This window comes from Nicotiana tabacum, chromosome 13, assembly GCF_000715075.1.
Source record: "Nicotiana tabacum cultivar K326 chromosome 13, ASM71507v2, whole genome shotgun sequence".
In the NCBI taxonomy this organism is placed as follows: Eukaryota; Viridiplantae; Streptophyta; class Magnoliopsida; order Solanales; family Solanaceae; genus Nicotiana; species Nicotiana tabacum.
In genome coordinates, this window is record NC_134092.1 from 125,830,581 (window position 1) to 125,902,669 (window position 72,089).

The 72,089-nt window shown below is 36.3% G+C and overlaps 2 protein-coding genes across 5 annotated transcripts; one reads left to right on the plus strand and one right to left on the minus strand.

Annotated features, from left to right (window-relative positions):
* The first annotated feature begins 5,486 nt into the window (after nucleotides 1-5,486).
* Nucleotides 5,487-23,331, plus strand: LOC107802347 (zinc finger CCCH domain-containing protein ZFN-like). 4 transcript variants are annotated; one of them, XM_016625821.2, is made up of 8 exons: nucleotides 5,508-5,820; nucleotides 7,525-7,682; nucleotides 11,760-11,834; nucleotides 13,212-13,262; nucleotides 19,255-19,374; nucleotides 19,798-20,070; nucleotides 21,273-21,602; nucleotides 22,761-23,331. In XM_016625821.2, exons 1-8 carry the CDS (start codon nucleotides 5,748-5,750, stop codon nucleotides 23,043-23,045), a joined length of 1,365 nt encoding a protein of 454 aa, XP_016481307.2. In that variant the 5' UTR covers nucleotides 5,508-5,747; the 3' UTR covers nucleotides 23,046-23,331. The 4 variants fall into 4 exon arrangements, with proteins under 4 accessions (XP_016481312.2, XP_016481307.2, XP_016481310.2 ...); XM_016625824.2 differs by having other exon boundaries at nucleotides 11,772-11,834; XM_016625826.2 differs by lacking the exon at nucleotides 13,212-13,262 and having other exon boundaries at nucleotides 5,487-5,820; nucleotides 11,772-11,834.
* A 16,174-nt stretch (nucleotides 23,332-39,505) lies between these two features.
* Nucleotides 39,506-46,898, minus strand: LOC107802346 (uncharacterized). The gene is made up of 15 exons (XM_016625820.2): nucleotides 46,505-46,898; nucleotides 45,117-45,236; nucleotides 44,565-44,609; nucleotides 44,310-44,405; nucleotides 43,552-43,632; nucleotides 43,360-43,478; nucleotides 43,068-43,169; nucleotides 42,713-42,829; nucleotides 42,360-42,428; nucleotides 42,131-42,197; nucleotides 41,841-41,894; nucleotides 41,647-41,733; nucleotides 40,566-40,613; nucleotides 40,374-40,412; nucleotides 39,506-40,042 (listed from the first exon to the last, which is right to left on the minus strand). The coding sequence occupies exons 1-15, from the start codon at nucleotides 46,520-46,522 to the stop codon at nucleotides 39,935-39,937; spliced, it is 1,170 nt and encodes a 389-aa protein (XP_016481306.1). The 5' UTR covers nucleotides 46,523-46,898; the 3' UTR covers nucleotides 39,506-39,934.
* Between the last annotated feature and the right edge of the window lie 25,191 nt (nucleotides 46,899-72,089).

The following is a 72,089-nucleotide window of genomic DNA, read 5'->3' on the forward strand; positions in this document are numbered from 1 at the left end:
ATTGAATTGTTCGTTCCTTCCATGACTCTGTGATTAATTGATACTTGCCTTAATTGTCTTACTTGCATACCTTAATTGTCACGTACTTGACTTGTCTTGTTGCTATTGTATTATTTGTAGCATTCCTTTGATTAGTACATTGTTCCTTTATTGCTTTGCTTTCATATTCCTTAATCATAGAGATTCTTGTAAATTGAGCTATTGGATTGATTACATTTATTAAAATTATTTATGGATCGGGTTGCATGCCGCAACGGTTATGATATGGTGGAATAAGGGAGAGTTTTGATATTGATTGTAATGATATGGCGGGATCGGGTTGGGCGCCACAACGGTTGTGTACGTAATACTTGATATTGATAAATTGTGACATGATGAAATAAGGGAGGATTATGACATTGATTATGATGATATGGTGGGATCGGGTTGCAAGCTGCAACGAATTGTATATATGAATCTTGATATTGATAAACGATGTTATGGTGAAATAAGGGAGGATTGAATGTGTACGGTGGGATCGGGTTGCGCGCCGCAACAGATTGTGTATGTTGATTTCGTTGTTGTTATTGTGTTGGTTTCAACATTTTTACATGAAATTATGTGATCGGTTATTCTGGGTTTGCCGACTGTGAGGATTGAGTTCTTTTTCATAAATTAATTGCCTTACTTTTATTTCCTGTCTTCCTTTCTTGTTATTAGTATTATATTGCATACATGTTATTTTAAGTGGCCCGACTTAGCCTTGTCACTTCCTCGTCGAGATTAGGCTCGACACTTATAGAGTACATGGGGTTGGTCATACTACACGCTGCACTTCTTGTGCAGATTTCGGAGTGGGTCCTAGCGGGGTTCAGTAGATTTGCTCGGGTCCAGTTCGTGACAGAGACTTGAGGTACAGCTGCACAACGTTTGCAGCCATGAAGTCCCCTTCCCTCCTATATTTACTACTTTTCTGAGTTCAAAATAGTGTATTTTATTCCGACCACGTTTGTAGTAATCTAGATGTTCATGTACTCGTGACACCAATTTTTGGGTTATGTTTAGACTCGTTATTCAGTATTATCATACTATGCCTCAGACTTGTACCATTTTCATCGTTATTATCTTGTCATCAAATTGCTTAACTTAGTTAATTTTTTGTTCACGTCGGCTTGCCTTGTAAGTAGATGTTAGGCGCCATCATGACCCCGAGGTTGGAATTTCGGGTCGTGACAGTCGGATCTATTAAAAAAAGGACTATTTAGAGAGGTAGTTAAAAGATCATCGAGGGAAATGGGACTATGACCGAGGACAAGTCATTGTGGAGATAACTCTTCCTAGAAGACTGGAGATATGAAAATCTAGGTTTAAGGAGCTCAAACAAAGTCATTAATGATGGTTCAACATTGTCTAATAAAATTTCTTTTTGGTCCATTCTTGCGATGAGACAATGTTCAGTATCAAGGATAAAGCGTTAAGACTTTTTAATGGTTTCTAAGTTTGATACGGGGTATATCAAATAGTGTATCTACGACATAACATGTTTAGGAATCACCTATGCAAGTGTGAAGTATTAGCCGCTTCAAAGAGAGTTCTGTAAGGCCAATTCTCTATGCATTTATGAAACCAGGCGGTGTTCATCACTGAAACAAACACAACAATAAGAACCAAAAACGGTTAAGGGCTGATTGTGTGGCTTATGGTTGTCTAGGTATACACCAAAGCTTGACGGTTCAAAGATATCAAATCTACTGATTGACTGAGTATATCTGACACATGTTCATTACGGAAAGTTCAAAGGGAAACCTACTTATGCAGATGCTATTAATCCTTACCTGCGAATCACACAAGTTTTTTCATGTTTCTTAAACATATTTCCATCCCCATTCATGTGGTGGATTGATAGGTTTCGTGAATGGAAAATGGAAGAGGCACCTTTTAAATTGAACGTCTTCATCTCACTCTTTCATTGTCTATAAGTTTAGAGGCTTAGCCTCATTTTTCAGAAAATAAAAAATCTGAAAACTTCTCCCATCTTTTCTACATTATTGCATTGTTTTTCCAAATAAATAAAGTGTCAAGTGTAATTTGCTCCGTTTGTTGAGTTTACTGAAATTCTGTAATTTTGACTACCAATATTACAGAATAGTTTTTTCGTTCTATCCTAGGAGGAAGTAATCCATAACCTTGGGCAATAGTGAGGAGATTAAATTTCTGAAGGACACACAAACAACTTGTGGGCTCGAAAATTATTTTATATTTTGTTTTATTGAACTGACATTTCTTTACTTCTCTGATTTTCTGATTTTGATCATAGATTACTAACAACACATGTGTCGCTTAGGGTATAAAGGGCATGATAACTTTTCGTCATCCTCACTTTCCTACGGTTTATCATGGACAGTTTATTCAGGGTTTCAAACTAAACGATGGTAACTAACACGAGTGCGCTCGTTGAGAGACTTCACCGAACACCTTTGAGCTGACGACAGCCATACACAGAGGCGGATCTAGAATTTAAGTTTGATAGGTTCAATGTTTAAGGTTTTTAGCATTGAATCCATTGTATTTTAAAGTTATGGGTTCATATTGTTATATATTGTAATATTAATGAATTTTTGTACATGAATTTGTACTCCGCACCAAAAGTATCGGATTTAGTTAAATCCAGTGCTGATACATTATATCTGCCTATGGCCATGCACCACCTGTGTCTGTGTTCCCGAAGGCACCCCTCTCTTTCAAGAGGATTCACGACATGTCAAGTCCAAGTAAGGTTCTTCGCTTTGCATCAAATTAAATCACATGCTCCACCGAGCTTAGAAGTCAATTATGGGAAAGTCGAAAACTATTGTATCTTTTCTAAAGCAACATTCTCCCTTCTATCGACAAGAGGAGTTTGTTCAGATGGTCAGCACCCCCCTCATATAACCTCAGGGCCTCGTGGGTTCGAGTCACCAAAGGAGCAATAACTCCAACAAAGGGGAATCAAAAGAAAAAAAAAATTCCGTGCTATCTATTTTTAGTGGAATTATAGAACTTTCTCCCGAAGTTGCGGAATGAGTCTAATCAATAAAATCCATCATTTTTTATATTCCTTTATTATTATTATTATTATTATTATTATTATTATTATTAGTCTTTAATGTATGAGCATATTTTTTTTTGTACAATATTTTTTATGACTTTCTGTCATACTTAACACACTCATAATGCTTTAGTAATAGTTTGAAACAATGAATTTGGTCACATTCATTTCAGTCTTTAAAAATGACCTTTTTTGTCCAAAGTCCAAATTCAATCTGTAGTTGGCTGATGTCTCAAAAGTCAACCGTTACGAAGAGGCCTTTGTCCCATGTATTAATTGCAAATCACTTCTGAGAGTTTATTTTCACAATTCTCAACTATTTATGCAGCATTGAAAAGGTCGCTAAATTTTTTTAAATTTTCGGTGATCAAACACCTATTTTAGTTGCTAAATTATTAACTTTTATCATTTTTTAATATATCAGCTACTATCTACCGTTACTTGATGAAATTGATTCCCAACGTAATATACCCAGCAACAGGGAGTAATTTCATAATATAATATGTCATTGTCAAATAGTTTTCTAAATAAAATAAAGAACAATATTGTAGGTCATATATCCCATTATAACAATCAAAGTCTATGGCAAAAAATATGGGATAATGGGGCCATAAATATAGTATAACTTGAATAAGTCCCTGTATACAACCATAAACAACGGTTAGCTACGGTTGTTTTGCTTGGTTGAGGTTTGAATTTGAATCTCTCTAATTTAAGATTATTAAGTTTGTTATTATGTAAATTTTTTCTTTTACAATCATGTATTTGCTATGAATAACTTTGATTATTTTGAGTTTCTACAAAGTTTTAAATAGATTAAAATGTCATTGACTTAAAGATTTATGTGAATGTGACATTTTATCAATACTTTATCTATTGCAATTATTTCTAGCCTCAACGGCATAGCACTCGGCGATCACTAATCTTCTGTACCAAGTACTTTCACTGCTAGTTATTGTTGTGCAGCCACCATTTGTAATCACATTCATCACCAGCGACCACCATCAATCAGCTCTACAGACAACCCCACCATCACTAGCCACCTTCATCACCAGTTGCCACCTTCCACCGCGCGCCATACGTCGTTCATCGTACAAAACCATCATTCACAATTACATCTACTACCATTCACCACCACACATATATTATATCTGGCTGTTATTGTACAACTACTATGGTTGTCTCCCTCCAACAATTAACAAACAATCAACCCCCACCATTTACCACTTCGCAGACCATCACCACCTACTATTATCACCATAGGCGGATTTGGGATTTTAAACTGTATGAGTTCAATTTTTAAAATTTTTAGCATTGAACTCATTATGTTTTTAAAGTTATGGATTCAATTGAACCCGTCGAGTATAGACTTTATCCGCCCCTGACTACCATGACTATCCGTTGTCACCGTCGATAACTTTTGGAGTATTTTATCACACAAAGGCATTCTACATTCACATGAAAAAATATGTAGTATTTTTCTCAAGTTTTTTTTTTCTGGATATAAGAATTGATTATAATTTTATTTAAAATTTATATCTATTAGGTTTTAATAAATAAATTATACACTTTTAAGAATATAAATGTTTTTAATTATCAAATCTTTAAATTTAGAACAATATTTTGTAGTAATTAAATATTTCGTAGTATTCAGATCAAACATTTTAATGTCAGGAAATAACCAAGGCTTTACTAAACATTTTTTTACACGTTAATGCCAAGGAGAATGTCTCTTGTAAATATCGTAAGAAAAAAAATTGGAAAAGGGAGAGAGATTATCGTTCATTCTCTTTTTGATTGCAACAAGTGAAACAAACAAATATGAACAGAAAAGAAACATCACTTTACGTTTATATCTTTTGTCAAAATTAAGGAATAAAAATAGATTTTCTCTCTGTTTCTCTTTCTTTTTTATATTAGCTTAGCATTATTTGTTTTAATCGGGTAAATTAAAGTATTTAAAGTATTAAACTAACTGATAGAAAAAATGAAGATCAGCTTTATGGTCAATTATAGATATTATTTTTGTTATTATATAATTATTTTTACGGGATATTAATAAAATATAATACTGAAGAACACCAAATAAAACATAAAAGATCTTACAAAGTAATTCTGAACGAAATTATTTTTTTTAAAATCTAATACGAGGTTAAAAGAGTAATTAGGTCTCAAGGGAAGAAATCCAAATAAATATACTAACAATAGAATTAGCATTTAGCACATAAAGAATTGAGGAAATATTAAGAAAACAAAGAGAAGAACACATGTGTTAAGTCAACTTAAAAACTTAGGAATATTAAAACAAATAATTAAAAAATAATAATAATGCTAATAGTACTAAGGTACTAAAGAGAGGTACTTTGTCAAAAGCAAATTTTGCGTGTAAATATTTGGTTGGTCGATTCTATATTTTTTCCCCCAAATGGTTGATTGGTTCATATTTGTTCTTTCTTTTTCTCTCTTCTGTTTTTGTGTGGAGAGGAAAAAACGTTCCTTCTCTTTCTCTCTGTTCCCTCTTTTACTTTTGTCTGAATTCCCCCTTTTTTCCTCTCTCTCTGTTTGAAGTTTGTTTCTTTTGTGCATTTCATCAAACAGAAGAGAGGGTGTGTTTTTTGTGTTTTGTGTGCTCAGAATTAATGGAAATTCCGGTGATGGGCTGCTTCTGATCATCATCATAATGGATTTTGATGCCGGAATTTCCTTGTCTGTGACTGAAGGTCCTTCCTCTTTGTCACCGTCTCTCGATCAAGGTACTCGCTTTTTATTTTTTAGTCCATTTCAATAAGAAAAGTAGTCAATAATTTAACATAAACTTCGTATTTTTTTTTTTTTTTTTCAGTTCATGTTACCCTATTTCGTTTTTAATCGTTAAAAAAAATATAATGACTCTTTATAAATTTGGAAATAATCTAACATAAATTGCCCATTTTACCCTTAGTAACACTGCCTCTTGACTAATAAGGTACTCAGCCCATTTAGCCCGTCTCAACTTTATGTGACCCTGTTTACTTGTTTAGTCTATTAAAAAAATATACCCTAATATAAATTTGAAAAAATTTAGCTTAAACTTTTTAAGTAACAAGTTTTTTTCTTTATTTTTTTTTAATTGAGTATCATTAATGTAATTGTTGTGCTTGAAATATAATGCTGCTAATGTTTGTAATCTTGACTTGTAATTTTTTATATTTTTGTTGATTCTTAAATAAGGTTGGACGACAAAGATTGGATTTTTATACATGGGATATTCTTTTTTGTGGCAAAAGTATTCATCTTTGCCAAAACTTTGCTGTATATGGTAGTAATACATATGTTATTCTGAGCATGCCAAAGTGCAGATACGATATTATGGTGTCAGTTCCAAAAGAAAAAAAAGATCCTATATAAATTTGGAAACAATTTAACATAAACTTCATATTTCACCCTTTAATGGCAAGGTTTTCTTTTCCTTTTTTTTTCTTTATTTTATTTTGTTTTATATGAAGGATCATTACTGTAACTGTTATGGTGAAATACAATGTTGGGAAAGTTTGTAATTGAGTTGCAATTGTTTAATTGTTTTTTTGTTGCTTATTAAATAAGGTAAGAAGATAAAGATTGGATCTTTACAATTGGGATATTTGTTTTTTGGGAAAAAGTTTTCATCTTTGCCCAAGCATTTGCTGTATATGGTAGTAGAGTAATATATTACTTCATATACTTTGCATATTGTTCTCACAAAAATAGATCAAATGCTAAGTCTTTTTCCCTTTTTGTCTGCATATTATGATAATGCACCCTTAATTCTTTTTCATCCTTTCATTATTTTTTTCTTTTTTGACTTTTTAAGTTTTACAACTCTCCACACCCCAACAAAAAAAAAAAAAATGAAGGAAAAAACAATAGTTTGCTTCTATTGATATATGGATTTTTCTGTCACTATTTCTAAATTAATTAATATGAGAGGCCAATATAGGATTTGGATCTGTAACAACAAATGGTGGCTAGTAAAATTTAGGTGAATTGTCTAATATGGTTTAAAGAAGAAGAGTTCACGTGGAATTTGAAAATAAGCAAAGATGCTTTGATGATCAAAGTTTTGTGCTTTTCTTATTTCTTGATAACTTTTTGGATGCATTGTTTCTAATTTGTTGTATGACTTATGATGCTGATGAAATGCGCCTAAACTACTTATGGTTGTACTCATTAACTTTCTTGTACATTTATTGTTAGACGAATATTATATAAGCAAGGTATGCACAAGTTGGCTCGGATGATACCCTTATTAAACAAAATATAGAACCGTATAAGCAAGAAAAGAAATGCACCTTATTAAGTTGTTTTATTTTTCAAGATCAAATGCTGGTAAAATGCGTTTACAAGGTCCAGAACTTAGAGAAGAAATTTATGGAACTGGTATCAATACTAATATTACTTAAGCTGAAGTAGTGTTTATTGCGTATCCATTGGTTTTTCAGACACTCTGTGGCAAATGAACTTGAGATCAAGGGAATCAATTGAGTCGGGACATTATCCTGTCCGTGAAGGTGAACCAGATTGTTCCTACTACATCAGAACTGGTCTCTGTAGGTTTGGATCAACTTGCCGATTTAACCACCCTCCTAATAGGAAACTGGTAAGGCACTGTATTCCACTTATTTCATGTAGCATATGTCCTATATGACGAACTCTTATGTATTTGTTCTCCGTAGTATATGACGTTCTTTCCATTTTAGGATTCAAAGTGTTTGACACTATTCTACTACAACAATTTTCACTACTCTTAGGAATTCAAATTGTTAAACTACTCAAATTTGGAACATTGATGTGACATTATCTATATGATACGTCAGATTAACAACTTAAACTTCTTATGTAATCAAGTACCATCATATAAAATAGGATGGAGGGAGTATTTATCACTAAGGAATAGAGCATTATCACTAATTGAATTTCTTTCTTCTTTCCTCTTGATTTACATGGTGTCAAATCCAAATAGAGGCAATTGTCGAATCTAGGTTGTTTCTTTCATTGAGAAAATCTTTCAACTTTGTAAGTAAGCCGGCACACTCATTGCCTCGATATTGGTACCAATCTCGGCGGTCAAGTTAGTCTGTTGACCACATTTATAGTTGTCTCGTGGAAATGACCACATTTATATTTCGTCTCGTGGAGATGACCACAGTTGTTAACAGAGACACTGCTATGCACTACTACTCGAGCCAACAACATTACCGTCACTTTTGGTGTATTAACTTCCACACCGTAGGCGCTAGATGCTGTCCACGACTGACGTCATCAACCACATTAGCATGTCGTCCCTGTCAGTAGTCTAATTAGCACTGCCATCTCAGCTTACCATTTAGCTAGTAGAGCACATCACTTAGTCCAGTAAGAACCACATCATGTGTGCCATGTCCACAATACAATGCCATGTCAGCCTGTCAATGTCACCTACTGTGTTACATAAAAACTATCAGGAGCCTCCGACCATATGATCGACTGCGGAAATTCATTGTGTTATTTTCCAATTTAGCCATAGTAGTTATTCTTGTTTTATATTTCTAATATCCTGGGACACCTTACTTAGGCTCGGTGTATTATTCCGTCTTCTACCAATGTTCCAATCAAGGTCAGTGACTCCATCTTGTGTGCGGATGACGTTGGTATTATGGTTAATGATCCTAAAGAGATTGAGGCACCAAATGATATTTCCTTATTCAAATTCAAAGCAAAGTTTGGGTTGGCTCAAGTATTATTTTGTCACAGAGGTGGCCCAGTCAACTTAAGTGTGGTCTATTACGAAAAGATAATTATCTTGGATGGACCAATATGGTTGATTGTCGACCTATTTACACACCAATGTTGTTACTTTTGAGACTTGAGAAACCTTTAGCAAAACACTACTACATGGTTGATCGAGCTTTTTTATTTGGTGTGTGTGTGTGTGTGTGTGTGTGTGTGGATAAGATAAGAAAGCAGGGGTCAGTAAACTCAATTATCTGACCGCATATTGAAACTTCTTTTTCGGTTAGTGTGGTTAGTCAATTTTTTAGGATATCATGATAGTCATTGAAATGCAATGGTTTGTTCCTTTCAATATATCAAGAGTGCTTTGGGTCAAGGACTCCTTATGAAGGTGGAGAAAATAGTAAGATTGTTAGATATGTTGATGAAGATTGGACTAGACCTCGATCTGATAGATGGTCTATGCACATTCATTGTGTATTGAGTGGTGGAAATTTGATCTCTTGGAAAAAAAATTAATAATTGTCTGGTCAACTGGAGGATTGAATATAGAGCAATGGTTTTAGCAACATATGGAGCTTATGCATTTCAAACAGTTGCCTCAAGAACTGTAGTTAAAAAAAATAGCATAGTTGACATTGGATTATGACACTCAAGTCGGATTATATTTCTTCTAATACATTGTTTCGTAAATAGACCAAGATGTTGTGTTCAATTACCATCTATCGTAAGAAAATATTGTTTTAACTTAATTCCATGAGCTCTGTTATCTCAGCTCGCAAACACGTGTACTTAATATGTATGTGATCCTACCATTTATAAATTTGTGTGGGAAGCTTGGAGCACGTGATCTTTACATACAATTTGAGAGGAAACGTGATAATGCATCTAAGATCAGTGTACACGTTTTGATTAATTGTACAGAATATTTTTAAAATTGTTTCACAACTAGGAACTTGGTAAGTAGAAAACTTTCTTTATTTGGTGGAGCCTAAACTCCTATATAAGGAGCCTTTATGTATGTTATTATCACCAACATAATAAGATTTCGATCGTCTTTAAAAAGAAAAAAAAATTCCCTCTTCTATTTTCTTTTTGATGTACAATGGGTCTCTAAATGACTTAATCCTGTATAAATTCCCAAATGCCAATATCCAGAGAGACATATGCAGCAGCAAAACAGGAGAGATAAGTCACCTCCAAATAGGAAGGTATAGGAAACCAATTTATATGCTTTGTTGGGAGTTGTGATAGCTGTTTTTGTGGAAAGATATGTTACATAGTTCCACACTTAATGTCTTTAAGAGATGACTATATATGTGTTTCATCCATTCCGTACTGTAGCTAAGACACTAGAAAATGTGAAATCAATTTTCAAGTGGAGACATCAGTCCTCTGAATGGGTTTTGCTTGTCTAATAGTTGGATAAGTGATTTAAACTTTTGGGGATTTTGACAAATATTTACTCCGTCTCTTGGAATAAGAGGAGACTAATTAATCTAGCAACACAATGGGTTTCCCTTTTCCTGGTTATCTGTCAACAATATTTCTCATTTACTATTATATATGGCATAGAGATTTTCCATCTGCTCCAATCCACGATCACGCTCAACAGTGCATTTTAATAACATAAGTGGATGTTATTACCCTTGTTATCTGAAAACAGAGAGAGGAAGCTTCCATTTGCATTCATTGCTCCTTGAAGCCTTTCCTTCTCACTGCAACTTACCTCCTCTGTCATTCACTCTTCCTCTCTCTCTCTCCATGTTATCCTTTCTCTGCAGTTGCCTATGCCCCTTTAGTGTTAACTTCCATGCAGTGTTGTCAAAGGCGAAAAGTTTTAAAAAGCGTTCTTGGTCTATTGAGGCTTTAAGTGCAACGCACAATTTAAGTGCGGGCTTCAGTAAAAAGAGGCTCAATGAATGAAAATATAAAAATATATATATGTAATTTAAGAAAGAAGTAACAAATTCATTCATAATGTTTTCCTTAACAGCTAATATGCTTATTTGCCGATTATATTGGTTTTATAATACAGCTCGATTTAAGATAGAACTCATGGACAATGAGTGCATACACCTTAGTGCCTTGCCTACATTGAAGCGCAGCTTAAGTGAGGCAAAGCGCCCTCCCCGAGCTTTTCTGAGCTTCAGGGCGTAAGCGCGTCTTAAATGAGCCTTTAACAACACTGCTTCCATGCGCTGGTAGTGAAAAAAGAACTCCATATATTGGAAGTAATAGATCCCAAGAATGTCAAATTGGTATACTATAAGGCAGGAGCAGAAAAAGAGTCTAGATGAAAGGTAAAGAAAGGAGGAAGGATGGAGACGGGGTGAGTTAAGAACAGATTGGGGCATGACTATTTCTTTTTCTGTTTGATGAAACTTTGAAGAACTCTTTATGGATGAGCTTCCAAGACTTGGCTTTATTAAACTGACAAAAGAAGTTCTGCTCAGGGACTCTTTGTCTCCTTCACCAAAATGTTTCATGACAACGTGATATTGTTTGTAAGCCCATTTTTGGGCAACAAGGCCTGGAAAGTGGACAGGTTAGAGAAAATTCTCCTTTTCCTTTATCATAAAGAAGAAGAATTGAAAGTCAACCTGCACTCTAATTTTAAGTTGCCAAAAATTTAGAGTGACGGAGGTTATAAGTAGGCATGTGAAAATCTCAGCCATAGGTTTTGAATCTTCACATCCTTAGTTTACGTATGTTATGCATACTAGTATAAGCTTCCATGTACGCACTTCAGCTGGCATTTCTATACACTGCAATAGGAGATATTCAGTTGGGATCCTATTTCTTGATGATAATTAGTAGATGTATAACGCCAATGCTGTCTTCCTGTTAGAAATTTAATAAGCGTCACTGAATTATGACTCTACATGTATTCATAAAGATTTATGCAGTTATGATTTGCATATATTCCTTTGTTTGTATCTTGGGAACTGATGGATATGCAAAGTATTTGATGCAGGCCATTGCCACGGCAAGGATGAAAGGAGAGTATCCAGAAAGAATGGGGCAACCAGAATGCCAGGTATATCCAGACCAATATGTATTTTAGCTGCCGATCATCATACTATATTATAAGTGTGAAGACTTTTCGATAATGTTATTTTACTAAAATATCCTTCAAAACATGAATGGCCAAATTACCCTATACTTGTAAAATTATTTTCCATTAAATATATATATATATTTATTAAAATTACTACTATGTGAACGCGTCATTAAATTGAGATCCTATTAAATGGTAGTATTCAATTATCCTTCCCATTACTTTTCATGTTTTTTGTCAGTTTGCTCCTTTGAGCTTCCACTATTAAAATCATCCGCTCAAAACCTTTTTATATGTTTGATATTTTTTCGTATAAAAGTGCACAATATATTGTCACTTCATTTCTTTTACAGTGCCTTCTTTACGCCAAAGTTGTATCCATTGACTTAATTTTTCTCTCCCATAAAAAGACAATGATCTTTTGGCTTTTGCTTTCCTATTTGGCAACAGATACATTTTATTGATAAATTACAATTTTTTTCTTCTATGTACAAACTTTTCTTTCTCTTTTATTATTTTGTTTTAGGACTTCATGAAATTGAGTCTATCTTTTAGACTTTTGAATAAATATGCTATTCTAAGCAACGTTATGTTGGGATATTACCCATAAATCAAAATCATGTATTAAGCATCATTATCTGATATGTACCGAATTACTTTATTAATCCCAATTTAAAGAATGAAAAAGAAGAAAATATCTCCTTTCATTGTACTAAGTTTTCCTTCATTACTATTACTTTTAGATCCTACAACTCCTTTTTCTTTTTTCAAAAATAAAAAAATTCTGCTCGTGTTGTCCTAGCAGATTAAAGCCTGTCTAATAGGAGTATTGGATTATGTTGTCACTGAAAGAATTTTTTTTTGAGAAAACAAAAGCATAATTTATACAAGAACAAAAGATGTAAAAAAAAGAGATTCGGTTTCTATTCCTATTATAACTTTTCTTCTTCAACAGTTCAACTCATGTTATTTGTGTGTATAAAATATAATGATTCCGACAAAATAAGGGAGTTAGCTCAATCTATATATGAATAGGCTATTCAAAGACTTATATAGATTAAAAGTAACAGTAAAAGTGAAATATTCATTAACTTTTATTTAATATTATGATTCTTGTAACTTTTCTCTATGCTCACTTTTTTTGTCTAATAAGAGCATATATATGACTTTCAAATTATTTTAAAGCAGGGTCTTATTTAGTAATTTTTTTTAATCATTCCTTAATTTTTTCTTTAGTCACACAGTCTCCTCCATTTAGATCGTGAAGTGCTAATTACGCCTAATTATTTGTACAAATCAGCTACTAATATTCTTTCTCCTAATTTACACATGACATGACTCATAATTTTGAATAAGACAACAAAATTCATGTACGTGCAACGATCAAGTATGTCAATTAACGATCAGGTATCTCTATCGCAATTAATTATTACTTCTTTGTAAGTATGAACCATGAAATTAATCATGATCTACTAGCTATTTAAGAAAGACATGAGTCGATCAAATATACTATACTACTTCCACAAAATACTACTTCCATTTGATACAACTTTTTGATATGTATGTTGTTGTAAAAGGAGGAGGCTACTATTTCTTAAAGACAAGGTAGAACCTTTAAACATGTCATTTATATTGTTGAAGTATAAAAGAACAAAAAATTGTGAAGCTTAATGTTTGATATGCTAGACAAGCTGCATAATTAAAGTTGTTTGAACATACTTTTAAAGTTTTATTATATAAATTTTCTAAACTATTTTACACTTATTGTATAAAGTATACGCGCAACGCGCGTATTTAAAACAAGTATAGGAAAATGAATAGAAGTGTAATAACATCTATTCATACAAATGGAATAACAACAAATAGCCTCAATACTAAACTAGCTTGAGGCTAGATTTTTACAAAAAGGAAATTTAAATTTAAAATCAGAAAATTTGTCAAGACATTTTGTTAAATAGAGCCTATTCTCTTTTAAATTTTAATTTAGAATGCTTTTTGTTAGATAGTTATGTAAATAACATGAATTAGTCCTAGTACCACATAAAATATGAGTAGGATATGTATTGTATAAATAGGGCTCATTGTATTATAATTGAATAGAATATCAATAATATATTTTTCTCCCGTGCTTTCTCACATGGTAACAGAGCATTAATGAGAGAAAATCATTGTGCGTCATTCCAGCGACATCCAGGAAGAAAGAACTCAGTCACAGTGCAATATTCCGGTGACTTAAGTGACTGATTTGCATCATCTCACGTTTGGTGAGTGTTGTGCACAAACCAACACCACTATTAGACTCCGAAAACTTCGGCGACCAAACCCCATTCAGATTCTTCGGCAACAGAAGCCCCACACGCCTCCATGCGCCGTCTAGATCTGTGACTCCACCGGTACGTCTGTCCCACGCACCGGCACGTGCGTGCTTCTCCGACCATTGTTTGGCTGAGCTCTTCAGGACAGTTTGTTCCACAGCATTTTCGAGTCCACCAGTACTATTTCCGACAGATTCCGACAACTTTGAAATTTTTCGGCGTGAACAATGTTTTTTTCTCTGTTGTGAACATTGTTTTCCTAGATATTTCTTCAGTTTTCTAGGAGTTACTGATTTCCACTATTTCAAGTTAACCCTACAACTTTTAGTCAAGAATTTGAGAAATTAATTGTAGCGAAATGGGATCCAATACTATGAATAGTTGGATGGTTTCTCTACCGGATTATACTGAGTTCCTTCATTACAAAGCGTTTAAACATACATCTTCAGAGATAGCTTCCGTTGTTCAAACATGTAATAGCGTGACTTGTGTCTCTCAATCTTCATCCTCCGAGTCATGGGTCATTAATTCAGGTGTATTTGATCACATTTCTGATAACATATCTCTTTCACTACTATTTTATATTCTCAATCTCTTCCAACAATCACAATAGCCAACGGGTCTCAAACCATGGCAACTGGAATAGGTCAAGCAAGTCCACCTCCTTCCTTACCTTTAGATTCAGTTCTTTATGTTCCTGGTAGTGCTTTTAATCTCATAGCCGTTAGTTGCTTAGACAAATCACTTAAATGCTCTATTTTATTCTTGATGACGCAGTACATGGCGGATCATTGGTACCAGGCGTGAATCAAATAGTTTTTATTACCTTATCCTTGCTAAATCACATGAACTCACATATTGTCTTTCTTCAACAACTTGTCCTGTTACTGATTCACCAGATTTGTTACATAAACTGTTGGGACATCTCAGTTTGTCAAAACTTCAGAAAATAGTACCTGGATTATCTTGCTTGTCCACTTTAGAGTGCGAGTTATGTCAGCTCGGTAAGCGTACTCACTCCTATTTCCCTCGGCGTCTTGATAACGAGCAGAGTCACCTTTTACTTTAGTCCATTAAGATGTTTGGGGTCCTTATTGGGTTAGTTCTACCTTGGGATTCCGCTGCTTTGTCAGTTTCATTGATGATTATTCCTGGTGCACTTGAATATTTTTTATGAAAAATCGATCTGAGTTGTTTTCTATTTTCTAGACCTTCTATGCTGAAATTCAAAATTGATTTAGGGTTTCTATCCCCACATTCGTAGTGATAATGCCCTAGAGTATTTGTCTTCCCTATTTCAACAGTTTATGAACTCTCATAGAATCATTCATCAAACATCTTGTCCGTACACATCTCAACAAAATGGGGTAGCCGAAAGAAAGAATAAACGTCTCATTGAAACTGCTAGTACTCTACTCATACAATCTCATCTTTCGTTGCGTTTTTGGGGGATGCAGTTCTCACATCTTGTTATCTTATTGATCGTATGCCATCCTCAGCTGTCCAGAATCAAGTGCCATTCTTTGTCTTGTTTCCCCACTCATTTTTGTTCTCTCTTCCATCCCATATCTTTGGGAGCACGTGTTTTCTTCATAACCTTACTCCAGGAAAAGATAAGTTAGCTTCTCGTGCTCTTAAGTGCGTATTTCTGTGTTACGTGAGAACGCAAAAGGGATATCGATGCTATTCACCTGACCTACAGTGGTACCTTATGTCCGCTGATGGTACCTTCTTTGAAACCCAGTCATACTTCATAGGTCCAGATGATTACTTAGATATTTCTGAGGTGCTACCAGTTCCATCTTTTGGAGATTCAATCACTATTGGCCAAATACATAGACAACCACTCTAACTTGGCACCAATTTTCATTTTGGCACTTTATCTCATCCTTGTTTCATTTTGGCTTCAACCCCTTTTATTATATTTCATTTTAACACAAAAAGTTGACTCAATGTAAAATATAAAGAGTGTGTGTATAAACGCTTCTGAAGTCTAATAACTATCTAATTAAATATAGCCAACTGTTTTTTAATCCATGTCTACCGGGTCTAACCAAATACCCGGAACCCTACACTAATAACTCGGATGGGCTCTGGGTAAAATAAGAGCCACCTGCTTATTTTCTCTAAGTCATAAACTTGTCTACCTTAATCTCGTTCCCAAAATTCTTAGTCATAGGTAATGAAACCCTAATCTCGTTCCCAAAATCCCTGGTCGTAGGTGATGAAATCACTTATTACAACTTAACATAATTGGTACCTAAAATCAATTTCATTTCCTCCATAATAGGTACATGAAAAAGGTACATAAATAAAAGGCACACAAGACTTAACACTAGCCTTTTGCAGTACAAATTGAACTCCGACAATGTTGAACCCATTAGAGATATCATCAACATTCTTAAAGTTTGGAACTTCAAGCTTCAGACGAAGATATGGATTTTAAGAAATTAAAAAAAAAAACTAACTAAATAAAGGAACTAAGATACGGCAAAGCTTTGAAGCTTTCTGGAGATGGAGATCGAGAGCAACCAAGGAATTATTTTGGGAGTCTAGATGAAAGAAATAATGGGGAAAGAGGTTGGGCATTTAAAATAGAGCCTCACGCGCTTACCAGGTGAGGAAATTCATCCAATGTGACAAGTCAGCTTTTTGTGTTAAAATGAAACATATTAAATGGGATTGGAGTGCCAAAATGGAACAAGGCTGAGATCGAGTGCCAAAATGAAAATTGATGCCAAACTAGAGGGGCTGTCTATGTATTTGGCCATTCATCTTTCTCTACAACTCCAGCTCCACCACCTATAGCTCTAGTTCCACCACCTAGTCCAGTTCAACCTTCTACAACTCCACCACTCCTGACTTATCATCATCGTCCGCGCCCAACATCAGGCCCAGCTGATTCACGTCTTGCACCTGACCCTGCTCCTACTGCGGACTTGTCTCCTCTTAGTCAACTGATTGCACTTCGAAAAGGTATATGGTCCACACTTAATCCTAATCCTCACTATGTCGATTTAAGTTATCATCGTCTGTCACCACCCCATTATGCGTTTGTATTATTTTTGTCCTCTGTCTCCATCCATAAGTCTACAGGTGAAGCACTGTCTCATCCAGGATGGCGACATGCTATGATTGACGAGATGTCTGCTTTACATACGAGTGATACTTGGGAGCTTGTTTCTCTTCCTTCAGGTAAATCTTCTGCTGGTCGTCGTTGGGTGTATGCAGTCAAAGTTGGTCCAAATGGCCATGTTGATCGACTTAAGGCTCGTCTTGTTGCCAAATACTCAATATATTTGGGCTCAATTATAGTGATACTTTCTCTCCCGTGCCTAAAATAGCATCAGTCCGCCTTTTTCTATCCATGGCTGTTGTTCGCCATTGGCCTCTTTATCAGTTGAACATTAAGAATGCATTTCTTCACGGTGATCTTAAGGATGAGGTTTATATGGAGTAACTACCTGGTTTTGTTGCTCAGGGAGAATCTAATGGCGTTGTATGTCGGTTGCGCTGGTCCCTCTATGGTCTAAAGCAGTCTCCTCGAGCCTGGCTTGGTAAGTTCAACACAGTAATTCAGGAGTTTGGCATGACTCATAGTGAAGCTGATCATTCTGTATTTTATCGGCATTCTGCTCCAAATTTATGTATTTATCTGGTGGTTTATGTTGACGATATTGTTATTAGCGGCAATGATCAGGATGGTATTACTAGGTTGAAAAACCTTCTCTTTCAGCACTTTCAGACTAAGGATCTTGGCAGATTAAAGTATTTTATGGGTATTAAGGTCGCTCAGTCTAGCTAAGGTATTATGATCTCACAACGGAAGTACGCCTTGGACATTCTTGAGGAGACAGGAATGACAGGTTGTAGACATGTTGACACTCCTATGAATCCGAATTTTAAACTTCTGCCAAGACAGGGAGAACAGTTTAGTGATCCTACAAGATATAGTCAACTGGTTGGTAAATTAAATTACCTCACGGTGACCAGACCTAACATTTCCTTTCCTGTGTGTTGTGAGCCAGTTTATGGATTCTCCCTGTGATAGTCATTGAGATCCAGTTGTACGCATTCTTCGGTATATTAAATCAGCTCCGGACAAAGGATTATTGTTTGAGGATCGAGGCCATGAACGGATAGTTGGATACTCAAATATTGAATGGGCATGATCACCTTCTGATAGACGTTCTATGTATGGATATTGTGTTTTAGTAGGAGGTAATTTGGTATCTTGGAAGAGTAAGAAACAGAATGTGGTTGCTCGGTTTAGTGCAGAAGCAGAGTATTGAGCAATGGCTATAGCAACATGTGAGCTAGTTTGGATCAAACAGTTGCTCAAGGAGTTGAAATTTGGTGAGATCAACAAGATAGAACTTGTGTGTGATAATCAAACTGCCCTTCATATTGCATCAAATCCGGTATTCTATGAGAGAACTAAACACATTGAGATTGACTGTCACTTCGTTAGAGAAAAGATACTCTCGGGAGATATTACTACAAAGTTTGTGAAGTCGAATGATCAGCTTACAGATATTTTCACCAAGCCCCTCACTGGTCCTCGTATTAGTTACATATGTAACAAGCTCGGTACATGTGATTTGTATGCATCGGCTTGAGGGGAAACGTTAGATAGTTATGTAAATAACGTGAATTAGTCCTAGTCCCACATAGAATAGGAGTAGGATATGTATTGTATAAATATGGCTCATTGTATTGTAATTGAATAGAATATCAATAATATATTTTTCTCCCATGCTTTCTCACGCTTTTTAATAGTTCAAAAGTTCTCTCATTTTTGGAGTTTTAGTGAATCAGAGCAGTAGACCCACAGGCAGAAGACTCAAAATGATGCTTTTATGTCTATTAACCATCTTGTTTTGTTAACCATCCTGGAGTGACTAGTTTTTAGAGTTAGAGCAGTCGAGCGTTAAATATAATCATCTTTCTTAAGTTCAATTTATTTTCTGGTTGTTGAAGTCATACTTTGCATGAGCTTTGGTGTGGTAACTTTCCATTTGTCTCCCGCTAATTCCCTTTAGCCTATTTAGCTCACAAACTGAATGATTTTAGCAATTTTACAGTACTACTTGAAGACGGGAACTTGCAAATTTGGAGCCACATGCAAGTTTCACCATCCTAAAGACAAGGCTGGGATTGCTGGAAGAGTTACCCTAAATGTCTTGGGCTATCCGCTTCGCCCGGTTTGACTTCATTATCCGAACTACTTATTGAATTTAATAACATTGTTCTTTCTAATGTATGCAAAAGGTTCTTAGTTCATAATGATTCTAATGAATCTTAACCTGCATTTTTTTCTACTCGCCAAATTGTCAGGCAGGGGCTTGCAAAAGCCCTTTCTTTTGTTCCACATGCTTGCTGCTAAAGTTATATAAGATCGATTGTAATGATTGAAGAGAGCCATACCTATGTTTAATATAGAATATAAAGCTAACAAATGAATTTATTGCCTTGACGTTGTATTTGATATTCATGGGATACATGCATTACTTCGTTGTATTTGCTAGGTGTGTTGTGATTGTGCAGATGGCTGATAAAGACCTCTTTCTTGAAACATGTTTGTGCTTTGTGGTTATACATAATGTCTTTTTTTTTTATTCCTGCAGAATGAGGCTGAATGTGCTTATTACATGAGAACTGGACAGTGCAAGTTTGGAAGTACCTGTAAATTTCACCATCCCCAACCTTCTAACATGATGGTCTCTTTACGTGGTTCCCCTGTTTATCCCCCAGTTCCTTCTGCAACAACTCCTGGTCAGCTGTCCTATCCCTTGTCCAGAGGATCTTTCATCCCTGGTGCACGCTGGCAGGCTCCGTCAAGTTACACTCCATTGATAATGCCTCAGGGAGTAGTATCTGTTCCAGGGTTTGCATACAGTGTAAGCTTCCACATAATACCTTGCATTTGCTTGTTATGTATGGCCTAATTTTGTACTTTGTTGCTATTCGGGAAACCAGAATTTGCTGCATCCAGCCTTCTTTATTATAACTTGGGTTCCAAATTTGCTTGTTGATCAAGAAGTTCGGCTTAAACTTTTTTTTGGTTAAGCTTTTGTAACCTTTTATCTATATTCATATTTGGGGATTACTTTAATCTTTCTGGAATATTTGAAGATTGATGGACAAATATAATAATTACTATATCCTTTTTTGTCGCAGCATGCTTACTAAGATTTTGTTCTTTCTTCAAAGGTTCTGTTCTCTACTTGAATACATTTGAGAATCATTGCATCAGAACATCAGAAAACAATTCCACTTTAATATAGTGGTAGAGATTTTCTTTGGAAGATATCTTGGTAATTGTTACTCCCAAGATGTTTCTCTTTGAGGATGCCACCAACAACAAACAACAACCCAGTATAATCCCATTAGTGGGGTCCGGGGAGGATAGTGTGTACGCAGACCTTACCCCTAACCTGGGGTAGAGAGGCTGTTTCCGATAGACCCTCGGTTCCCTCCCTCCAAGAACTCCCCACCTTGCTATTGGGGTGACTCGAACTCACAATGTCTTTGAGGATGCCACCATTATTAGATATTGAAGTCATACCTTCTTCCGCTTCAGAGTCATTATGCTAGCACCTTCTCCTTCCTATGCTATTTGAGTGAATAATTTTCTTTTGTGGGATGTTAAGATTATTACTTTCTCAATTATGAAATAGGCGAGAAAAGTTTACGAGCTAAGTTTCAAGGAGACTTTTCACTGCCTTTATATTTTTTGGAGATAAAGCAACAGTCTCTTCTGTATTAAGTTGTTATTGTAGCTGATGTCCAGATGGAAGTAAGTTTAGAATGAACTTCTGAGAATATGTTGTCTTCTGAATAATCATCTTTTATTTGGTGGGGAGTGGAGCTGGCTGAGTTTGAACTTGACCTTAGACCTTGGTGGGGAGTATATACAAATTGAACTTAATCTCTTTGGATTTATATGGCAGTAGTCAGGCAAGATGTTGCATTCATTTATGGTCAAGTATTTTCTATAATCTTGTATTGCACAAGCTTGTGAGCTGTGCCTTATCTACTTTGAGGTTTTATAATACGTGCATATGAACTCAATTTACATAGGAGGTAATATCTCTTTCAGGGTCAGATGGGATCGATTTCTTCTCCTGAGGGCCAGCAACAGACAGCTGGAAATAGCCAGGTTTATGGAACTTCACGATCCGGTGATGCAGCAAATATGGGATCCCAAGGAGTCACTTCCCCATACCGTCCAGCTTCTGTTCCTATGGGGTACTATGCATTGCAGGGGGAGAATGTCTTCCCTGAACGACATGGGCAGCCTGAATGCCAGTTTTACATGAAGACTGGAGACTGCAAGTTTGGTGCTGTTTGTAGATTCCATCATCCGAGGGAAAGGCTGATTCCTCCTCCTGACTGCATGTTAAGTCCCATTGGACTTCCTTTACGCCCTGTGAGTACACTTTTTTTGTTATTTGCTAGTGTTTTTATTATGACATAAGTCTAGTGATGAGTTTGCTGTTCAAAACTTCCACACTTGTTTTTTGTCAGCTTTAAGCGGGTAAGATGATATCCTCCTTTGAGATGGATTTTTTGAACATCAATGTGACCAATATTCTATGTATAAATTCAGACTATTTCCACTCACGGGGATCTGCTGTTTATCAGTGCTAATAAACGAGATTTGGAAGTGATGTTAATCGAATATGACATTTCAGTGCAAGTATATATTGTTTCTCATGCTCGACGTACTTGGTGACTGACTCTGCAAAGTTGGTCCTCTCTTAAATTCTGTTTATTAAATATTTTGTTCCAGCTGTGAATAAAGTGCCACTAGGTTAATTAATTGACATTACATGTATACTGGGTTCAAAGAGATGTTTGTCTTCATTATTTTTCTACTTGGAAGATGGACTTGAAGTCCATGAAATAGAGTGTTCTTCAAAAATAAAGTATATGCTTTCAAATTTGTGGGGACCTGTATGACTTGTTGGAATCCATGTTAAGCTAGTTTCTGACTAAGCTGCTAATTGTTTGGTATTATAGCGAGTCATTTTGTGAAAAAATTCGTCAAGTTTAAGGATTAGCAATGAAGAAACAAAGATTTGCTTACTAAGTTTTGGGACACGAAGGTGTTTACTGACAATTGTAGCATTGAAAGCCTTCACTTCTTCGAACTCTCAGTATGCGCTTCTGGCTGAAGATTTTCTAAACCAAACAGCACTATTCTTATTTACAGAAAGCAAAAGGGAAACAGGAGTAAAAGACTCTTTTCAGAAGACAATTCTTTTGACACACACAAAACCGTTTCCTTCAAATTCAGATTCTACTTTAAACATTAAGACTACAAATTCAATCGATTTCTAATCAGACACCACCTTATTGAACTTAGATGTAATTATGTTAGCTAAAGGAGCTGTTGGATCATATTTTGGAAGAAAGTCAAAGGAAGAGAAGAAGAGATGTCGGAAAAGAATAAGTTGAAATTGGATAAAGAAAAAATGGTTACCTTTTCCTGCTTTCCCCCCCCAGTTATAACCTTTTTGGTAATGTGGAGACTTAGTGAGCTGAAAAGATTTCTTTTGGCTTCTTTCTTGGATTTGTTTTGCAGGGAGAACCATTGTGTATTTTCTATTCAAGATATGGGATCTGCAAATTTGGCCCAAGTTGCAAGTTTGATCACCCAATGACGGTTTTCACTTATAGTATCTCAGCATCATCTTCTACTGATGCTCCTGCAGTTCAGCGTCTATTGGGTTCATCATCAGGAACCAGTGCATTGACCTTGACTTCAGAAGGGCTTGTTGAAGCAGTGTCAACGAAGCCCAGGCGACTGTCACTCTCAGATACAAGAAAGATGCCACCTGGTGATAATAACATTGACAGAGAGGGATGATCTTTATCCCCCCAATTACCAGCCAGCATCATCATTTCTATCTTTTTGAGAATCAATAACAGTTGCCTGTAAATTCTTTTCCATCGGTGGAGATGTACAGAATCCAGTAAAAGTCAATTTATTCTTCTGAAAATGCATTTCAGTTGACAAGGTTGACATCTCTGTACTTCACTTTGGAGCAATGTATAAATCTGCCGATGTTGGCACAAATTGGTGAATCCAACTGTTAATTTGTAATCTGCCTAAAGCCCTCTACCTTTTTATATGAATCAATTTAACCCCCTAATCTCCTGTGTGAATCATTGGTTTCCTCAATTGTATCTGGCTCTCTGGTACTTTTTTGAATATCAGAGAAGGTTGTAAATGATCCAAATGTCTAACTCTCATACCTTGAAGTTGTTCTAGACATATGCTGATGACGTGCTTTGCTTATAATTATTATCAATGACCAGAGTCCAAAGGTATCTCATGGTTATTATCTATTTTTCTCGTCATCAGAAAAGAAAATAGCAATCTGCCCCTTCTAAGTTCTAAGTATTATGATTAACTGAACTTTTTGTTCTATTTTTCTCTTTTATTTTTGGCAGATATTCTCTTTGCAGGTTTTGTATGAGGTAACTTGTGGTGATTACAAACGTAAATGATGTCAATGGATCGTTCTCCGCCTGTTCGGTGCACTATTATCTGGTAACTGGAATTGTTAGGGGCTCACTGAGGAAAACACAGCACCTAGGTAGGTAGAATAGTTTTCATTATGGAAGTGATGACTCTTTCTCCATCTTAAAGAAGTTTATTAACAGTCCCCTGTGAATTTTCTGTATTACAGTGATCGGAAAAGGAAGCAGCACATTCCATCGGGAAAGCAGTTAAAAAGCGATGTAACCTCTTAACTTAAATTTTGCTTTTTCCATCCTTCATCCTCTTTACTTTGATCGTGTAGTTCAGCTTTTCCATTTATTGCCATGTATATATCTCTCTCAAAAATAGAATTGAATTTCAAGAAAGAACGTACTTGTTTTTAAATCATGGAGAGGATTTCTTCCTTGTAGGTAGCTACTTGTGTAATTGTACCTTTTTCTCTCTCAAACAAACCCGAAAACTAGTTCCGCATGATGTATGTTCAGCAGTTTTATTTTATAGGCTACAGGATTACCACAATTGTCATCCAACAAGCTCCAGGATATTGGCAGATCTCATTCCAAGGTGGCACATATCTGTGGCAACAAGATCATCTCTGAAGAATATATTAGGGGTATGTGGTACTGGAATGACAACTTGTGCAAATAGGATGTCATTGCTTTTTTGGGTGCAGTAAGACATCTTACAATCTATGCCAACTTATTAATAGGAAGCTAGAGCTCTCTGGTGATCCGTGAAACATCTGAAGTTTTAATTTACTAAGTGAGATGTACCATGATATAATGAAGTTGAAGTAGTCAACCTTGTAATTTGACATAAACCAGAGGATATTTAACCTAGTATCCCGTTCTCCTAGATGAGGATTGGATTTGGCAGGAAGATGTAAGCTCTAACAAGTCTCTGATCCAATGTAGAAATTTCTGTCTTGACCTAATAAAGGAAGATTTTTGCAGAAATGCAGGGTAAGACTGCATACAAGAGACACTTGTGGTCCGGCCTTTCCCTGAACCCCGCGCATAGCGGGAGCTTAGTGCACCGGGCTGCCCTTTACATTTATGAATTCATAATCAGTGGATTTATTGATGTCACTAGCTGATCCTTGAATCTTTTGAAAAAGATGGTCAGAGAGTCGCTGCCAATCAACAACAAAATAAAGTAAATAGTTATTCAGGGAGTTACACTGAGAACCATATGATATTTTGTGATGAGGAGCCTCTAGATCATGGCACTGTTATTAGCAGCATTCTCTTCTTTGAAAGATCTATGGAGAAAAAATCTGTTAGTATAGAATACAGTGTTTTCGTGTAAATGGAAGGAACAATAGTTATTCTAGTGATTTATTCAATGGTTAGTAGGAGTGAGTAAATTTTCTTTTATTTTTGGCCATGTTGGGATTTATGCTATAACAAATTTTGATCTCTTTTAATGGGGTTTAAACAATTTTTCTGTATGTTTAGGTATTGTATGGTGTTGACTTCGATATAATTTTGGAGAACTGCTTTTTGTATGATTTGGTTGTTGGATTAACCTTCTGGTAACCCCCTCCAGGGCATGTTCGTGGCTAACTAGATCGAGAAATACCAGTAGGTACCAGAGGAGATCGCTTCAATATATTCTGTTTTCTTGAATTTATGAATGTTGAGTTTACATCCTCCTCCTCAGAGAGATACAATTAGATTTTAGTTAACAAATACTTGTCCAACCTCTAAATTCATGGGAGTCTCTTTACTCATTTGGTGTATATTGATTTATTGATAATAATGCTTATTTTTCTTTCTGGTGAAACATTGGATAATAATGTGAGGTATACTTCCTTCAATGGTTCACACTGCCTTGATCAAATTTCTTTGACTAGCCGTTTGTAAATTCATGTTGAAACCTATCATATGAATGATTGCTTGGTAGTATTCTGTCATTTTCATTCTAAAACACAATCTCTTTTCTTCTGTCAGAAAATAAAGTACTCAGACAAATTTGCTAGACAGTTAGCTTCTTGGCGACAGGTAGGTGCGGTAGATTTTTTGTCATTCGTCTGTATGCGATTTCAGATGTTGGAGGGTGTGTGTGTCTGTCTCGAGAAAACCTCAGCTGACAGTTTGCATTCAATGGCGTGGGATAGTCACTTTTTAATATGATATTTAGTTTTTATTCGATATTCTGAGCAAAAATAGCCATTACTCTATTAAAATTAATACGAAAAGACACTTTTACCCTTTCTTCATGAGTGCTATGTGAATATTAAAGACATGGTGTCCTTAATATTTATACTGCACACATGAAGTTAAGGACGCCATGTCCTTAATATTTACATTGCACATATGAAGTGAAAGACATGATATCCTAAAATTTAACAACGGAAAGTGCAAATACAGGACACTTTGTCCTTAATATTTACACATCATTCATGAAGTTAAGGACACCATGTCTTTAATATTTACATTGCACACATGAAGTTAAGGACACCATGTTCTTAACATTTACACTGCACATATGAAGTTAAGGATATGTGGTCCTAAAGTTTATCAACAAGGTGCAAATACAGGACACTTTGTCCTTAATATTTACACATCATTCATGAAGTTAAGAACACCATGTTCTTAATATTTACACAACACCCATGTCTAGCACAGGGAAATTTTTGTCCGGACGGTTAAAAAAATTATTAAGCACTGGCTAAAGAGTAAATATATTTTAAACAATGACTAAAGAGTAAAGACATCTCTAATTAGTGGTTAACTGTGCACTTCCCCCGAAAGTTTACGAGTTTCTGGACCTGATTTTTGAGTAAACTGTTAATGAGTTGGGTAAAGTCTGCGGACACACTACCCTCCGCAGACTAGAGCCGTCAATATGGGCTTGGCCCGTAAATTAGTAGGGTTGGGCTAGAATTTTTGGAGCCCATTTAAAAACGAGGCTTTTAAGCCCGACCTGAGTAAGCCCGTGAGGCTTGATTGAGGCTGAATTGGGCTGGCCCGTGGGCCTAATAAGAATATTTATTTAAAATATATTAAATATAAAAAGTATAAGACATTGTAGCATCGGAATCATCATTTTGCATTGGTGGGCGTGTTCTTACCTAGTACAAAAGTTGCATCCATCATGAAAATGTCCAAACACTTGTTACTACTCAAAATTGGCTGCACGACTTTTCCTAAACTCAAACTTGAAAATATTTTTTATGTGAATTTGAATATTATTAGTTTTTAAAATTTAATTATTCTTAATATTTAACTAATTAATATTGCATATGAATTGTAGATGTAGATGAAAGTGAAGATGTTAAGACAGCCTTGTTACAAGCGGATTCAAATGTGTTTGATAAAGATGATGTGTTGGATATCCCTTAAGCAACATGGACGTTCTCTTGAATAGTTGTTTTGAGTTTTGACTTTTAGTGAATGAAATATAGTCTTGTCTTTTACTTTTTTAGTGTTTATTATGATATATTGGATCAATACAAAAAGTAATTTAGTTTTGTGAAATTTTTCTAATAAGATATTTTTTAATTTTTAAATATTTATCCTTTTTAGATTAGTACTTATAGAAAAAATATAAAATTATATTTTAAAAAATGATGGGCCGACCCGTGGGGGCCCACCCCACGGTTCACATATGGCTGGGGTGGGCTGACCATTATAAAGCCCATCAAAATGGTGGGCTAGCCCAACCCGACCCGTCAATTGCTAAAACCCACATAAGTTGGGCTGGGCTAACCCGACCCGGCCCATATTGTCAGTTCTACCACAGACTCAACTTATGAGACTACATTGAGTATGTTGTTGTTGTCATCAATGAGTTAGTATGATCTTATATTGTTAGTGGATTTGCTAGAAGAAAGGCAAAATACATAGTTTACCAATCAACCTTGCAGCGAAATCCCTGTTATACACCTCTCTTTCACGAGAAACCTATCACACACTCAACCTTTCAAAAGTGTGTCTAAGACACATTACTTTTGACCAGATAGCACTTGCGTGTTTACACCTAAAAAAACGCATGAAGCCCATAAAGGATGCTCAGGTCTTCTCTCCCCCATAGGAACCCCTCCCCCTCCCTCTGATTTTCTTCCTCAGACCACCCTCTCCCTCATCTTCTTCCCCAAATAGAATTTTTGAAAGAACATAAAATTTTAGATCTAAAATTGAGCGGTTTTTATTGGTTTATTGTCCAAATTTTGTGAAAATCATTTATTTGTGATAGATTTAAAAACTTTAAAAATAGTATTGAAGGTTTGGTAAAAAAATCTTGAATCCACCATTGTTGGGGATCGAAAAAAGCTTGAAAATTCATTGGGTTTTGTTGTTTATTGGTTTGTTGAATTTAATTTGTTGCTCGATTATTTTCGACTAGTTGTTTAGATAGTGTGGTTGAATTTTAGTGTTATTGAAAACTTTCTCACAAACAACTATGGTAGAAGCAACAATGATGCTTAAGATAGAAAATGGGAAGATGAAGATGGGTTTTAATTATAATTTCTAATATTTTTTTTTTCCTTTTTAAAGTCAATGACACGTGTCACAACCCTATTAGGGCGTGACTTTCGCGTTATCTGAAAAATTGGTCAAGCACAAAAGTGGTGTGTCTTAGATACACTTTTAAAAGGTTGAGTGTGTAAAAGATTTTCCGTGAATGTGAGGTGTGTAACATGGATTTCGCTACAAGTTTGATGGGTAAATTATGTATTTTTCCCGGAAGAAATAAAGAGAAAGAAGGCATCAGTCACTCAACTGCACTTTTACCATACTGCAACAGTTGTATGAATCCTATGTATCCCTATTTAGAGGTTTTATCAAGTTTAGACTATTTTCGCCTGAATGTAATCATACTGCAGTCCTTTTCCTTATTTGATCTTGAGACTGATTATGCTATGCAATCATTTTCCTTTGTTCAATCTTGAGACTGATTATGCTTTGTAAAACTATCATTGATGGAGTTTAACTATGAAAGAGGATAAAGAAATAAAATAAAAAAAAATTCGGTTGGAAAAAGAAAGCATACTACTAAATCTACTATTTCAACATATTGCTTGCACTGGTCTCATAGCCATCTCTTTTAACATATTCGTTCGACGTCTTCCTTCATGCTTCCCTCAAATCAGTACCCCCTCGGTCATCTCTTTATTCAATATTTGTCATGCTAAGAATGGAGAGTTTAGCAAGAATATGAGCTCTATTTCGGGATTTTCAGGTGTCGAACTCTTTTATCTTCGTCAAGTTGCTTTCACAACGATCTTTTCTCATTCCGAAGTTGATCTTCCGTCCTCTACTGACTCACCCCAATCCGCATTACTAAAAGTGTTAAAAATGACTTCTTGGAAAGTCTCAATAGAGGATGACTGGAAATTTTAACAGTTTTAAAAATCATTTCTAAGAATTGAAATATGGAAAAACCTGCAGTAGCTTGTGATCTAGCTAATCAACAGAACAAATTGTAATCACTCGAGTCTATGAATCATGGAACCTTAAACCCAGCAGGAATGGATGATGCCAACCAACTAGACAGACATTCATACAGCCTCGTTTGTTCCGAATATTTTTAGATGTTATAGCGAATTGTTGTTATAGAGAACATATGTTATAACAAAATATGACATTTGATTCCGAAAAAACTTGGCTTTTATAGCGAAGTACTGTTATATAAGGATGTTGTTATAGAGAGGTTTGAATCAAAATAGATAAAGAAAGGCATGTTAAGCTTGCATTTTCCCAGTATCTTTTTCTTATTGAAGAGTCAAAATAGCAACTCGTAAATTTCCAGAAAAAAGAAAAAGAAAACTATTTTCTCATATTCGTAAAGGAAAAAACCTTATGCAACGAGATAGTGCTTTTCCAACTCTTTCAAATAGAATATATTCCAAACATGTAGGCCATGGTTCCTTACTTCAATACGTTAGAAATATCTGGATTTGATATTTTTATAATACATCTTAGAATGGTGGGTAGTTTAGGGTGAAAATAGCATTGTCTAACCAGTTTTCGGACTGGTAATAAAGTCATTGAAAAATAGCTACCATTTTATGTAGATATAGAATCTGGACAAAAATACCCTAGCTAAAACACGAAAAGTTCCAGTATAAGATGATGTATTATGAAACTCATGCGTATAAACTTCCAGCATATTACGTTGGAACTCCATCACATTATGAAAATCTTTATGTAAAAAAATCGAACTCCAGCATATTATGCTCCATTTTTCCGGATTTTTAAGAGTGTTTTTGTTAAGATTTTATCTTTACATGAAAAAGTGGCTAAATCCTAATTATTTTTAAAACTGTGACTATTTTTCAATTACCAGATATACTCTCCCCCCTCCCCCCTCTCCCCCAAGCATTGCCATTTGCATATTAGTGCTGAAAGTAGCAAAGATTTATTTCTGAGAAGGATCTGTGCTGCATTAGGATGATTTACACACTCTGTTCAGAAGTAGCTGGTTTATCTATTTATGTATAGGTAATTAGCCAACATTTAAAAAAAACAGTTTTGCCTTTCCAATAGGAAAGAAGGCGTTTGTTCTTACAGCAACTGGGGAAGTGAAAAATGAACCATATCGAGAGAATATCAGTTAGTACATCCCATATAGGAAACCAGAAATTTCATTATCACAATTCACAACTAAGTGTTAAACATTTGCTAAGCTAAGAAGAAAATCATATTTTGCTATATTACATGAAAATACACAAGAATATCAAATAATTTAAGGCAACCAATCAGGTCCACCCGATTTCTTCAGCAATATCTGATTATACTCAGGTCTTGATGTCTGGAAGAAGAAAAACAAAGAACATTAATCCAAATCGTTCGATTTATGTATAATGAGAAGCATCAAAAGCATAACCAACCATTCCTTCTTAAAAAGCATCATTTCTAACAAAATTTCATAGTCAAGATTTTAAATCTAATGTAATGGAACCAACAGCTTTTTATGATTGTAGAGACTACAAACATGAAGAACTATGCGGGGTGGATGTTCAACCTAAATCAATGTAATTACCGACCACAATCCTAGTTATTAACACTTGCAAAGTTTTTCAAGGAAGTAACTTGTAGGTATAATGAGACCGTCTCTTTTTTTTTCTTCAGTAACCGTGGTGTACGGCCTCCAGTTCGTGCACACTTCGATTATTCCTCCAGGTACCTGCAACCTTTTACCAGCTTTGTCTGTCAAGGCTTAGGCAGATGAGAAGAATTACTTTAGTGTATAACGAGACCATCTTCTAAAAGCCATAGCTGGATCTGAATAGCGAATACCAGGCACTAGAATGACAAGATTGTCCTTGCTTCAGACATATATTATTCTTCAGATTTATCTTGTACCAGTGCTACCCTACAACCAGTATTGATAGATTGAACTAACAGCAGCTTGAAGACCGTTGACTGACTAATGAGAACTCCATCCTACATTCTCCTAACAACTACCTCTAGAGCCTTAAACTCAGTCACAATTAATGAAAGAGGAAAAGGGACACATGTAAAAGGAAAATCAAGAATCTTTTTCAAGAAATTCCTTCATGGATTCATGCAATGAATACACATTTGGTGGACTCATGAACTCTAGATGTTCTTTTCTTTTCATTTATTTTACATATATTGTTGTTCTTCTTCCTTGTTCTTTGAGTTCATTTTAATATTTGTAAATTACTTCAGAAAGGTTAGGTAGCCGAGCGCTGTCCTTGTTTGTAACAATAGTTTTAGTACATTACTTAGTGTCTTTCGTGTATTTTCGTATCCCTAGACCAGAGGCGGCTCAAGAACATTAGAGGCCTAAAGCCAAACTCTTTTGAGAGGCCTTAAACTTAAAAATAATAAACTTCAAATATAAATGAAAAACTAATAGTATGTTAGAACACTAGAACTTGATTCTAGAAGTCAATAACTTGATATAGGATAAATTTCATTGTTGCTGCAATGCTTAAAAAAATGAAAATGAAGCAATTTTAATTTATTCATGTCTTCTATCGATAAAAACTCATCGACGCTGGGAGTTTGCACCTAACTAAATAATTAACCTTAAGAATCAACAAATCAAAGTAAAAATGTATATCACTCAACTATGGTTAAGTGTAAAAAAATATGTGTGCAAGAGATATATCTTACATTCATTGTCCTAGTATAAACACCCAGTGTAGGTAAACTTTTACCGACTTTCATCCCTTATCTTTTTAGAGAATAGACACCTTGGTAAGAGGGGAAAACGAGAATATAAAACACAAGTTTTATTTTGAGAAAGAAAAAGAAGAAGAATATTAATATGAGAGTGCAAATTAAGTATTAGTCATCATAAGTCACATTGGCTAAATAATAATCTCTATTCTTTTTTAGAAAAATCTTATATCTTTTTACCATAAATATTCAAATGTATTTTGGAAAAATTACTTTAGTATTAACCTATTATTAATCTAAAAAATGGGGCCCTAGAAATTTTAGGCCTAAAGCCATTGCTTCATTGGCTTTACCCTCTAGCCGGCACTGCCCTAGACTTCTGTTATTACTTGTTGTTGCCTTTGTTTTGATTTTCTGATTGCATTACCTAGTGTTAGTTTTGTATTTTTGCTTCGATTGCCAGATTGCTTTGCTTATTATTGCCCTTCCCTTTATCTTTCCTGACCCGAGAGTCTACCGGAAACAACCTCTCTGCCTTCTTAAAGGTAGGGCCGTAGGGGTAAGGTCTGCTTACATTCAACCCTCCCCAGATCTCACTTGTGGAACTACATTGGGTATGTTGTTGTTGTTACTTTCCAACCAAAAAGCAATGCAGCAATTAGAGGCAGACAGGCTGTATCATAAATAGATAATTTCAATAATCACATGTCTTTTTTGGGGGTTGAAACTTGAAAGGGCAAATCACAGACTTTTAAAAGTCTGTTTATTTGAAAGAGAAAATAAAGAACAAGAATATCAGATGTCATCACTTTGAATGACAGTAAAGTATTCTTACAGTTAAAATTTGTTAATGACATTTAAGATACATAAAAACACAATCCCTAAATCAAGAATGAAGCAACTAATGAAAGATTGACCACCTTAACTAGAGTGCAAGATGGAATGCTCTCAGACCACAGCTGGTTAATAGTCAGAACCATTAGGGAATAGGGAATTGTAAAACAAAAACTTGTAAGTGTGAAATTAGGAAAATCTTTGAATTCTTGACTTTGTACAGTTCATACTTTGCATTTGGGTCATTATTGGAAACTGTTTAAATTATTGGACTACAACTACAACATCTAAGTCTCAATCCCAAAATCCCAAGCAAATCGAGTTAGGCTATATGAATCCTCACTAATCATGTCGCTTCATTTAAGCTCATCCCTAATAAATTGTTGGATAGCTACACAAATAGGTGAAAAACATGGGAGATCAAGGTTAAAATCAGATAAAAAAGACGTAAGGTGATTTCTTCCCATCTGTCTAAACCTTCATGTGAACTATAGTCACAAGTTCGAGTCGTGGAATTAGCCACTAACACCTGTGTTAGGGTAGGCTGCCTATATCACACCAATTAGGGTGCAGCCCTTCCCTGGACCCTGCGTGAATGCGGGATACTTTGTGCACCGGGCTGCCCTATCTAAACCTTCGTGGTCAGATTTACCTAGTAGCTATACGGATGGGAGGTGACGGTACTCGATAAAATAGCCGAGGTTGGTGGTCAGAGCTACCCAGTAGCTATACTGGTGGGAGGTAACGGTACTAGGTAAAATAGTCGAGGTTGGTGTTCAGAGCTGCCTAGCAGCTATACTGGTGCGAGGTAACAGTACTCGGTGAAATAGTCGAGGTATGCACAAACTGCCTCGAACTCTAATGTTATAAGGAAACAATCTTTAAAGGAGAAAACTTTATACATAAGCTCAAATATCCTGCTACTATCCATTTGATCTCTCAAGTTAACAAATGCAAGTAGTAGTTTTTATTTTTTTTTTAATTCTTACATACTATGATTGATTGAATCGAATTGCTGATAAGGTTAAAAAGCAAATAAAGGGAACAATTCAATGGTTACTATTTTTGTAGCAATATGCAATTAACAGTAAATTCTAAAATAATTGAATGGAAGAGTTAAAAAAAAACATTTTTTAAGAAAATGAAAATAACCCAATTTAGTAAATAAAGGTAAAGAAGAGAGGCTAACCAGATCTTTGAAGATTAGATATGCTATAAGGAAAAAGAGGACAAAGAGAATCTCAAACTCAGCGAATCGGACGAAAGTGAATACTGAGTTAACAGCCCGAGTCATAAGCGACGGCGACGATAACCGCTTCGCCATTGTTTTGCTTCAAATTGCAGCCTCTTTACAATTTGGAATTAAACAAATTGAAAATAAGACAATGGAATTTTGAATGTTCATTTATATGTAAGTGCTCCTATTTTAGAGTTCTTGATTCATTTGCTAGAACTATTTAGAGTTAATTAATACCCATTTCTTAAAATAAATATTTCTGTGTTGTGTTCTTTTTTCACAGGTGAGTGTGAGAATATCTTCTAAATAAACATATTAGGAATATAAACAAGGATAGAAAAAGAATCTGATTCAATTTGTTTTTTACTTAATGGAGAGTACATATTTTCACTTTATAAGTGCACCTAAGATACTTATAAATTATTCTAATTTATAAATTTTCTATCGCATTTTATGTGATGATATTTGGCTAAATAATCATAAATATATGTCTATATAAAATTAAAAATTTAAAGTTAAATGGTCGTGCCAAAGTTCTTGTCAAATTTGCTTTTCGAGTGAACTTTGACCAACATTTAACATGATTTTTTACGGTATTGATATGAGGAGAATTGCAAATTATACTATTTTTTGTATAGTTTTTAAATATTTAAATTTTAATTTTAAAATATTAAATTAATCTAATTCAATTTAGATTCAAAGATTAATTAAATTAACTAATTTTTGAGAAGCGAAACATGACAAGTATTTTGGGACAAAAGGAGTACCAAATATAAAAATATAATATATTTTTTTAAACATAATAAAAAAAGAAAATATGTCACGTAGAATTAGAGGAACAGAGTGCACATTAGATTGATATAAATACCAAAGTACAACAATGCTAGTAAGTCTTTATCATATATCTAGAGAGTTACAATTGTACCAGTTTTTTTGTGAAATTTTACCTCTTAATTGTTTTTAGTTTTTAGAAAAAGTTATCTGTCCTTGAGTAAAAAGAAAAAAAAGAGAAAATTATCTGTCATAGGAAGCTTATTTCTGAAAATAGCTGAGAGGCCAATAATGACTCACATAATTACATTCACACTCACCTATAATATACCTGTGACTTTGTGACTCCACTTTGCACTTACGCTCTTACTGAGATTCATTTATACTATACTAACTGTGACCCAACTACAACACTCATTTCACTTTCCTCTCTTCCCCCAAAATCTCCCATTCTTTTTTCTTTTCCATTTTCAAAACAACCTTCTCCTAATTTTAACTCTTTTCTTGACAATTCAAGAACCAAACTCAAAAGTCTAAATCCAAACTTCTCTCTGCTGAAAGATCAAGAACCAACCTCAAAGTTACAATCTTTCTACATTTTACTCAAAATTGTGAGAATATAGCACAAAAAAGGAAAAATATGTCTGCTACTATTAGTGGGGTTCTCTTCCCCTTTCTATTTCTTGTGTTATTTATAAGTTTTCTTGGTGCCCCAGTTTGTCAAGTGAGTTCTTTTTCTCTCTTAATGTAGTTTCTTGTTTCTTGATAGATCCCATTAAAGTTCTTGATATAAACACTGAATTTTTTGTAATGTTTTGAGCTATATTGGCTTTTGTAGACAGAAGGGTCAATCTTTTTGGTATAAAGATTGAATTTTTATGGAATATTGAGCTATATTTGCTTTTGCAGGCAAAAGGGTCAAACAATGTTTGGCATAAAGATTGAATTTCTTTTTGGAATTTTGAGCTTGTTTGCTTGCGTAGACAAAAGGGTCACTTTTTTTTTTTGGTATAAAGATTGAATTTTTATGGAATATTGAGCTATATTTTCTTTTGTAGGCAAAAGGGTCAAAAAATATTTTGCCTAAAGATTGATTTTTTTTGAAATTTTGAGCTTGTTTGCTTGTGCAGGCAAAAGGGTTTTTTTGGTGTAAAGATTGAGTTTTTATGGAATTTTTAGCTGTAACAGCTTATGTAGGCAAAAGGGTCAGATTATTTTGGTATAAAGATTGAATTTTTATGGAGTTTTGAGGTATATTTTGCTATTGTAGGCAAACGGGTCAGAAGAAATGGTGCCACTAATTGAGCCAGGGAAAGCAGAGAAGATGATGATAATGCTGAATAACACAAGGAGAAAGCTTGGGAGTTTTCAGATTTGTGCACTTTGCACTTGCTGTGGTGGGGCCAAAGCAGTTTGCTTGCCTACTCCTTGTTGCTATGCTATCAATTGCAACATACCAAACAGGCCTTTTGGTTACTGTTCTTTCACTCCCAAAACTTGTAATTGCTTTGGATGTCATTACTAAATCCATAAGAAATCAAAAAAAAAGTATCTCTCTTTCTATAAAAGGAAAGAAAATTAAGTTAAGTTAGATCTTTTTTTTTTTTTTTTTTTTGGTCTTTGATTTGTGTTTATGTGAGTCTGAAAGGGGAGAGGAATATCTGTTCTTAGATTTGATTTGTTTATAATTGTTTGAAGGACAGCTATTTCCAGGTAATCTTTTGCCACTTGATGTTGGGATTTGTGCCCTTGAACTAGCGTTAGATTTTACTCTTTTTCAGTAATGAAAAATTGTGATTCTTTTTCTTAAGTAGCAAAAAACTTGGATTAAGTACTAGATTCAGAGTGAAGTATAATACATATATACATTGATTGAGTGTTTCTCTCTCTTAATGAAGTTTAGTAGATTTGTTTATTACTCCACATTGTTAGTATATTTTATTGATGTTGATAGTCTTTTTCATTATAAAATATTGTTTGCTTAGCGAGGATGTTTACTGAGATATTCATTACTGTCATTAAGTTATATCTATATCTATTGTCTGAATGTTTTGGTCATTAACTAATCTTTTACTGACCACTGGGGTTATTTGTATAAAGGGCAGTCCGGTGCACTAAGCTCCCGCTAGGCGTGGGGTACAGGAAAAGGTCGGACCACAAGGGTCTATTGTACACAACCTTACCCTATATTTTTGCAAGAGGTTGTTTTCACGGCTCGAGCCTGTGACTTTCGGACATGATGACATGACAACAATTTTACAAGTTACGCCAAGACTCCCCTTGAAATGTATGTTTATTTGTATAATAATGGGAAAATGATAGTGTAAACATTGAAGCCCTTGAAATGTATGTTTATTTGTATAATAATGGGAAAATGATAGTGTAAACATTGAAGCTAAGATTGAATTTCCCTATTTTCTAGAGTGTAGGACCTAGGTGATGTTAGTAGAGTTTGTTGTTTACTATTGATGTTGAAAGGGTCTACATGTGATATTGGTTCATTATTGGAAAAATATGCAGCCCCCACAAGTCCCTATATGTATAAGGAAAAGAAGAGAAAGATTGGGATAGAGCTATCACTTGCCCTATGCAATAAAGAAATTAGATGGGCTTTTATGAAGAGTATGAATAGGGTTGTTGTCAATGTGACAAACTTAACAATTATGGTGGGTGGAAGTTGAGTAGGGTAGTTAATCTCAGCTACCATAATAATGCACTGGATTTTAATTGTAGAGTAGTAGATACTATGTTCCAAACTTTTTCATTTCCATTTTCCATTACATATGTTTTGATTATTGTCTCACCATTTATTTCTGCTTTATGTGATCTATATAGATGATAACAATTAGCTGGAATTGAGTTTTAGTCATGTTAGTACATTTACTTTAGGTCCTATGTTTTTCCAGTAATCTTTTAGCCCAATTAGAGGTTTATATGCCGTTTGAAACTATAGAGAACTTTAAGTATCTTCAATATTAATAAAAAGGGCAGTCTGGTGCACAAGATATCCCGTATTCACGCAGGGTCCGGAAAGGGCCGTACCTTAAGGGATGTGACGTAGACAGCCTACACTAATGCTAGCATTAGTGGCTGCTTTCACGGCTCGGACCCGTAATCTATAGGTCACACAGAGACAATTTTACTGTTGCTCTAAGACTCCCTTTCTTCAATATTAGTCTTATAAAATATTAAATTGCGATGAGCTTAAATGAGTAACATGGTCAATAAGGATTCATATAGTCGATTCAACTTATTTGGTATTGAGGCGTAGTCATTGTTGTTACTGCCTATCAAAGTATAGGCAAATGAGAAGAAATCTCTTTAACATTTTTTTGTCTCTGTCGAGAATTGAACCTTGATCTCATGCGACATCTCATATCCGCTTCATTGACTAGTAGGCCACATGATACTTTTATGGTCTCTTTTTTAGCTTGGTTGGCTAATATGGATCCAAATAACACTAACTATGCAACTTGTGAGTGAATAAGAATGTGAATAAGTGGGGGACTGGTGTTAACCAACCAAATCTGAATCTGCTGTTTTGAGACTATTTGACTCTAGAAATATAGTGTGTAGGGAATCTAATTGACCTTAAGTTTGGGATAACTATGTTAAGCAACACATGTGACATGTTCTGCCTTGGGACAAGATGAGAAGATTTGCAGCCTCCCTTTGTATAATTGAATTGTTTTGAAGAAGTGGCTGCTTGTTGCTTATAATTTATCTTGAAATACTCTTTTGTTCAATCAGTCAACTTACTTGCTAATGTATTCTCTCAGTACCTTCTTGGTACTTTTTTAATAAAATCTTTACCTTATCTTCCAAAAAAAAAGGCTGCCCGTTCGATCCGGTAATACGTGTCCTCACCATATATGAGAGAATAGAATAATAAAAGTTTAGTTTCTCGCCGAGTTTTTACACCAAATTCAATAATTTAATCTTAGCAATTAAAACTCAAAGTGAGGATACATATGTGTGTATGAAAGACATGTTTTGCATTCCATGAGTTGGTGTAAACAATAGGCGTGGATCAATTTTTGTCAGTCTTTTACTCTCAAACCATTTTTTTTTTGTGAAGAATTAACCCAAATAGCCGCACACCTAATTTCTTAAACTAAAAAAAGCTAGCGGATGTATAATATATGTAAAATTCATATATAATATGCGTATATCTGTGTATAATCAATATATAATTTATGTATACCGGCCAGAAAAAGTAAGCAGTGAATCTAGCCGGCTATTTTTGTAACAATCCCAAAAACTTTTAAGCAAGAGAAATTAGGGACCTCTCGCTTAGAAATTCCAATGAGGGAGTAAATTTTCTAAAGATTTTGAGGTCATTACATTGGAAGACAGGGCAATAAATGATATCAATCGAATCTTACCTAAAAGATAAAAAGATCAATGGGTTACACAAAATTGTACACTGCTAAAATACTAGACTATGAGTTGAGGGTTAAAAAGAAAATATGTTTCCAAATTAGAGCAAGCAAATGGCAAAACGATTAAAAAAAGGACCATATGCGTGTTTTTGACTAAAAAGAAAGAAGTCAAAGATACATGTGCTTCTCTGTTGAAATTTTGGTACTCTTTCCTTTTAAATTTTAATAATTTGAACATCTAAAAGCTATTGGATTTATATAGCATGTGTCCAAAATTATGGAAAATATTAACTTGCTAAAAATCGTTAAAAAAAGAAGAAGAGAAAATGACATTGTATAGCCGCTCTCAAAATAATAGCCTAAAAATGTATATTCATTGTATATATATACATTATGTATGTTATATACAAAAATTATACAAATTTTATACACTTTTTCGGCTACCGAATGCAATAGTTTCTGGCACGAAAAAAGCGTAAAGGATACAAAAAAGAATGTGAATATATACAAAGAATCTCAAGATATACTGCTAAAAAATATATAACTCCACTTCCTACCGAGTCTGTCTAGCATTTGTTGTAAGAGTACATATTTGAAGCTCACATTACTTAACTATACATATACAGATTATTACTTCCAAGTCTTAAGTATAGCACATTAATCTATCAAATTGCAACTTTACACTAAAAAACTTGATAAAACTGTACATTCTGGTTTTCTAAATTCAAACTCTTCCATTCTCCACAAATTTGATGTCCTCTTCCTTCTGTTAAGGCGATAATTTTGGCGTTGATCATGCTCTAGTGAGGCAGTTTAACTTGCAACTTTGCCTATCTCCGTTTCTTGAATCAGCAGCTTCCTCGCCTCACCTCATTTCATTTTTTACAATAACCTGATTACTGAAAGTCCAATGTAAAAAGCAATGCTTTACTTCACTGACTCCGGATAAGGATCCGTCCAACACTTGTCCTCCTCGACTGCCTGTTTCCATCGTCGTCTGAATATCTTATACTCGTTGTAGGATTGTCTTCTCACCTGAAGTTCACATACATAATTGGAGTCAAAATGTCTTCGCATTGCATGCTGCATTAGTATTGCACTCCTTATTTCAATTCAGACTCTGTATAGCCGATCCCAACTAGCTTGGATTCAGGCGCAGTTGTTGTATTTCATTTCAGACTTTTTCTCAATCTTGATACTCCTTATTAGTTTTACCGGATACCATACGATTATGCAATATTTATCAGTCAACAAGCAAAAAATTTCCTTATTGTGATCATAATGTCACTCTGACCAACTAAAAGTCTATTCAAAGTCAGCTCGCGATAATTGTAATGTTCATAATAAAAGTGAACCAGAAACTTACTTCAACTCTGAAATTGAGAGTGCTGGGTTGAGATGGTGCCTGAATTAATGAAACTAATATTTAGCTTTGATGTTAAATAAAAGACGCGTCAAAAATCACAAGTAAACACATCTAATCTGGTGGACATGATCGGTTAGCTATGGACTCTTATAACATCCACATCATCACTGGATAAAGTTATGTAAAACATACTTGTTTTCCAAGGCTTGTGATGTTTTCTCCACCCACTGTCAAATTCTTCTGCATGATTGACATTAACGCGAATAAGTTAGAAATTGAAGAGGAATAGCAGTATGATATAAACATATCAAAAAGCCCACAGAATGCATAAATATCAGGAGAAATTAATTGTTTCACCAGTAAGAAAAGTAGTAGTGAAGTATTATTAAAACTTCATATTTCGAAAAGAGTTTTGCTGCTAACAGTATAGCATCTGAAAATAGTGTTAGATGTTTCTTGCTTCTATCTGGAATGACTAAAATGACAACTTAAACTGTCTCCAGATGGAACTCAAATGCCTTCCAATAATGAGGGAAAGCCGGTGTGGAACTCCAAAACTAGGATTTAACCATTTGACAGCAAAACAGAAAGCCAAACAAGGAAATATCATGCTAAGGAAACAAGCATTGTCTTACATGTTTCTCTATTGGTAAAATGAACTCAAAACAGTCGGCTTGATGGAGTGAATGTGGTAAGTTCAACTGTCGATCAGGTATGAACATCAACCAAAAACAACAGCTTCATTATTATTGCCTATACATTTTAGCCTGTTGCCGTTCTCAAAGTTCATTTCAACTATTTTATTGTGACAACCAGGCGAAACCCAAATCGATAAAACATGGGAGAGATGTTGGGTATATAAGTAAACAAGCCTTAGACCCTAATGACACGTTTTAAAGCCGTGCGGGCCTAGACCAAGCGGACAATATATATCATTAGTGGGTTGGGCTCTTACATATGGTATTAGAGCCACTCTACGTGCAATCTTGAATGGTAGTGGGGCAAACGTCAGCGAGTATACCGAGTCCCCGGGGAGTGTATGTGACACCCCAGGTGAATTCCATATCAACAAAACAGGGGAGAAATTCTAGGTATATAAATAAACAAGCCTTAGACCCTAGTGACGCGTTTTAAAGCCGTATTCGGGCCTAGACCCACAGCGGACAATATCAATAGTGGGCTGGGTTATTACATTTATGTGGTTGTTTTCTTTTCAAGACGAAGTCAATGAACCAATGAATCAATTGTTAACCCAAAACCAAGTTGTAAATACCTTCTTTTCAGGCTCTCCTAGTGTTGGAAGGCCATAATGAACAATGTATTCAGCATCGACAACCCCAATATTTTTAGTCCGGTCTCCCTATCACAAAGAATGACCAATGAACATAAGCAACTCATGACTGTAACATAAGCTAACTATCGCTTAAACAAAATAAAAAATAAAAAATTCGCCAAATCTAAAAGTACCTGCGCACAGTAACCAAGCTGCATGTCCAAACCCCAAGCATGGATCAAGTCATTCTGTGAAAGAACATAGAAGGAATCAGAAGTAAGGATTAATCATTTTGAATTAAGATGCAATTATGCCTGATGAACTGAACTAAACAGTGGTATGATCTAGCTTTATCAGATACAGCAGAGAAATCTATATACCTCTTTGCCAAAAACCAAATTTAACTGTAATATATTCAGTAATGCAGTTATAGCATGGCATATATAATTATTCGTGATAATACAGCATTTCTAAAAGGAAAAACCTGGATCATATACCACACGCAGCGCCAAGCAGCTCTTGAAAAAACAGGAGCCATTACTTCTATCCACCTACAATATCAGAAACTCCTTATGGCTTTCATTAAAAAAAATCTACCTTTTCATGTAGAAAAGGAAGTTATCGCTGTAAAATTCCAATTTATGTTCCCTAATATTTCCCATGAATAGAACAAGACTTTAACGAGTGAGTGGCATAAAACAAAATTAAGTTACCCTGTACAAGGAGGAGCCGTACTGGTATAGTCGCACTGAATGCCAGTATCGCCAGCCTTATAAGTCCTTCTGCAACGCAATGTGTTAAACCAATTAATTCCAACATCCCAAGAAGATCTAAGCCATTGTTAATCAAAGAGCTGCAAGAGATTGTATGACGTTGTATAAATGACCCCCCTCTGTCGGATTGTAGACTATACAAAGGAGCACGCCATTGTACACCATATTTTCATACATGTCCTAGCATTAATAAGTAGAAAAACTAAAGCCTTGTCCATTTATTTACTGTCATATGCAACTAAAATCTAGGGATATGAAAGAACATACTAAGACACAAAACTGTAAATAAAAACCTGTGCACTCTTGATCTCCTCCCACGAGCAGTAATCTGATGATGCACCTCTGATTTTCCAATATCTAGTGCTGGTTGTGAAATCTCAAGACCTTCATCTCTCACAATAGATATATATCTAAATTGATAATACAATTCAGGTTTAGTAAATACAGTATTTGATTGGAAACATACATAAAACTAAATGCATATATACAATCTAAACAATGCTAATCCTTCTCTCAAATGGATCAAGTAGTAAAGATCAAGAACATATGTGATTATATATACGAATGCAAAGTGAAAACAATGAAATGGCTTCAGCAGAAGAGTTCTAATAGTACTCCATCTCCTGTATTCTTAAGTAGAACATATACCGTTTCGGATTAAAATTTTCTACTCCAAGGTCTTCATCCCAGAGGAAGATATAACTGTACTCATCAACTATATCTGGATGCAAGAATCGTTTTGCAAACCACCTGCCATTTTCATAACACCCGAAAATGTTAATAGAGTTTGATATTTTGAGATGCAATCAAAATATCAATATATTAACAGTATAAATATCTCAAAGAAGGTAAAGAGACTTACTATGGTATAATTCAGAATTACAAGTACAAAGGTTTTTAAAACAAAATAATGCAGAAGGTAAGGATATGAAAACTGCACCATTTTGTTTGGTTCAAAGCTGAGATGTGTATCACACTGTTACTCCATTTAAAACTCCTCCATCCATCGACAATACCATCGTAGTGAAAAAGCATCACCACAAAATCACTTGACAGAAACTGCCAACCAATTCAATGAGCAAATTCACAGTAACTGTATATCATAAACTATAGAACTTATTTAAAAACTCACCTTTTGTACCATCTCATTTACTGTTTCCTTTTGCTTTATCCCAACAGCTGCTGCAAACAAGTACTTTGAAGGCTCCTTTTTCTGCTAAACCACAATAAAAGGTAAAAAAAATGTAAGTGACTGTTTACACTGCTGACAATCTATACCACGAAAATGTCATATTATATTCTTGCACTACTTAAATATCGATCTCCTCATCAATTCATAAACAAGATCAGCAGCAGAAGTAACAATGATTATCAACATGTCCATGTTGTTCCTATACCAGTAGTATTAGTGTTAGTCTTGTATTCTATTATTGTTAGATTTCTATTACTACATGTTGTTCCTTTTGCTTCGTTTTCATATTATCTTGTTGTTGTTACTGCTTTCTTTTCATCTTTCTTTGAGCCGAGGGTCTATCGGGAACAATCTCTCTACCTTCAAGGTAGGGGTAAGGTTGCGTAAACACTACCCTCTCCCGACTCTACTTGTGAGCTTATACTGGATTTTTCATTGTTGTTGTAACATGTTCATCAAGCAAGACCTACAGTTGAAATTTGAAGAGAAAACGGAACATTTTGCCTTAAACTTGACTAGTTAAAGAGATTTGAATTCTAAAAACTTGTCAAGGTTATACAAACTAATATTACTAGTCGAATGATGTCAAATGGAGTATCTTACTTTGTGAAAGATATAAGAATTCATTTTCAACAGAAAACTTCAAATTTGCATGTAGAACTTAACAGGAACATGGCAAAGATAGATATGAAATTAACCTCTGGATAACCCCATAAGGGCCGTCTTTCCAAGTTAGAGGTCCTAGCAATAATACCTTCAGGTAATGGCTCACTTCCATTAGGCCTGCATTGATTCTAAAACAGATGACAAAAATTATTTATGTGAAGAATAAGAACGATATCAAGGTACTTAGAAACCCCTGAATAAAGTCAATTCATTAATATGGAACTATAAACAGATACTAAATGCCTAGGAAGATAGTTGATAACGTTTCAATACTAAAAAGAACAAACCTCACATGAGCTTCGCACTTTCTCCAGCTTCCATTGCAAACTTTTCTGCACAATAGAGTTCTTATGGTTATCCGTTCCCATTGTGTATCAATTGTGCAACAATTTACTAAAACTCAAAAAATACCAAGTTGCTCCTTTGACAATAAGTCGGATACACTATTAAAATAAAAAAGCTTGTAATCGATTAAGACTGCAGCACTGCCAGTATGATCACAATATTAAGCGGTAGCGAATCCAGGAATTCCCCCAAGGGTGTTCAAACTTAAAAGAAATAAAAGAAATCCCCGAGAAAGGGTATTCAATATATGACCTAATATTTTACCTACATAGGCGGTGTAATTTTCCGACGAAGTAGCGTCGCCAACTGATATTAAGAGTGGAAACTCGGGCAGGGCATATGCAATAAATAAAAAGTGTATTGCCTCTATCATATTAAGCTTTTAGATGATACGGTCATACGTTTCGACATAAACTACAGGAAAGGTCAAGAGAATAAGACAGAAAACTGTTTGTGATTTACTTCTCTTAGTAGCTAGGAAAAGAAAATGACACCTCTTTATGATCTGCTACAAAGTCACTCCCTAACAAGAGAATCAGACACAACAGGGAAACTGTAGGAAAAAGGGCACAGAAACATGATCTCCTGATTTTTGAATCTTTGAGTAGTGACACCTGAAAGATTCACACAGACACTTATGTCATAAGAGGGATAGAGCTAAGAAGCATAACCCAATTCTTGAAGCTTGAACTTAGATTTTTTTTTTTTTGATGACCGAGAAATCCGTCTGGGGCCGATCCTTTGGACCAACCGCAGCCTTCGAAACTCGGTGGATAATAGGCCCTCCCCTCTACCCTTCTCCACTTAAATACCAGGCTTTGCTTTGCATGGTGTGGGGGCTTGAACCAGTGACCTAAGATACAAATCCACCACCCTTTGCCACTTGAGCTAGGCCCTGAGGGCAGTTTTACTTAAAATTCTTAGAACAAAGGACTAGAGTTTATAGGACTAAAATTCAATGTGTTGATTCAAGGTGACAGCCAATACCAACTGATTTGATATCCGGTGCACAAACATCTCGGCCTACCCTGACATTAGAGGTGGCAAAATAGTTAAAAGAAAACGGTTATGCACCCATATTATCCATTAAAAAATGGGTTGGATAATGAACTTTTTAAAAACGAGTCGAATATGGATAAAAACCATATTATCCACTTAGAAAATGGTTAACCAAATTGATAACCAATGGATAACTAATGTGTTTAACCTTTACATTTGTAAAGCCTTAAATTAGGGGTTCCTCAAGTTTGGGAGACTAGAAATTCTCCCAAAAGTGATCATATTCAAGAAGCCATGGATTATATTGATATCCATATTATCCACCGGATAACCCGCTTTTTATCTGTCTCAAATACGGATTGAGTCGGATAAATTATTCGTTTTTTGAATTATCCGTTTATGACCTGCTCGTATCCGACCTGACCCGCCCGTTTGCCACCCCTACCTAACATAATGGCCAGTTGCTGATTCTACGGCTAGAACTCGTGATAGATAACTTTACTGTTGCTTCAGTGATCCACTTCTTCAGAAGACACTATAATGATACTAAAATCAATCTAAGGAAAAAGACTCTACAAATGATAGTAACTAGACTCCCCACAATTAATTGCCCATATAAATGTCTTGTATTGCCATAAGATCAAATCTTTTTCCTTTATAAAAAAAAGAGACAAACATTAAATTCTGAATCATTTATCTGAAAAGTACAAATATTCAACGACAGGAACATATTGGTTGAATTCATTAAGTTTAAATCCTGATTACACAAACAACATTGCATGAACTTAACCATTAACGAATGCTCAACATGCAGATATATACGTAGAAAGATAAGCCACATACGTATATAAAACCAAAGAACATATAAAAGGAAATAACTTACAAAACCTGAGGGCTTCATGTTCCTTCAAATTGCAAACGATACTAATAAAATAAGAATAACAAATACTAATCAACTGCTGCCCCTCTCTCTCTCCCTAAAATAAAGGACATTTCTGTTTATTCAGAAACAGAAAAAAAAGAAGGGTGTCCTCAACAAGAATCAAGACCTTACTATATTTGAGAAGAAACAACAGATTTCCCACTTTTTCCTTTCTTGTTTTTGGTTAATATATAGATTATAAAAACATTGTTGAAGAAAGAAGAATTGATAATATTAATTATTTGATTGTAGATATATAGTGTGTGACAGATGACAGAAAGAGAAAAACAGAGAGACAAGAAAAAGATGGAGATTGTTGTACGAGGGAGGAACTGAGTCAATGTCAATGCCGCGAAGACTACGGCGACAAAAGGAAAATATATGGAAATTGTGGGGTGTTATGGAAAACATTTCGCGGATTCCAACCACCTATGCCATGTCAAATAGCAACGATAATCCTTTCCAATTTATGCTAACTTATTTGATGGCCACAGAGTTTAAGAAAAAATAAATTTTTTTAGAATTTGTGGTCCTAAATAAGTCAAAAAGGGTCAGAGTATTTGTATGGTTATAAAAACTTCTCATTAAGGGTAGAATTGTAATTTAAGTAAAATTATTTCCAAATTTAGAAAGGAATCATTCTTTTTGGAACGGATCAAAAAAGAAATAGGTCCACATAAAGTGAAACGGAGGTAATATGAGATAGAATTTGAGATTGTACTTATTTTATGTTTGGTACAGGTCGGATCAGAGCAGATATGAGCTCGTAAAAAATGGATAATACAAAAAAGGATAAAAAAATATCTGACCCGTTCCATATTTAATACAGAAAAAATAGGTTAACCGACAGATAATAAGGATATCTATATTATTTATCGTTTTTTGAATATGATCACTTTTGGGAGAATTTCTAGTTTTTCAAACTTGGGGAACCCCCAATTTGAGTCTTTGTAAATGTAAAAGTTAATACCATTAGTTATTCATTTTGTAAGTGGATAATATGTATATTATCCATATTTGACTCATTTTTAAAAAAGTTCATTATGTAACCCATCTTTTAATGAATAATATGGATGAATAAATATTTTGTCAATTTTGCCACCACTAGTTATCGGTATTAGCTAATATGACAGATAAATTTTATACTAAAATGATTGAATTAGCTATCTTACATAAAATGTGAGATAACTAATCTCATGAGATATTCCGTCCCATGGTATCTTCATTTCTTTCTTAGGAATCGAAGTCAAACCTACGTCAACCTATCTAGTCTTGACTCAGACTAAATGCACTTGGAATTACTCGAACTCATTTGTAAGAGGTTTATTCCACCATTGACCCATAAGGATTTAAATTATAGAGTCACCGATATTATTGTTTTCTTAATGACTTGTACCCGAGCCAATATGCGCACATTACCTGCTATTTTCAGCATAACTCGGTCATCATTATTATTGTATTTTAACATATTAAATTAGGTAATATATCTTATTATTCAAATTACTTATCTCACTTTTTAAGAACGATCATATGTAGTTATCCTTAGACTTTAGATTATAAATAATGAAAATATTATCTGCACAATATTACTATAAAGTAATTGCAAGTAAATCTTAATAGAAAACATTGATTAGTCACATTTTAAGAACAATTAATTGGAATTATTTTAAGAGTATGTAAGTTTTATGCACTGACAATAAAAATAAATATTCACAATCAGGTCATTCGTAAGCTAATTACATATAATTTTAATATAACTATTACTAATTAATAACCTACTAAAAATGATAACTAATCTACTGTAATAGATCATCAAACTACATCCATCATATAAAAAATCTTGACATTATCTATGTATAAACTTAAATCATAAACTGATATCTGGCAATCAGAAGATAAACTCCTAAAATAAGTAGTAACATTGCTTCTTGAATAACCAAAAAATCAACAAAGACAATGAGAGTGGATTCATTACTACAAATGAAATACTAAAATAATTTTCTCCTAACAAGCACGAGGTTTTGTGTTCCTTAGAAAATTGAACAAACACGTTTTACTCTTCTTGGCACTCGTGTCTTTGTCACACTTTGGTATGGTTTCACTCCCATCAACCACCACACCCTTTATAAACAAAGAAAAAGAAAATACAACAAACCGTAACTAACTACTCAACGATTCTTAAAAACAAACGCATATTATAGGGATAATAAATGTTACCAAACCAGAAACCCAGATAGTTTTATGAAGACAAAACATTTTGAAGGATAAGTACATCCCGATCAGCACTCTCTAGCAAAGGCGATTTCAGATCCAGAGCTAACAAATAATAGCACTCCATTATTGAGACATATAATGGAGTATAAAAATAAAAAATGACAAATGATTTGGGATGGTAACTTGAGATAACATTTGGTATTTTTCTTGCTTTGTTGTTTGTGGCGTTAATTAAACTATCTAAAATTAAAAGGTGCCTACCTATTAATAGATGCATGGATTAGTCAATCCAATCCAACTACTCCTAGCAATTTGAAATAGCATTAATCAAAATAGTAGAAAATTCACATCAAATAATAACTTTATTTGGTTTTTTAAGCCATGTTTCTTCATTATTGGAGCTATGGCCAGGTCACTGTTATGAGGGCCGAAGCTAGAGGGCGGAAGATGGTTTATCCGACCCCATTTATATTATGTATATAAGGTTAAATTCTTTTTTATTTATTTATGTATACTAGATGAATTCCCGTGATTTCTTTGCATGCTAATTAACCTTTTTATTTTTTGGACCGCTTGGTGAAAATTTCGCTTTTCTAAAATTCAATAAAAACAGCTTAACACATGCAAGTCAGATGGAAAATGGATTTTCCAGTGGCAGATAAGTGAGTAACACGTTCAGCTGAAAACGACTGCTAATACACCGTAGGCTAAGAAGCAAAAGGAGGAATTCGCTCACGGATGAGCTCACGTCTGATTAGCTAGTTGGCTCACGTCTGATTAGCTAGTTGGTGAAAGATTATATTCTGAACTCTTATATGTTTAATGTTCAGTATTATATTGCATGTCAATTTTGCTGCTGAAAAGTTATTATGTGCTTGCGCATATGATGACAACATATATATATGCAGATTTCCTTTATAACTTCCATTAGTCATTCACATGCAGTCGAATATGCCGAAGCTAAAGCTTCCTATAAGAGTTAAAGAAATTTAGACTTGCAATTGAATCTGCAAAACATGCGTGTTTGTTAATTGTACAGCATTCCACTCACTGACCTGTATATGATTCTCGTGACTCATATTTTCTCTACAATATTGCTTACAACGCTAATATCTTTCTATTTAATTTTTGGTAGTACTTGTGAAACATTATTTTTTTTTTACTACAAATTATTACGTAAGTTCGACCATTTGAATTGACCTAAGGCAACCTTTTGAAATGCGTACTCCAATGGATTTATTGATTGTCCGTTGACCTCGTCCTGATACTACAGTATATAACCCTAAGGGGTGGTTTGCTTCATATTTAGTTATATAAAAAATATAATGCAGAAATTATTTATGTGATTAATTATAATGAAAGAGTATTAAGCGGTGAATAATACATGTAATGTTGTATATGATTATTTTATTTTGAGGGCATCTTTATTCACGTATTATTAATATGTTTCCATCCGTTTCAATTTATGTGAACCTATTTTCTTTTTAATCCGTACAAAAAAGAATGACCCCTTTCGCTAATTGGAAACAATTTATCTTTATGCAATAATTTATAGCCATACAATATATGTGTGCTTCATTTTACACTACAAGTTCAAAAATTTTCTCTCTTTTCTTAAATTCCGTGCCCAGACAAATGAGTTCACATAAATTGAAACGGATGAGATATATTCTTATCCTACATTTGAGTTCTGCATAAATAATACACATCTCACATAACTTAGTACGTGTACTACGTAATATTGTCAACAAAACATTGCATCTGACCAGATGTTGTATTAGTTATGTGAGCTGTATTTTTTCTAATCTCTCTAATCAAACACTATATTTTTAAATTTTATGCAGGATTTATGTTGGGATTATTTCCCCTATCCCTCTAACTAAAGGACCCCTACGATTATCTAACAACTTTATTTTCCATTTTTTTTTTCATCTTTCTTAGTTTCTGAACCTTGTAAATGTGACTCTCGCAAATTATTATCCACACGAGTGCTGATATTTATGCTTGATTCACTTATTGTACTACTGTTCCTTGTCCTTAATATTTAAGACATAGAGATCTACGTAATGTTTCATGTTTCTGTATGTTGCTTTTTGCAATTTTTGAGTCATTTGACAAGACTGTGTTGCTCTAGTGGTAACTTTCAACTAAGAGGTTGCGAGTTCGAGTCACCCCAAGAGCAAGGTGGGGATTTCTTGGAGGGAGGGAGCCAGGAATCTATCGGAAACAGCCTCTCTACCCCAGGGTAGGGGTAAGGTCTGCGTATACACTACCCTCCCCAAACCTCACTGGTGGGATTATACTGAGTTGTTGTTGTTGCAATTTTTGAGTCATTTTTGATGTATGTGATGACGTTATATATATATCCATTGCCATGCAGTAGAATTAACGTGAATGTTTTTTAGTATTAATGCATTCATATTTAAGTTTACCTCGTGAGCTATAACCAAGTTGTAGTCCAATGTCATCATGAATGTTGTCATGTACAATTAATTAATGAATATTTGATGAAAAATATTCATTGAATTAATTATCAATAAGAACGTAGAAACACAAATTCATTCACATATATAAAATGCTTTAAGAAGTATTCCTTCACATTTTTTCTTCTTGAGAAAAATTACAACTTATAGAATGTTTATGCAATATATGAATATTTAAATTTTAGATAAAAAGAATTAACTTCGTCCTATTTAAATCCAAAAATTAGTGAAATTGATAATTGATAAGTGAAAAGTATATACGAAACAAATTGAGACTAAGGATAGCTTTGCAAAAAGGATAGCTTTGTTATGAGATTGCTCATCACGAGAAGGTACGAATATATTCTTATTCAAATTCAAATATTTTAATTTTCTTCCCTCAGTTACCTTTTTGGCAAGCCATGAAACTTTCCCTAAATGTCAAAAGGTTCGATTCAAGAGTCAATTCAACATTCTAAATTAAGTAGCATTCCAACTAATTACAATTTACCTTCTCCACACCTCTCTCTCTATATATATCCTGTCTCATAAATAAAATACTTGCACAAACAACTCAAAAAAGCATATCTCTCTCCAAACCTAACGTTGTACTTTCCCATCATATTTCTGTGTGTAAATTATGTTAAGTCCTTTACCAAGGAGCTAATTCATTCAGAACTCGATCAACTAATTATTTTTATACCAAAAGGCATAGCGTCTTTGGCTCAGCATTAATATAGCATTCTATTTTTGTCCTCGAGTCTCATATTCACTTAGAGCAAAAAAATGTCGATTTCGTTTGAAGCATTGGCCATGGCAGGAGCTGACTATCTTAAAGATGGAATGAGCGTTGAAGAATTTGAAAGGCATGAATCAGAAGTGCCTCATTATTTATTAGCTGAAGAAGAAGATGAAGTTTTCTTCTTAAGGAAGAAAAAAATGCCTAATACTAAAAATTCATATGAATATTCTTTTTGTTCTCAAGAGTTTCATTTATGTGAAAATGATGAAGGGGAGCAGAAGAAGCCGTTAATTAGAAACAATAATTTCTGGGAATTCTTGAAAAACAAGGATGTAGCAAGTTTTTTGAGACTAGTAGGAATACTTGTTGTATAAATTATTATAATTATTGTCATTGTAAGTTGTAACTATTCTTTTTGAAAATAATAATCAAAGAGCACAATCATAGTGTCGTAGTTATCTACAAACGAAAGCCACATTGCAAGTGATGGGCACTGCACTAATTGAACTTTGCTATTTGAGGCAATTGCAGTAAGTTGACAAATCAACACATAATTAGTCAAATCGGGTATGATCTCCGGAGCAAGAACACAAAATAAATAGTGATAATTCATATATATACTCGATCTTATTGATCTTGCTTGATGAAATAGAAATTGTAATTCTTTTTATGGATTTAAGTTATATACACTACAGATTTCTTTTAATTACATTATTAGTAAATTTTAATATGTGATAGAAAATTAGTTACCATCTTTACATGATTACAAAGTGATGCTTGTCGGACGAAATTTAAGAAAAGAAAGAAGACTTTTGAACTTGTGGTATAAAATAGGGCACATTTATTTTGTGTGGCTATAAATTATTGTATAAAGGTAAATTATTTCTAAATATGGAAAGGGGTAATTCTTTTTGGCACGGACTAAAAAGTAAATAGGTTCACATAAATTGAAACGGAGGGAGTAAGTGATATAATATTGTAAATAATTTTATATTGTCATTACATAGAACTCAAACTCTTTTTTCTTTGATCCCAATAACTAGACCATTGTCACGACCCAAAATTCCACCACAAGCGTCGTGATGACACTTAGTCTCTAACACTAGGTAAGCCGATTATAATAACAATTCAACCCCCCCTTTTTTTAATTCAATACAAATGCCAAAAACCAACAACGAAAATATTCAAATAACCTCCCAAGACTGGTAATACCGAGTCACGAACTCCAATTGAATATATGCAATGATCTCAGGGATCGAATATACAATACTGTTCGAATAAGAGTTGATAGTACAATAAAATGGAAAGACTCCAAGGGACTGCGATGACCAAGCAGTCCTACCTTGAATCCTTGCGATCACACTCTAGTCTCTGCCCGAATCCGATATCTCCAATACCTGGCTCTGCACAAAAATGTGCAGAAGTGTAGTATGAGTACACCACAGTCGGTACCTAGCAAGTATCAAAACTAACATCGGTGGAGTAGTGAAGAGGTACAATCAAAAATAATACTGTAGAAAGACAAATAACAATAATAACAACAATAATCAACTAGTGATATAAACAGTAAGTGTCACGACCCAAAATCCCATCACAGACGTCGTGATGACACTTAGTCTCTAAGACTAGGTAAGCCGATTACAATTATATTTCGAGGCAATTTTTTTTGAAACATATAATGTAATACACATGTCGAAACCATAAGCGGAAACAAATATAACAACTTCCCAAGACTGGTAATACCGAGTCACGAACTCTAACTGAATAAATGCAATGATCTCAAGGATCGAATAAACAATACTGTTCGAATAAGAGTTGACAGTACAATAAAATGGAAAGACTCCAAGAGACTGCGACGACCAAGCAGCTCTACCTTGAATCCTTGCTATCACAGTCTAACTCTATCCGAGTCCGATATCTCCAATACCTGGCTCTGCACAAAGATATGCAGAAGTGTAGTATGAGTACACCATGGTCGGTACCCAATAAGTATCAAGACTAACCTCGGCGGAGTAGTGATGAGGTACAGTCAAGACACACACTAGTCTAATAACATGTACAATATAGTATAAAAAATAATAAAAAAATAAATAGCAGTAATAGCAACAATAATCAACTAGTGATGTAAACAGTAAGGCAACAAGAACTCCATAAATATTGCTTAAACAGATAATGAACATAAGTATAACCAATAATCAAGTCCTTTAAAATATACATCTTTTATCTATAAGTTTTTCAATAAAAGTTTCTAGAATATAATCCTTTCCAATAAATATGTTTCGGATATACTTCCTTCAAATAAATATCTTTCAATTATAATTCTTTCAAATAAATATCTTTGTGCCATGAACATATGATAATATAAAAATAATAGCACGACATCACCCTTCGTGCTTTTACTCTCATCCTCACGTGATAATATAGTTGAAATGGCACGGTATCACCCTTCGTGCTTTTCACTCTCAAATGGCACGACATCACCCTTCGCGCTTTACACTTTCAAATGGCACGATAGCACACTTCGTGCTTTACACTCTCAAATGGAACGACATCACCCTTCGTGCTTTACACTCTTCCTTACCAAGCACATGCATATCATTAACAAGCAAGGTAGGAAGCATAAATAATATCAAGGAGAGTGTTTAAACGACAACACAATACAACAATTCATATCACAATTTGTCCACCGGCCACAACCAACTCCAAAGATACAACAAAAATTAATTAATTTCAAAGCAAATAGCCCAAGGCTCCACACAACGTATATAAAACCTCAAAAGAACAATATAGATGGAAAAGTAACTCAACATAGGACAACACCTTCTTTAATCCAAATTTTTGATAAATATATTAATACCTCTTTTAAAGCTTATTTAATTAATTATTTGCAGATGAAAAATCCATAATGAAATTAATTTCAAGAAATATCAAATCAACAAATACACGAAATTCACATAAAAATCCAAGTGGCAATCACTGTAACGACCCGACCGGTTGTTTTGAGTTCTAGCGCGTCATTTGGTGGTTTGAGGTCATGAGTAGCTTCACTTCGGGTAGTATGACTTGCACACATGGTCGGAATTGAATTTCGAGAAGTTCAGAGTTGATTTGGAAAGAGAATTCTAATTTCGGAAGCCTTAAGTTGGAGGAATTGACTAAAGTTTAATTTTTGAGTAAACGACCTTGGAATCGGGATTTGAAGGTTAAAACAGGTTCGTATGATGATTTTGGACTTGGGCGTATGCCCGGAGCGGGTTTTGGATGACCTAGGAGCGTTTCAGTGCATATTATGAAAGTTGGCATTTTGGAAGAATTCCCTAAATTTGAGTTGAAGTTTATTTCAATGTTATTGATGTCCGTTTGGGATTCCTAGTCTGGGAATAGCTCCGCATGTTGATTATGGCCTTAGGGGCGCATCCGAAAGTGGATTTGGAGGTCCGTAGGTCATTTGGCAAAAGTTGAAAATTTGGTTAATTTTGAGAAGTTTGAGCGGGAGTGGACTTTTTGATATCGGGGTCGGATTCCGATTACGGAAGTTAGAGTAGGTCCGTAACGTCAATTATGATTTGTGTGAAAAAATTGAGGTCAATCGGACGTGATCTGATAGGTTTTAACATCGATTGAAGAAGTTTGGAATTTCAAAGTTCATTAGGTTTGAATTGGAGGGTGATTCGTAGTTTCGATGTTGTTTGGCGTGATTTGAGGCCTCGACTAAGTTCGTAATGTATTTTGAGACGTGTTGGTATATTTGGTTGAGGTCACGAGGACCTCGGGTGGATTCTGGATGGTTAACAGATCGAGTTTGGACTTGGAAGGAAAGTCGAAGCATCTGTCTTCTGGTGTAACCGCACCTGCAAGGTTTTGGTCGCAGGTGCGGAGCCGCAAAAGCGGCCAAGAGTGTCGCAGAAGCGGTTCTGGCTGGGGTAGGCTAGGACTGCAGATGCGGTCGAGTTCCGCAGAAGCGGGACCGCACTTGCGCACGTAGAGTCGCAGAAGCGAAGGCGCAAAAGCGTGTAGGGGGCACAGATGCGGGGGCTGTTGGGCCGAGCTTGAACCGCACTTGCGATGGAATTTCCGTAGGTACGGAGCCGCAGGAGCGGTTGTTGGACCGCAAAAACGAGAAGTCGGGCTGGGCAGTGTCATTTTAAAGACGAGATTTGGCCATTTTGCTCTATTTTCTTTTGGATGGGCGATTTTTGGAGCTCTTGGAAGGAGGATTTTTGTCATCTATGTCAAGGTAAGTGATTTCCACATATTGTGAGTTAAATACATGGTTTATATAAGGATTTAAACATGGAAATTAGTAGAAATTTGAGATTTTGAAGAAAAACCTAGAATTTGGTATTTTTGGATTTTGACCAAGAATTTGGGCATGGAATTGAGAATAAATTATATATTTGAGTTCGTGAGGTTATGGGTAAAGTTTATCTTCGAATATTTTCGGAATCCGGGCACGTAGGCCCGAGGGTGATTTTATCGGCTTTTCTAACAGAGTTGAAAATTGTTGTAAACAGGATTATAATGAGTATTAGAGTATATATTTATGGAATTTCTCATTTATTGACTAGTTTTGGAGCGATGGAAATCGATGTGAGTCGTTGGAAGGGCTTTGGAGCCGGTTATGGAATCTCGGAGCGAGGTAAGTCTCCTTTCTAATCTTGTAAGAGGGAATTAACCCCATAGGTGAATAATTTTAATATGTGCTTCTATTTGTGGGGGCTATGTACGCACAAGGTGACGAGAGTCCGTGCATAGCTACTATTATGCTTATGTCCGGGTAGTTTAGGACCCAAATCATATTATACTTGTGATGTTTGTAACCTACCTGTTAATTTAATTGCTTAAATCATATCGAAAACTTAGTAAAGGAACTATAAAAGGGTAAACTTCAATTGTTTTCTCGACCGTTAACGAGAATTTTAAATTTCTTGAGTAATTGCCCTTAATAAATCTTGAATTGGTTGCTTTAAATGTGTTTTCTCTTTTGTGGAGGGGGCCGAACGCCTCGGTAGCAGATATATACATCTATGGTTCGTGTCGTTCGACCCTCGGCAGTGCACAGTTCAAACATTATGTTGGATCGAGCCTTACGACCTCGGTATGATTTGCACATGATGTATTTTTGGAATTGATAATAATTGATATTGCTTTCATTGGCCCGTGATACAAAAATGTTAAATGACGAAAATAAATTTGGAAATTTCTTATGAACAAAATAGTTGTTTACTTATTTCATGATATTAAGTTTACAGCCATTTTACGTAATCCATGCTTAATTATATCATTGATGTTTTATTTATAGCCCATAGTAAGTGTCAGAGCTGACCCATCGTCACTATTTTTTCGAGGTTAGGCGAGATACTTACTGGGTACGCGTTGATTTACGTACTCATACTACACTTGCTGCACATTTTTGTGCAGGTGCATATATGCCTAGTGGCCTCGTGGGCGCAGATGTGCGGTTATTGTGGAGACTTAGGTGAGCTGCACTTTATATTACGATTCGCAGCCAACAGAATCTCCTTCAGAGTATTTATATTTTTCCTGTCCAATTTGTATTCTGGGTAGATGCTGTATTTTATTTTACGTTCCTAGTTGATGCTCATGCACTTGTGACACCGGCGTTTGAGGTAATTAGGGGTTGTCATGTATTGGAATTGTTTAAGATATTACTATTTATTTTGTGAACTCTATCTTTTACTATTTAATTGAAGGAAATATAATTTCAAAAATATAAAAAATGAGAACCAAATTAAATATTTATGTTTGGCTTGCCTGACAGCGGTGTCCAGCGCCATCACCACCTTTAATGGATTTTGGGTCGTGATAACATAGTATCAGAGCACTAGGTTCAATTAGGTCTCACGAGTCATGAACGAGTCTAGTAGAGTCTTGCGGATCAGTACGGAGACGTCTGTACTTATTTTCGAGAGGCTACATGACTGTTAGGAGCACTTCCCTTCTTGATTCCTCATCGTGCGATTTGATTCCTTTGAGGCTTATGCCTTCATTCCCTTCCTATTCAATCTTGTGCGACGTGAAACGCTTGTTATAAATTTGAAATTGAGGAATTTTAATTGTACTACAGAGGTGGTGCGAGATGCTTCTCCCTGCGTATTTGATTGGGCTATTGTCGTCGCCTTGCGGAAGGTTGTTCTGTTATTTTAGTTCTATATTAGTATTGCCTATGGTTTGAGATTTGGTACTGATTGTTATGATGATTCGTGCATTGCTATCACATAGTGTTGGTGTAATGGTAGGGTGCTTATCTATGGATTGTGGCAGTAAATGACTTGATAGAAAGACTTCTCATTTCATGGCTTAGAGGTTCAGCATTTAGTTCCGGCGGAGGAAAGGCAATCAGACTAAGAATGTTCAGGTTGGATTGATGGAGTAACGATACTTGGTATTTTTGAGTATGGTGGAATTTTCATCTGTGATGCGGTGTTATTGTCCTAGATTGGATGCGTTAAGTTTGCCGGTGTTGTGGTCTTCTTCAATTCGCCTTCAGGGTGGGGTATTGTGAAATGGTGCCGGAGAAGCGGTTGTTAGAAATAACGGGGTGTAGCGATTTTGGAATCGAATCGGTGGTCCGGGTGTTGAGGGCTCAAGGAAGATGATCTTCGGAAAGGTTTAACGTTGGTAGCGATCGATTGGTTCAAGTGCTACAGAGGTAGAATTTGATTTAAGGCAACAACTAGGCAGCGAAGGATAAGGAAGAATATGTGGGAGGTGTCTTGCGGTGGTTAAATTTCTAGAAGGCCAAGTGTGAGAAACAGAAATCGGGTAGTTGCTTAAAGGAGATGGTTTGACCAAAGTAGGAGAGTGGCAGAGCATCAGATGAGTTATGTGGTAGGATATCTACATGCGTTGAGGAAAGTTTAGAGTGATTTGGAACTCATCGTGGGCAGTGACTAAGTCTACGAACTTAATTTGGAATATTGGTTGCTATACGGAGAAGGGTTGGATACGACGGAAAGGAGTTTCATGATATGAAGAAGGATACAACATGACTTTGGATTGGAATGTATCGTCGCACGTTTAGTTGATGTCAATGGGGAGTGAACAGGCTTGTACAGCCTGTGAACGAGCACGGTCTCAGGATGGTTTATTGGTTTTGTGGTAATTGTACTCGGTGCAGCATTGTTGGAAGATGTCGGCATGAAATTTCCACAAGTGGGTTATCTCCTGTGAGCAGGTTAGCGGTCGTGTGGTGTTGATGAAGCCTTTGCGAAGGATTTTGCTGGCTATCCGGTAAGAGGTCAAATATGTATATGTGGCTAGTGATTCAGAGCGTTCATGAGATGGTTAACATAAGGATTTTGAGGAATTTGGTGGGTTCGCGAGGTCATGTCGGTAAGGGAGAAAGAATCTTGTTAGGTTCCGAGGTCATATAATGGTAGCTTCAAGCTTAAGTGAGAGAGCCCCACCGCCTACGATTGGATTGCATAGTTGTCTACTTGTGAGGTTTCTGGGTATCGGCATATTGATAGGTTATTATGACTAAGGAAAGAAAACATCAGTGGCATTTTGAGCAAAGGATTTGAGAAATGTATGCTACAATTGGTCTTATCGATTCATGTTCAGGCTTTAGGAAGACTCAGAGTTTATGCTTTGTGTAGATGGGATTTACAAGGAAAGTGATTCAGTCAGGTGCTTCTTTGAGAGGGTGTTCATGTGCTAGCAGAGCCTTGGGGTTTGATTATATTCGGGACCAAGTCAGAGTGGGTGGCTCTCAACGACGGTCCTAGTGGATTCAAAAGTTAAAGTGTGGTGCCTAAGGATTTCGAGTCCGTAGTATGGTTAAGTATCGAGATGTTGCAGCGGATCATAAAAGGGGCTTGGAGTATTCGATGTTATCTTCAGTATGCGGTGTAGCAGTGGGAGAATGGGAGAAAATAACTTCGGAATCATAGGAAAATTATCAAAATGATTGTACCCGTTGAAGATGCGAATATGCGCACAAGGAAAGTATGTGATGGTTCATGGGTTTTGAGGCAGTGTGGTCTCGTGAAATAAGGTCACTAAGGATGAGTGCAGATTTGGGTTCATGATGTTTTAAATGGAGTTATTATTAATCCAAAGGCAAGTCCGAAGTAAGTTAAAAGAAGTGGCTCGGTTGGTAATGGTTGAATCAGCACGGTTATGGCAGTGACCAATTTCTCCAGCGTGAAGTTATACATGTGGTTCGTAGTTGTACACTTGGGCTAGAGCGCCGCCACAACTTGGTTGATTTGGGAGGTATTCTATTCATATGGCCTGTTGTGAAAATGGATTCGGAAGGGACATAGTAGATTAGACCATTACTTGGGGTTGTATTTTCTGCGGTTATGAGAATTCAGTCATGTGTTGCAATGGTTCTCCTGAAATGAGTCAAGTGAGAGGTTCCTATATGATGAAGTGTGTATTCTATTAGTGGTTCAGGAGTCATGATGAAATCCTTGTACTCTTGCGCATTGGCATGATTAGGTGCAGTGAGTAGCATGGGAATTGGAAGTTGAGGATCAAGGTTGCGGTTCGGTGTTGACAAGAATATCACGAGCTCAGATGATTAGGGAAGAATCCAGATGTTTAGAGTGAGCTGGTATTGTCTTTAACGTCACCTGAGATCGGTGTCCTGTGTAAGAGGCTTGGTGTACTGATTTGCGACTTCTTGATTTGCTTTACAACATTAGTGTGGCCGGTAGTATAGATGTGCAGACTTGTTACCTGGTGCAGAAGGTCGTGGGAGCGTATCCCACGGGAAGATTGTATAAGTGTGACATATAGTCACTTGATTGAATAAAGATTGTAATCAAGTATGGAGATTTGGTACTATCGTTAATGTGAGAGTTTAGGCCTGAAATGTGCTCTATTCAGTTGGTTGTGAATTGTGGAAGTTTGTTCCGAATTTGATGATTGTTCTTGTATGTTAGGGGAAAAGGGGTGTTGTGGATCCTTGAAAGGTTATTAGCCCAGTGTGGTATGATCAGAATCGGTTTGGGGTCCGTTGATGGGTCCAAATATGGAGGTGTACTCTACACCAGCCTGGTGTGTTCATTCATCATAACATTCCTTATGGAGGAGTATTCGGGCGTGGGATGTTAATTTTGTCGCCAGCTATTTCATGCAATACTCTATTGTGCTGTGTGGGTCGTGAGTCGGCTTGATTAATTGTACAATGTGTTGAGGTCCTGCGTGGCAGTGGTGTTATGTGAGCAGGATGGCTCTCGAGATGCAGATCATATATCGCACCTTAGTTGTGCTTGAGGTTTATAGCGTATGACGCTACCCGTCTCCTCAGGATTTGTATTATGCACTTGGCATGCTTATAGTTGATATTCAGGCATTTCGTAAGGTATAAACATTTCTGGCTTGAGGGGTATTTCCCTATTTATTACTATGTGCAGATCGGATGGCATGCCTCCACGGGGATGTTGTTTGGATCGGGTTGCACGCCACAACGGGTATCATGGTTGGATCAGGTTGCACGCCGCAACAGTATGATATTTAGTACAGGTCCCCATACCTATTATTGTGTGTTTTGCTTATCCCTTCCTGAGGAAGGTTCCTAACATCCTTTCGGTCGTTTAATTAGTTACGTGGGTTGAGTAGCTCTTTCCCGAGTTCGTTTTCCCTTATGTATCTCATTCGAGTTTGTAGCTTGTTGGCTCATTGTGGCATCAGATGAGATTTTTGGCGGTATATGAGGTGGCTTATTGCCTGAGCATCTTATGCTGGGTGAGACGAGATTATCTGACCTAGGATCAGTGCGATCAGATTTATATGAAGCATATCAAAGAGCAAATATCATTATTTGGTTTAGGATTTCGGCTATTGTTGTCAGAGGATGTTATTATGGTCATGTGAATTTTGCGGTGCATGGTGTGAATTCAGAAAATGCATGCAATCATGTATTGGTGCATCGTGTAGTGATTGATATGGTGTTCGTATGTTTGAAACCGGCCTGGTGGAGAATTTCGGAGGTTGGAATTTGGATCTAAGGCTTGTTTGACTAAATAAAACGGAGGATATGTTATTCAAGGATCCTTTCATGCATTATGTTAGGTATCTCAAGCTAATGTGCTCAACTGAGTTGTGGTAGCACGGGTAGGTGCACGAGGTATTAAACAATGATTTTGGACAACACCGGAGCAGTTCTTAGCACGTTCGAGGATGAACGTATGTTTAAGTGGGAGAGAATGTAATGACCCGACCAGTCGTTTTGAGTTTTAGAGCATCGTTCGGCGGTTTGAGGCCATGAGTAGCTTCACTTCGGGTATTATGACTTGTACGCATGGTCGAAATTGAATTTCGGGAAGTTCAGAGTTGATTTGGAAAGAGAATTCTAATTTCGGAAGCCTTAAGTTGGAGGACATGACTAAAGTTTGATTTTTGAGTAAACGACCTTGGAATAGAGATTTGAAGGTTCCAACAGGTTTGTATGATGACCCGGGAGTATGCCCGTAGTGGGTTTTGGATGACCCGGGAGCGTTTCAGCGCATATTATAGAAGTTGGCATTTTTGAAGAATTTCCTAAATTTGAGTTGAAGTGAATTTCAATGTTATTGATGTTCATTTGGGATTCCGAGTCTGGGAATAGCTCCGCATGTTTATTCTGGCCTTAGGGGCACGTCCGGAAGTGGATTTGGAGGTCCGTAGGTCATTTGGCAAAAGTTAGAAATTTGGTTAATTTTGAGAAGTTTGACCGGGAGTGGACTTTTTGATATCGGGGTCGGATTCCGATTCCAGAAGTTAAAGTAGGTCTGTAATGTCAATTATGACTTGTGTGAAAAATTTGAGGTCAATCGGAGGTCAAACTTGTGTGCAAAATTCGATTGAAGAAGTTTGGAATTTCAAAGTTTATTAAGTTTGAATTGGAGGGTGATTCGTAGTTTCGATGTTGTTTGGCATGATTTGAGTCCTTGACTAAGTTCATAATGTGTTTTGGGACGTATTGGTATATTTGGTTGAGGTCCCGAGGAACTCAGGTGGATTCCAGATGGTTAACGGATCGAGTTTGGACTTGGAAGGAAAGGTGAAACATCTGTCTTCTAGTGTAACCGCACCTGCGAGGTTTTGGCCGCAGGTGCAGAGCCGCAGAAGCGGCCAAGAGAGTCGCAGAAGCGGCCAAGAGAGTCGCAGAAACGGTTCTGGCTGGGGTAGGCTGGGACCACAGATGCGGTCGAGTTCCACAGAAGCGGGACCGCACCTGCGCACGTGGAGTCGCAGAAGCGCGTAGGGGGCGCAAATGCGGGGGCTGTTGGGCCGAGCTTGTACCGCACCTACGATGGAATTTCTGCAGGTATGGAGCCGCAGGAGTGGCTGTTGGACCGTAGAAGCGAGAAGTCGGGCTGGGCAGTGTCATTTTAAAGACGAGATTTGGCCATTTCCCTCTATTTTTGTTTTGGATGGGCGATTTTTGGAGCTCTTGGAAGGGGTATTTTCGTCATCTATGTCAAGGTAAGTGATTCCCACATATTGTGAGTTAAATACATGGTTTATATAGAGATTTAAACATGAAAATTAGTAAAAATTTGGGATTTTGAAGAAAAACCTAAAAATTGGTACTTTTAGAATTTGACCATGGATTTAGGCATGGAATGGGAAATAAATTATATATTTGAGTTCGTGGTGTCATGGGTAAAGTTTATCTTTGAAATTTTTTGGAATCCGGGCACGCGGGCCCGAGGGTGATTTTTATCGACTTTTCGAACGGAGTTGAAAATTGTTGTAAACAGGATTATAATGAGTATTGGAGTATATATTTATGGAATTTCCCATTTATTGACTAATTGTTTAGCGATGGGCATCGATGTGAGTCGTTGGAAGGGCTTTGGAGATGGTTATGGAACCTCGGAGCGAGGTAAGTCTCATTTCTAATCTTGTAAGAGGGAATTAACCCCATAGGTGAATTAATTTAATATGTGCTTCTATTTGTGTGGGCTACGTACGCACGAGGTGATGAGAATCCGTGCGTAGCTACTATTATGCTTATGTCCGGGTAGTTTAGGACCCAAATCATGTTATACTTGCGATGTTTGCAACCTACATGTTAATTTTATTGCTTAAATCATATCGAAAACTTAGTAAAGGAACTGTAAAAGGGTAAACTTCAATTTGTTTCTCGACCGTTAATGAGAATTTGAAATTCCTTGAGTAATTGCCCTTAATAAATCTTGAATTGGTTGCTTTAAATGTGTTTTCTCTTTTGTGGAGCGGGCTGAGCGCCTCGGTAGTAGATAGATGCATCTATGGTTTGTGCCGTTTGACTCTCGGCGGTGTACAGTTTAAATATTATGTTGGATTGGGCTGTACGACCTCGACATGATTTGCTCATGATATATTTTTGGAATTGATAATAATTAATATTGCTTTCATTGGCCCGAGATACAAAAATGTTAAATGACAAAAACAAATTTGGACATTTCTTATGAATAAAAGAATTGTTTACTTATTTCATGATATTGAGTTTACAGCCGTTCTACGTAATCCATGCTTAATTATATCATTGACGTTTTATTTATCGCCCATAGTAAGTGTCGGAGCCGACCCCTCGTCACTACTTCTTCGAGGTTAGGCGGGATACTTACTGGGTACGCGTTGATTTACGTAGTCATACTACACTTGCTGCACATTTTTGTGCAGGTATATATATGCCTAGTGGCCTCGTAGGCCACATCTCAGAACCCGACGAAAATTCATGAAATCTGAACCCTCATTCCGATACGAGTACAACCATACCAATTTTATCAAATTTCGATAACGAATCGACCTCCAAATCTAAAATTTTTGTTTTTGAAAGATTTTGCAAAAATCTCAATTAAACGATTAATATAACAATAGATTCATGAAATATAATCACTTTAGGATATAAAACACTTACCCAGTTCAGACTTGTGAAAAACCCCTTTGAAAATCGCCCAAACCGAGCTCCCCAACTCTATTTTTGTCAAAAATGGCAAAAAACCCCGTTTATAGAACCTATGTTGTTTTTGAGCGCCACAGGTAGCATGGGGCGCTGCCTGTGGTGCAGTTTCCAGAATACCAACAATTCCTAGTGCCAGGGCTAGCGCCCCACGCTACCTTGGGTACTGGCGGCGACGAAAAATCTTTCGTGACACGGAAATGGGCATAACTCTCTCATACAATGTTCGAATTCGACGATTCTTTTTGCTATGGCTCCGAAATTTTAATACGGATCTAATGCTTCAATCAAAACTGAATTTGGAGCTCATTTTATTAATTTTATAGCACTTATTCTTGAAGAAACGACATCGAAACATTCTAGAATTATCCAAATTCTACATTCTATGCCGAAACCTATCAAATCAAGTCCGATTGACCTCGAATTTTGCACACAAGTCATAAATGACATAACAAACCTATTAAAATTTCTATAACTGGATCACTCGACCACGACTTTTCCTTTCGAATTATTCTCCAAATCAACCAAACCTAGCAATTTATTTACCAACAATTCAATTTGAGCTTTAGAAGTTATTCACAATTCGAAAGAGACTTAATTTAAGTCATTTTCAGAATAGTCAACTAAAGATTTACGTGGGTCCCACTTTTCAGAACCCAACAAAAAATCACAGAATCCAAACACCTATTCCGAAACGAGTTCAACCATTCAAAAATTATCGAATTCCGACATCGGATCGCCTTTCAAATCTCCATTTTACATTTTTGGAAGGATTTACAAAAATCTGATTTTCTTCAAGTAAATTCACAGATTCATGATGTAAATGAGTATAAAATCATGAAATTTAATTAATATAGGATAAGGAACACTTACCCAGTTCGAATTTGTGAAAACCCCTCTGAAAATCGCCCAACCTGAGCTCCCCAACTCTATTTTTATAAAAATTGGCAAAACAAAAAACCCCATTTATAGAGCCTATGCTTTTTACGAGCGCCACATGTAGCGTGGGGCACTACCTATTACACATTTTCCAGAACCCCAACAATTCCCAGTGCCAGGGCTAGCGCCCCACGCTATCCTGGGCGCTGGCGGCGACGAAAAATCTTTCCTGACACGAAAATGGGCATAACTCTCTCATACGATGTCCAAATTCGACGATTCGTTTTTGCTATGGCTCTAAAATTTCAATACGGATCTAATGAATCAATCAAAATAGAATTTGGAGCTCATTTGCTTAATGTGATACCACTTATTCTTGAAGAAACGACGTCGAAATATTCTAGAATATTCAAATTAAATTCTGTTAACCATCCGAAATACACTCGAGGACCCTCGGGACCTCAACCAAATATACCAACAAGTATTAAAACATCATAAGAACTTACTCAGGGTCTCAAATCATGTCAAATAATGTCAAAATTATAATTCACACCTCAATTTGGACTTATGAGTTTCAAACTTTTTCATATTACAAAACCCGTGCCGAAACATATTAAATAAATCCGGAATGATTTTTAATTTGGCGCACAAGTCATAAATGACATAAAGGAGCTATTACAACTCTCGTAATCTCAATCTGAGTTCGATATCAGTAAATTCATATTCACGGTCAAACTTTGGAAATCTTTAGCCTTTAGATTTCTAGTTTATGTTAAATGGCTATAATTCGAGGTAGGGGCCTCCGAATTCGATTTTGGGCATACGCCCAAGTCCCAAATCACGATACAGACCTACCGGAACTGTCAAAATACTTATCCGGGTCCGTTTTCTCAAAACGTTGACCGAAGTCAACTCAAATGAGTTTTGAAGCTCAATTTCACATTTTAATCAATTTTTCACATAAAAACTTTTCGAAAAAATTTACGGACTGCGCCCGCAAGTCGAGGGATGCTGAAGGGTGCTATTAGAGGTCTCAGAATACAGAAATGAATGTTTAAAATTAAATATGACATATTGGGTCATCACATTCTCCACCTCTAAAACAAACGTTCGTCCTCGAACGGAATTAGAAAATTACCTGAGCTGGTGAAAAGGTGTGGATATCTACTCCGCATGTACGACTCGGACTCCCAGGTAGCTGCCTCAATCACCTGACCTCTCCATTGCACCCGAACTGAAGGATAACTCTTAGACCTCAACTATCAGACCTGCCGAGCTAGAATAGCTACCGGCTCCTCCTCGTAAGTCAAATTCTTGTGCAATTGGACTGAGCTGAAATCTAACACATGGGATGGATCACCATGATACTTCCGGAGCATAGACACATAGAACACCGGATGAACTGGTGATAAACTATGTGGTAGTGCAAGCCTGTAGGCTACTTCATCCACCCTTTCAGGAATTTCAAAGGGTCCGATATACCTAGGGCTCGACTTGCCCTTCTTTCCGAACCTCATTACACCCTTCATAGATGAAACCCGGAGCAACACTCTTTCTCCAACCATGAATGCAACATCATGAACTTTACGGTCACCATAACCTTTTTGCCTAGACTGAGCTGTGCAAAGTCGATCCTGAATAATCTTGACCTTATCCAAGGCATCCTGTACTGAATCAGTACCCAACAACCGAGCCTCTCCCGGTTCAAACCAGCCAACTGGCGAACGATATCACCTCCCATATAATGCTTCATACAGAGCCATATGAATGCTCGACTGGTAGTTGTTATTATAGAAAAACTCCGCAAGTGGCAAGAACTGATCCCAAGAACCTCCAAAGTCTATAACACAAGAGCGAAACATATCTTCCAATATCTGAATAGTGCGCTCGGACTGTCCGTCCGTATGAGGATGAAATGTTGTACTCAACTCAACCTGCGTGCCTAACTCACATTGTACAACTCTCTAGAAGTGCGAGGTGAACTGCGTACCTCGATCAGAAATGATAGACACAGGCACACCGTGAAGGTGAACAATCTCGCTGATGTAAATCTTCGCTAATCGCTCTGAATAATAGGTAACTGCTACTGGAATGAAATGTGCTAACTTAGTCAACCTGTCCACAATGACCCATACTGCGTCGAGCTTTCTCTGAGTCTCTGGGAGGCCAACGACAAAATCCATAGTGATACGCTCCCACTTCCACTCAGTTTCTAACTTCTAAAGCAAACCACCAGGTCTCTGATGCTCGTACTTGACTTGCTGACAATTTAAACACCGAGCTACATATACAACTATATCCTTCTTCATTATCCTCCACTAATAATATTGCCGCAAATCTTGATACATTTTGGCAGCACCCGGATGAATAGAATACCGGGAACTGTGGGCTTCTTCAAGAATTAATTCACGAAGCACATCCACATTAGGCACACAAATACAATCTTGCATCCGCAGAACTCCATCTTCCCCCATAGCGACCTGCTTGGCACCACCGTGCCGCACCGTGTCCTTAAGGATAAGAAAATGAGGATTATCATATTGTCGCTCTGTGATGCGCTCATACAAGGAAAACCGAGCGACTGTGCAAGCTAGAACCCGACTGGACTCTGAAACATCTAACCTCATGAACTGATTAGCAAAAGTCTGAACATCTGTGGCTAATGGTCTCTCACAAACCGGAATATACGCAAGGCTGCCCATACTCATAACGTTTCTACTCAAAGCATTGGCCATCACATTAGCCTTTCCGGGGGTGATACAAAATGCTAATATCGTAGTCTTTCAACAGATCCAACAATCTTCTCTGCCTCAAATTGAGATCTTTTTGTTTGAACAGATATTGTAGGCTACGATGATTAGTAAATACTTCACATGAGACATCGTTAAGGTAATGCCTCCAAACTTTCAGCCCATGAAAAATGGATGCCAATTCTAAGTCATGAATAGGGTAATTCTTCTCATGAACTTTCAACTGCCGCGACGCATATGCAATCACTCTGCCATCGTGCATTAATACTGTACCAAGCCCAATGCGAGATGCATCATAATACATCGTATAAGATCCTGAACTTGTGGGCAATGCCAATACTAGCGCCGTAGTCAAAGCCGTCTTGAACTTCTGAAAGCTCAACTCACACTCGTCTGATCATCTGAATGGGGCACCCTTCTGGGTCAATTTGGTAAGTTGGGATGCTATGGATGAAAACCCCTCCATAACCGGCGATAATAACCTGCCAAACCCAGGAAACTCTGGATCTTTGTAGCTGAAGTAGGTCTAGGCCAATTATGAAATGCCTCAATCTTCTTATGATCCACTTTTATGCCTTCTGCCGATACAACATGCCCCAAAAAGGCAACTGAGTCTAACCAAAATTCACATTTTGAAAATTTGGCATAACTGATTATTCTTCAAAGTCTGAATCACAATCCGAAGATATTGCTCATGCTCCTCTCGACTGCTGGAGTAAATCTGTATATCATCAATGAATACAACCACAAAAGAATCCAAATAGGGCTTGAATACTTGGTTCATCAAATCCATAAATGCTGCTGGGGCATTTTTCAGCCCAAATGACATCAGTAGGAATTCGTAATGCCCATACCAAGTCCGAAAAGCTGTCTTAGGGACATCAGATGCCCTAATCTTCAACTGATGGTAACCAGACCTCAAATCGATCTTTGAAAACACCTTGGCACCCTGAAGCTGATCGAATAAGTCATCAATTTTCTGCAACGAATACTTGTTCTTGATAGTAGCCTTGTTCAACTGCCGATAATCTATACACATCCGCATTGAACCATCTTTCTTCTTTACAAATAACACTGGCGCACCCCAGAGCGAGACGCTAGGTCTAATGAATCCCTGATCAAGCAAATCTTGTAACTGCTCTTTCAATTCTTTTAGTTCCGGTGAGGCCATACGGTATGATGGAATAGAAATGGGCTGGGTGCCCTAGTCAAATCAATACATAAGTCAATATCTCTGTCGGGTGGCATCCCCGGCAAATCTATAGGAAATACATCTGGAAACTCACGGACAACTGGGACTGAATCCATACATGGAACATCCGTATCGGGATCACGAATATAAGCCAAATAAGCTAGCCCCCCTTCTTGACCATACGACGAGCTTTAACATAAGAGATAACCTTGCTGGTGGAATGGCCAAGAGTCCTTTTCCACTCTATTCGAGATAACCCTGGCATGGCTAAGGTCACCATTTTGGCATGACAGTCCAATACAACATGATAAGGTGACAACCAATCCATTTCCAAGATAACATCAAAATCTACCATATCAAGGAGCAGAAGATCTATGCTAGTCTCAAGACTCCTAATACTACACACGAACGATAGACATAATCTACCATAACAGAATCTCCCACCGGTGTGGACACACACACACACACACACAGAAACACTCGGAGAATCACGAGGCACAACTAGATATGAAGCAAAATAGGAGGACACAAAGGAATAAGTAGACCCTGGATCAAATAGAATTGAAGCATCTCTATGGAAAATTGGAACAATACCTGTGATCACGACATCGGATGACTTGGCCTCAGGACTAGCTGGAAAAGCATAAAATTGGTGTTAGGCCCCACCACTCGGAGCTGTATCTCTGGGACGGCCCCTAACTGGCTGGCCTTCACCTCTAACAACCTTACCTCCACCTTTAGCTATCTGACCCCTACCCCTAGCTGACTGGGCAGGCGGTGGAGCAACCGATGCCGGTATGATGTCGTGAGAATTCTGTTGAGATCTGTTGCTCGACAACCTAGGGCTATATCTTCTGATGTGACCAATGTTCCCACACTCATAACAACCATCCTATTGTTGTGGCTGCTGATACTGAAACTGAAAAGAATGTGCCGGATAATCGTTGTAGTGACTCTGGAGCGGTGGTGCACTAATAGGAGCTGGATGTGCACTAAATGTTGGCTGCCCAGAGTAAGGTATAATAGGACCATGACTCCCTGAAGTACCGTGAGATGCCTGAAGTACTGAATAAAATGGCCTGGGAGGGTGACCCCTACCATAAGTACCCCTGCCTCCAGATGAGGCGCCTCTGAAATTACTAGAATAACGAGGCCTCTTATCTGACACTAGTCCTCTCTCCTGAGCACAAACTAACTCGACCCGCCTAGCAATATTCACGGTTGTCTGGAAGGAAATATCACTCCCTATCCTTGGCCATATGAAGCCTGATAATATAAGTGAGTCCATCAATGAATCTCCTCACTCTCTCCTTTTCAGTAGGAAGCAAGACGATGGCATGATATGCTAAGTCCAGAAATCGGGTCTCATACTGGGTAACAGTCATACTACCCTGCTGGAGACGCTTAAACTGCCTGCGGTATTCCTCTCTCAGTGTAATAGAAACAAATTTCTCCAGAAATAGCTGTGATAACTGCTCCCAGGTAAGTGCAGGCGAATCAACTGGTCTAGCAAATATATAATCTCTCCACCACCTCTTGGCGGAACCAGTCATCTGAAATACAGCAAAATCAACTATGTTGCTTTTAACTATTTCCATGTTCTGTAAAACCTCATGGCAGCGGTCAAGATAATCCTGTGGGTCCTCAATAGGTGAACCACTAAAGTGAACTGGAAAGAGCTTAGTAAACTTGTCCAATCTCAATAGGGCCTCAGAAGACATAGCAGGTCTATCACCGGCCTGTGCCGCAATAATTGGCTGAACTACTCCAACTGGCGGGACTGCTGGAGCTTGATACTAGGGAGTTATCTGCTCTGGAGCGGGAGTAGTGGGAGTTTGTGCTCCTCCCCAGCGTGTGAGACGGCTGGTACCACTAGAAATGTACCATTCTGGGCCACACCCTCCATTAGGCTCACCAAACGGACTAGAGCGTCCTGAAGTACTGGAGTAGCTATGAATCCTTCCGGGACCTGGACTGGTCCAACAGGTACTGTTTGAGATGGAACCTATGCTTCCAAATCCACTTGAGGTTATACAATAAGCATTGTTGCTCGAGTTCGAGGCTGGGCTCTGCCTCTGCTCTGGCATGACCTCGGCCTCGGCCTTTGGCGCGAACTCGGCCTCGACCTCTACCCTGGTCATATTTGCCACTGGGGGCTCTGGCTCCTGTCCGATGGTAGAAGTAGTACGTGTTCTCACCATCTGCTAGAGAACAAGAATAGATTAGTTTTATCATCGATGATAGAATAAAATCGCACGGCGGAATAAGAAAGAAGTGATATTGTTCCTAAACTTCATAGCCTCTGGAAGATAAGTACAGACGTCTACGTACCGATCTTTTAGACTCTAGTAAGCTTGCTCGTGACTCGTGAGACCTATTTAAACTAGTGCTCTGATACCA

Excerpts from the sequence above, each read along its gene's own strand:
- LOC107802347 (XM_016625821.2), top strand. The coding sequence starts at position 5,748 with ATGGATTTTGATGCCGGAATTTCCTTGTCTGTGACTGAAGGTCCTTCC. Across the intron at positions 7,683-11,759 it reads ACCCTCCTAATAGGAAACTG|TATTTGATGCAGGCCATTGC; the intron begins GTAAGGCACTGT and ends GGATATGCAAAG. Across the intron at positions 21,603-22,760 it reads TTGGACTTCCTTTACGCCCT|GGAGAACCATTGTGTATTTT; the intron begins GTGAGTACACTT and ends TTTGTTTTGCAG.
- LOC107802346 (XM_016625820.2), bottom strand. Across the intron at positions 43,170-43,359 it reads GCTTTGAACCAAACAAAATG|GTGGTTTGCAAAACGATTCT; the intron begins GTGCAGTTTTCA and ends TGAAAATGGCAG. Across the intron at positions 40,413-40,565 it reads TCACAAGCCTTGGAAAACAA|GCACCATCTCAACCCAGCAC; the intron begins GTATGTTTTACA and ends TCATTAATTCAG.